The 68,914-nt window shown below is 52.6% G+C and overlaps 3 protein-coding genes across 9 annotated transcripts in view; 1 reads left to right on the top strand and 2 right to left on the bottom strand.

Annotated features, from left to right (window-relative positions):
• LOC141744143 (homeobox protein not2-like) overlaps positions 1–1,972 on the bottom strand; it is a 4,631-nt gene extending 2,659 nt beyond the window's left edge. Inside the window, exon 1 of the mRNA XM_074589475.1 lies at positions 1,726–1,972. Coding sequence (XP_074445576.1) covers positions 1,726–1,972 — 247 coding nt within the window. The remainder of the gene's footprint in view (positions 1–1,725) is intronic.
• A 10,419-nt stretch (positions 1,973–12,391) lies between these two features.
• Positions 12,392–14,472, bottom strand: LOC141744110 (uncharacterized). The gene is made up of 3 exons (XM_074589422.1): positions 14,209–14,472; positions 13,226–13,410; positions 12,392–12,751 (listed from the first exon to the last, which is right to left on the bottom strand). The coding sequence occupies exons 1-3, from the start codon at positions 14,441–14,443 to the stop codon at positions 12,515–12,517; spliced, it is 657 nt and encodes a 218-aa protein (XP_074445523.1). The 5' UTR covers positions 14,444–14,472; the 3' UTR covers positions 12,392–12,514.
• A 9,409-nt stretch (positions 14,473–23,881) lies between these two features.
• On the top strand, positions 23,882–68,641 carry RAB11FIP5 (RAB11 family interacting protein 5). Of its 7 annotated transcripts, XM_074587174.1 has the most exons (7): positions 23,882–24,422; positions 42,034–42,473; positions 44,441–45,179; positions 55,495–57,354; positions 57,955–58,095; positions 62,919–63,108; positions 64,201–68,641. In XM_074587174.1, exons 1-7 carry the CDS (start codon positions 24,031–24,033, stop codon positions 64,408–64,410), a joined length of 3,972 nt encoding a protein of 1,323 aa, XP_074443275.1. In that variant the 5' UTR covers positions 23,882–24,030; the 3' UTR covers positions 64,411–68,641. The 7 variants fall into 7 exon arrangements, 6 of the variants coding, with proteins under 6 accessions (XP_074443275.1, XP_074443276.1, XP_074443273.1 ...); XM_074587175.1 differs by lacking the exon at positions 57,955–58,095; XM_074587172.1 differs by having other exon boundaries at positions 55,495–58,095.
• The last annotated feature ends 273 nt before the right edge of the window (positions 68,642–68,914 follow it).

Below are 68,914 nucleotides of genomic sequence, written 5' to 3'. Positions count from 1 at the left end.
GCCCCGGGGCAATGCCATCTGTCTGAAATGCTTTGAGCAGAGGTTGGATGCAGCAGCTCACAGAGGTCCCCCTCAGCCAGAGTCATTGCCCAGTAACACCAGGGTACAGCAACAGCAGCCACGAGGGACGTTGGCCTAGTGTGATGTATCTAGATCATGGAAAGCCAAGTTTCTTTAACTTTTATAGAAATACTGCACATAATGACACAGATTCACACCCGCTACTTATCTCTCCTGTAATGACTGATGTTGTCATACTCTCCAGGCACAAATGGGCACCTTGACCTACTTCGTTTTCGTTAATTGGGTGTAAGTTCTGCGCGTGTTTAAGGATTTGTGGGATGGAGACCTGACAGCTTAACAACCGTAATTGCACTTAAAACTATTTTCATCATTAAAATAATTTCACCTGTCACATTTTTTTCTATTTTAATACTGGGATAATAGCAAGCGTAATTTCAAACATGAAATACTTTGTGGGAATAGCTTTGCAAATTGTTTAACTATATTTTCATACCTGTATATTTGATATAATACATAGATTAACGCACAACTATGCAGATGCTGTCTTTTAAAAGAAATAATAGATTAAATAGTTATGCTAAGTAGTTAAAAAAAAGAACAAGAGTAGCAAATACTTTTGGTATCTGACTAGTGTAGCTATCAGGATCAAATCAAGTGTTCTCTCTACAAGTAAAATATGTGCTTGACTGCAGGTTTTGTCTGGGCAGCAATGAGATCAGACTCTGAATACTAAGAAGATACTTGATTTCAAGAAAAATACTCTGAATAGAGGTATTTCATTAAAACAGATTAGTCTTTTTGCTCAGGTTACGTTACAGTACCCCTCAGTGAAAATACGGAGACCCTGATGGACTACCCAATATAGTCCATCACCAACTGTATAAATTTTACCCAGTGATCGAGAACAAAAACCTTTTTCCTTTGGGACTTTTGCACTAAAAATACAAACAGTTTTTAGGGCCGGGTGCTGCAAAACACTCAGTACTTACATTTCTGTGAGAGGTCCCAATGAGAGCAAAATTACGGACAGACAGGGGCACCTTTGGGAGAAAAGGGGACCCCACACGACAGCAGAGGGCAGAAATTACTTTCAGGGATGAGGCTTTGGGAAATTACAGGAGGTTTCTGCAGGTGTGATGAAAACACAGGCGTTGTGGTGTCTTTCCAGTACATGAAAAGAGAAATAAATGCCAGTGTGTGCAAAGCGACCCCTAAAATGCAGGTGGGGGCACGCGTGGACATGGGAGGGACTGTCCCTGACCCGAAACCTTCTGCTGCAGTCAAGCCTGAAGGATGTAAATCGTGTCATTAAGGTGCCGCTTGACGAAGTCATTTCATGTTTGGGGTAAATGGCTAGTATCAATTATCAATCACTACAGTGGGGAAAAATAATTAGTAAGAAATTCTTCGCTCTTCCTCCTTCGTTTTCCACAGCCCCAACCCAACTCTTTACCTTGGGGTTGGTCGAGGGGCTGCGAGAAATGAAACTACAGCCGATAGGGGAAAAAAACCCAAACCCCCTTATTTTCCAGCGCGGGTCATGCCACCCAAGCGCCCGGCTGGAAGGTCCCCGCTCCCCCCGCCTGCACTCCAGCCCCGTCCACGACACCCCCGTTCCCTGCCCATCCTCCGGACACGCTCCCACGCACCCCCCACGACCCGTGCCGGACGGGAGCCCTCCGCACACACAGCCCCGCTCACCTGCACCGCCCCGCCCGGCCACGGCGCAGCCCCAGCCCCAGCCCCAGCCGCCCAGCAGCGGTCCCGGTCCCGGTCCCAGCCCCGCTCCGGGGCCCGGTGCCGCCGCGAGCCAGCGCGGGGGTGGCGGGGCGGAGGCAGCGGCGGCGGGACCACGTCGCGGCGGCTCCCGGGCGAGGAGCGCTTCGATGTGGAAGGGGGTTTTGGGGGACGGCGGGTCGGGACGGGGTCGCGGCGGGCTGTGCAGCATGGCCGGGACAGTGTGCCGGCTGCCGGCCCCGCCGGCTTATATGGAGGACGCGATGGGGTGGGATGAGCCGCGCTCCTATGCAAAGCGGCGGCGGGGGGGCCAAGGGGGGCTGCCCCCACGCCCGCTGGCCTGCAGCGACACCCCCACGGACACCCCTTCTTTCCCACCAACAAGCCCACGGACATCTCTCCTTCCACACCAGCTCTTCCACTGACACCCGCCCACACACCTGCGTCTTCCCACCACAGGCACCCGCTCTCCTTCCCCACAGACCCCCATGCCAACACTTGCTCCTTCCTCATAGATGCTGAAACCCACTCGTTCCCCACAGACACTCACACCAACAATCACTCCTTCACCAGGGACACTCAAAGCAACACTCAAAAACTACTTCCCCACGGACACTCACTCTGGCACCCACTCCGTCCCCGTGGACACCTTCTCCTACGCCATTGACACCCACACCAACACCCACTCCAGACAGACACCCACGTGGATAGTTGCTGCTTCTGACACAGACACCTCCTCCCTTCCTCATGGCCAACTACACCTTCCTCCTACCAACCTTGCTGGCATCCCATAGACACCCACATGGACACCTACAGCTCCCCACCCAGACTCCACTGACACCCAAACTCCCCACAGACACCCAAACTCCCCCTGACACCCACACTTTCCCCCCAGGTCTCACAGGCGCACTTCACCACCCCCCTGGCCACACTCCTCAGGCCAGCCCACCCCTACCCTCTGCCCAAGGGCATGGACATACACCTGGACCGGCTGTACAAGCCTGTCCTGCTGCCCTGCCAAGAGGAACATGTCCATGTGTACCTGCCCAGGTGTGTCAGAGGGTGTATGTATATCTGGAATACGGGAAAAAGACATCAGGAGCTTGCACAGGCTAAGAGGTGACTGTGCAGTGGAAATGTAACTGTTCGTCTGGTTTGGGTGCCATTCCCTTGTGACACCCCCCGGAGCCAAGCGCAGAGACAGGGTTTGGTGGAGAGCTGCGGATGGCACAGGCACCTCACCCAGATGTGAGCGTACTCCGCAAACACAGTGCTGGGGGATTCATAGCCCTGTGCGCTTGCAAATGTTCAGGCTCAAATCTCCACAAGCACCAAATTCACCCTGAAAATTCACTCCAGTGTATGCAAACAGAGAGAAATCCCAAGACTGGAGTCTCCGGGTTAATAAACACGGAGTAAAAATCCCCCATGGCTTAATAACCCAGCATTAAACATCTCTGCGTGCACAGGCTAGCTGTCCATATCCAGTAAATCCTGCCTTAAATCAGGTATTCGTGCCATTTAAAGTTTCATTTCACTGCCCAAGCCGCAGAAATGGACCTCATTATAAACGAGCACCTCTCTATTTTTGAGCATTTCAAAGCAAATGGAAATTATGGGAATGCATGGGCAGGATTATCCTGCTTGCAAGGAAGCACCCTGGTGATGGCTACGGGAACCTCGGGGAAGAGGATGCCTGCAGGAGACAAAAGAGTCCCTCAAGTTTGCCTTTAAAACACTTTTTTTCTCCCATTTAGCATCCTGTCTTCCACAGCAGCTTCAAAATAAGTGAATAAATACAGCTGCTGCTTTATTGCTCCTTATCCAAACAGCCAGCCCCAATCCTGCCGCCGTGTAACTATGTGCTTAATTGAAATCACACGTTCAAAGCTGGGCAAGTGGCCGAAGCCTCTCCCCTGCAAAAAAAAAGCCGCCACCGACAAAATAAAGCCGCAGAGATTCACAACTTCTGGCTTTGCTTGCCCAGAGGTTGTGTGGATTAAAATATATGTGGGTGTCGTTATACAAGTTTTTGATTTGTTTTATTAAAAGCCTGATAAATCTCTTAATTATTTTTCTTCTTTATAATAAGTTGTGACTGCCACACTAATTCCCATGAAAGAGGTGTTGGAGATGCTCTGGTTATTAAGGGAGCAGTTTTACATTGCTGTTGTTGGGATGGGAGAGCCGTCAGAAGAGCAGGGGGTGACGGTGGGATGCTGCTGGCAGGAAGGACGGACAGACAGATGGACAGACGGACGGAGGGCCGGGCAACCAGCAAAAGCACCGACTGACTTTTCCCCTTCGGCTTCTCCCACTTGGCCGAATTCGCTGCCTAATGACGCGTCCTGTTTCCCATTAGTACTGTGTGCTCAGCTAATGCATTTCGGTCGGAAAGCTGGAAATTTTCACTCGCTGGTAATGACTTGGGAAATATAGCACCCAGCAGCCAGGCAGAGCGGGGGCTCCGGGAACACCCCCCCCCCCGCCTCTCCCCTGCCCACATGAGGTTGAATCACCGGCTCCATCCCCACCCCATGTGCTCCAGCAAAGGGGGCTTTTGCAGGAGCTGGGCAGGGGAGATGAAAGGATGGACCCTGATCCTCTTTTTTTTTTTTTGGTAGTGAGGTTTTGGTGGCTTTTTAAAAATTTTATTCCAGTTTTGTTTTTCGAGTGCGCAGAAAATAAAAGGGGAGGGGGAGTTCCCTAGGGGGGTAAAAAAAAAATCCCAACAACAAAACAACAAAAAAAAGCCCCCAGCCCTTTGTAAACATCCCCCCTGAGCAAAGGGAAGGGGGTGAAAAGCATTTCCTGATAACTCCATTAAAGAATGAGGCTGCATTAACATTCCAAGTACCTCGACAAGAGATGAAAGTGGGGAACTTGAGCTCAGCCTCTCCTTGCTCCAGATGTTATTATGGGCTCCCTGAAAGGTTTTTTTATTTCTTTTTTTGCAAAGAGACAAAGATGTTGCCTACTTCAAACGGGGCTAATTGATGCTAATGACTATCAGATAGAGTGGGGGCCCTTATTCCCCCCTGCAAAGGGGAAAGAGAGAGTGCATTTTACAATCCCCTCATAGAAAACGCCCCACTCTTCAAACCAGGTTGCTGCTTTGGGGATTTTTGTCTCTCTGGCTGCTGCTTTCTCTCCTCCTCCGCTCTCCCCCCCCGCCTTCATCTTTTCTGTCCCCCTTCTTCTGGGCACCCCGCAGCTCTCACTTGTTTGCCCATGAGAAATTTCACACCTCGCCTCCATCGGTGGGGAGAGCCTGGCTCCTTTTCCATCCCGTTCCAAGCCGCAAAACCATCTCAGCGGGCGAAAGAAGTGGCGGAAATTTCCCCAAACCCACAGCAAGCACACGCGAAAACGTGATAGGGATTCTGTGCATCTGTAATCCGGGGCTGAGTCCTCCTGCCAGTGGGAAAACGTCTTCTCGACCGACGGCATCCTTTCAGTCGCATTGTATTAGGGAGAAGATGGATCCCAGGGCTCCTGTCGCTGATTAGACAGGCGTGTGCTTGCTCTCATTAGGATAACTAGCCCAGCACCACCAACCTAAGCAGTCTGAAATCATGAGCTCATGCCTTTTACTCTTAAAAAAACTCCAAAATTGGCTTAAAAATGAGGTGCTGAACACCAGCTTTAGCTTTTAGCTTTGTGTCAGATTTTTGCAGCCATTTCTCCTGTGATAATCCATAATAATAATAAATAATAATCCATAATCCAATAATTAAAAGGAAATGGGGAACATCCCCAAATCATGTGGCTCCTGGAGCTGGTGATTTTCTCTTCCTAACCCAAATCCCACTGAATCCCATGGGAAGAGGGGAACAGGGCCTCATTTTCACTGAGAAAAGAGAAGCATGGTGTTTCTCCCCAGAGAATAACTGATGCGTGTTTGTTCCTTCATCATAAAGTCTAAGAAAAGAGAAATTACTGAGGCTAACGATCATTACTGTTCATGTTCTTGGCTCCAGGAGCACCTAACAGTGCCAGGTGCTGGGCCGCTGCCCTGCCTTGGCTTTGCCACCTTCAACCAGGTGCTGAGGAGCTGCAGAGAGCTCCAGAACAAGGTGCTGGTCTCGATTGCTCTTGGCAAACGCCCTCTCTCCTGCTTGCAGCAGGATAAGGCCACGGTTCGCTTTGTCTTCTAGATCCTCAAGCACCTTGCAAGGTCCCATTAACAGACCCAAACTGGTGTGAGGACAGCAGGACAGGCAAGACACTTCGCTTTGATGGCATTGCACAGCAATGGGAGCCCGGGTTGCAGGTGGCAAGAGGCCAGTCCCATACATCCCCCTGAGAGCCCAGAAGAGGGACAGCCACCGGCTCCAGGGAAATGCTTCATCTGAGATCATGGTTACTTTTCAGCAGAGCACTCCCCAGCTTGATCCACTGCCCAAGCACTGGTGAAAGCCCCGTGCAAGTAGCAACATGGGAGGGACATGAGGACTTGGGAACATAGGAGTTTCCTCCAAGAATGATGTGCCCAAACACCAGCCCGCAGCGGAGGCAGCCCCCGTCCTCTCCATCCCTATCGCCTTATTCTACCTCTTGCTTGGCCAAAGCTCTCGGGGAGCCTAGTCAACATGTTCGTGCAGTGGAAGAGTAACCCTGCAAAATGCCAGGCCCTTCTTTTCTGCTCAGGGGTGCGGGCAGAGGGAAGCTGGGGCAGGGGGGGAAGGCAGAGGGCAGCATCCTTCTCTCCCTCCAGCCCCAGACAGCCAATACACACCCCAGCCGCCCTTCAGACACCGGCCCCGGCTACATTGTCAGGTTAATTTGGGATAATGGCCTGCAAAGCACCTCAGCCCCACACAGGTCTCATTAGCACTTGATAATATCAAGCATCCTGAAGAATTGCGGCTCTTCCCCCTCCTCCCCAGGGCACGGAGCCCTGCACACAGACAGGGCAGGGCGTCCCAGGACCTGCTCCTTTTCTTACTCCATCGCCAAGCTTGTGGGGCAACGCACCTCTCCCCCCATAGCCTCAGGGCTTTCCTGCGATTCATCACCCAGGCTGGTATTTCCAAGCAAGATCTGAATTAAGCCCACTCTGCAATGTGGCTCCGCAGGGCTGGATCCTGCCCCAGCCTTTCGGTGGGGAGACCTTGTCCCTGATCCAAGCGGGGCTGTTCCTTGGTGTCGCACGCCTCGGTGTCACATCTGTCCTCATATCTCAGCCAGATGTGAAATGAGGGAGCGGAACCTGCTTCAAGCCGTCACCCTCCCCCTCCCCGGCTGTTGGGAGCCTGTCCCGCCTGCCTGGGGTCCCTCCAAATAGTGCGTGGGTGGAATCCACGGGTTGAGTCCGCGATGGGGCTCACCCAGCTGACAGCAAAGTCTGGGTGACCCCCCCCCAGAAAAGCTAATACCCTCCGGCAAGGCCTCGGAGGATGCTCCGTGGTCCTCCCGTCAAGCACAGACCTGAACACCGTGTTCACAGGGGTTGCAATTGCGGGTATTAGGAGCATCCCGAAACCACGCATTTAAAATTAATTGGGAATTATAAACAAACTAAGCATTGAGGCAGCCCTGATACAGTCCTGAGTGCACGATCAGCCTGCTGCTCCCTTCAATTATCTTTTTTTCTCCTACATTGTTCTCCCCTAATGAGGAGGCTAATGACCAAAGGATGGTTCATAAGTGGTTCCCAGACTCTCCTTGCCCAGGGCAAACACCGTCCACAATAGGATCACAAATTGTAGGGAGAAGCCCCGGCTGATCACATCAGAAACGGTGCAGGGATTTATCTCTCTGCCTTAACAATAACAGTATGTTCTTAATCGCCACTCCAAAGAGACAGCTAGCAGGGGATCTGCCCGGCCTCATCATTAAAAGCTGGCAGCATCTTTGCTAGCGCTGCCCCTTTGTTCATCTTTCATTATTCCAATGCTCCGGCCCCGTTAATTCCTCTCCATCTTATTAAATCAATAGAGATGGAGTGGGGGAAGGATGGGGCAGAGCAAGGGTTGGATCCGGCTCGGCTCTCGGCAGGGGTCCTGAGTGGGAGCGGGATCAGACCTGGCACAGATAAGCATGAGTCGAGCTGATACCATGCTTGTCCAAGGCAGTATTTACCCAGTTCCTACAGCTGGGGAAACTGAGGCACAAAAGCATCGCAACCTAAGTCCCAGGAGGAGGTTTTAGCAGAGCTGGGAGCACTTTGTCTGACTGCCAGTCCTGTACCTCCCGATAAGATCCCCTTATTCATTACACCATCAGGACTTTCTTGATTTAATGATTTAATCAACTTTTTAAAATAAAATCACACCATTGCAGAGGTTGTCTGGTGCCAGGGCCCCAGTACACCCCCAGCAGAAGCCCAGACCAACCATGCCAGGGTGGCAGTGACACCAGGATTTTACACGACAGATCTTTTGCAAAGGGGGAATGGTGCAATTTTCATCATTATTTTTTTTTCTCTTTTTCCTAACAGTTGATCTCACTGAAACAAAGCAAACTGGTTTCTGACAGGCCCTGACATGTGTGTGGCTGGGACCAGAGCTGGGGAAGGGATTTCCTCCCAGTCTTTCCATTTCTGAGACTGGGATGTGAGCAGGAGAGCCAGTAGAGTGAGCAGTAGCAGCTATTTAGGAGGTGATGTGCCCTGTGGCAAACCCAGACCAGGGCTGATGGTGTTGCCTTACCAGACCCCTAATCTCCCCACACAGCCCTACACAGGATTTAGGCACGGCACTGCTTGCTCTTGCTCCAACAGCGCCCAGTGCATAGGACTGGTCCACAGCCCTGTGTTTTTTGTTGCAGGATAAATACCTTTTAAACCCAGAGATTTTGGATGCTGCAATGCTCACCCCATATGAAGGGTCTCCTTAGTCTCCCAGTTTCCCCACTGCATTTCCAGGTAGGTCACCCCATTTAACCTTTATTTTCATGCATCCAGGAGCTACTTCCAGCTGAGATTTTAATGCAAAGTATCGACACCTTTGCTCTTTGGCTGAGCAAGACAGCTTTGCACAAGTTCATCCTAGAAAGACTGCAAAAGATGGGATGCCATGATGTTTCCTCCCATGGCTTGTGATGTCTCTTTTTATTTCCACTGAAATTGGGCAGCACATTGCTGGCAGAGCTGCCCAGCAGCCTCAGGAAGCTTTGCTTGACATTTCAATCAGGAATTAAAGGGGAGGGAGAAGCAGGGGGAAATGCTCCCTGACCATTTAACGAGATTACACGATGAGACGGAGCTTGGAAACATGCACAGCCGACCTCGGCGCCCCATGTCCTGGCTCGGGTCGGACATTGCCTTGAACCTCCATCGCCAGCAGGTTGCTCTCCCCGGCATCCTGGCCCGTCCTCAGCACACAGTAATCCCTTTTAGCAAACCCCCCCCAAAAGAGAGCATGAGGGGATAATCAGCCGAGGAGAATGGGGCTGCCAACTCGGAGAGGGGATGCAAAAGGCACCTGGGAAAGCAGCTGGGTCACGGGGATTCAGGGGCTGGAGGGGTCCTGCTGCTCCAGCGTCCAAACACCCCACCGTGCAAACTTCTACTATCCTGAGTAAATGCGACTCATGCAAACAAATCATGTCCGTCGCCATGTGCTCAGCAGGAATAATCCTGGCAGGAAGGAGAGCGGGGAGGGGGACATGGAGGAGCTGCATGCTACAGCTCCACACGTTATCCCTTCTCCTATCTCTCCCTCCATCTCCCATCCCATTTACCCAGCCACCCATTTGCACCTATTCACCAGGGTCTTGCATTCATCCTCAATCATCCATCCATCCATCCATCCATCCACCCACCCACCCACTCACCCACATGCAGACCAGGCCGTTCCTCTGGGCAAATAGTCCACCCTAATACATCTATCCACCTATCTCACAACCTACCTGTCCTCCTACAAGCTGCCTACTTAGCTACAGAGCGGAGATTTGCTAGGGAAGGCTCAGCACTGCATCTTTAGCAGATAACCTTTATCCTTTTAATAAGGCTGCTTAATTCTCACTTCCTTATAATTATCTGACACTGAAAGCCCACTCGTTTTTTCTGCAGACAGGTGAAAGAAACAGTGTCTTTAAGAAAGCAAGGTGATACGCAGGATTGGGAAGGGACTAGCGAGGTTTTTGTGATTCATGTGGGGTTTAGGTAAGGACACACAGCCAAAATGTTCTTATTCTGCGCAGGCTTTCAAGGTGGGTGAGAGGAGCCAAGGCTCTGTCCCAGGTGGTCTGATCCAGACAAGACCTTGCCAAGTTCTCAGAGCATCTCTCTCCCTTATTTCCCAAGGTGCCAAATTGCTGTGCCTGGGTTTGATCCCAATCCATGTGCCCCAGTCAAGCTGCCAGGAGTTGGGCTGAGCTGCAAGACCTGCTCCCTGGACTGGGGAAGGAGATGTCTCCGATAGGGGAAGAAAACTGCATTTCCACCCCCTTTCCGGGATGCCAGGGCTGGTGGAGATTTGGCAGGGCACAAAATGATCCAGCTGAATCCAACTTTTCTGAAAACCATCAACTCTGTCCCATTATCAGGGTCAGACCTGGAATTTGGCTCTTCTCATCCCCACTGGAGCAGTAATTGGCTGCTTTGCCCTGCAGATACAGTCCCTTCCCCACCCTAAGGAACCTGCAAAGAGGTTAATCCCTGGGTGAGAGGAAGAAAAGGGATGGCCTTCCCTGGCACCCGGCTGTCTCCTGGCAGGTGGGAAAGGGGACGCAGACCATCCTCAGCCCCCTGCACCCCCTGGGGACAGCCAACCCGCTCAAGGATTATCACTCACCATGAGAAAAGCCTCCTGGTCAAAGCCCAAAGTGCCAGAGGGATGGATGTGATTTAATTCACCACATATAAAAGTCACTTTTTAAAAAACTCTATCAAGCCCAGCAGTTTTAATAATAGTCATTTCCCTGGCCAGACACTGCCCACAGAGGGGTCCGAGCTGGGCAGACCTCTTCAGGAGCATCCCCTGGAGCGGGGACGGGTCCCCCGCTGCCTGGCCCCGAGGAGCCTGGCACGGCCAAAAGGCTCAATCCTGCCCAAGGCTGAGCGCTGCCAGCTCCTGGGGGATTAAAGGTGTCCTGAGAACAACTTAACTCTTGCAATCAGCTTGGCCCCTGGCTGGGCGATATTAAAACATCCCCCATAAACCCTGTTGTCTCGGGGATGATTGCAATAAACCCACCGGCAGGCGAGATTAGCGGGTTAAACCCGCTGGCGCAGCCTGGGCTCTCAGCAGACATGTGAAGACATTAGCACAGTTTGGGCTCTTTGAGACTCGCAGGCTAATCCTGGCTCTGAAAACAGCTGGAACAAAGGGCAGCTTCCGTCACATCATCCTTCTCCCGGCACCTTCCCCTTCTTCTTGCACTGTCCCCTTCTTGCATTGCCCCCCTCTCCTTGCACCATCCCGTTCTCCTTGCATTGTCCCCCTCTCCTTGCACCATCCCCTTCTCCTTGCATCATCCCCTTCTTATATTGTCCCTTTCACTTTGTACTGTCCCCCTCTCCTGGCATCATTCCCCCTCTCCTTGCACTATCCCCTTCTAATTGCACTGTCCCCCCTCTCCATGCACATTCCCCTTCTCCTTGAATTGCCCCCTTCTTATATTGTCCCCTTCTCCTTCCACCATCCCCATCTCCTGGCATCATTCCCGTCTCCTTGCACTGTCGCCACTCTCCATGCACCATCCCCATCTCCTGGCATCTACCCCTCTCCTGGCATCATCTCCTTCTCCTTGCATTGTCCCCCTCTCTTTGCACTGTTTCCTTGCACTGTCCCCTTAATTGTCCCCCCTCTCCTTGCCTTGTCCCCCTTCTCTTTGGCTCATCCCCTCTCCTTGCCTTGTCCCCCTTCTCTTTGGCTCATCCCCTCTCCCTCCTTCTTGCATCATGTTTCACACCTGCTCAAACAAACCCTCTACCTGGTTCCCATCTTCCGTCAGCCCCAAGCCCAGGGCAGTCAACAAGAAAATAAGTTTAGTAAAAGCTGGTGCTGCCCAGGCAAGCACACAGATGTCCCCATTGCTGCTCTTATCTAGGAGGTCCAGGGCCGCTGGTACTCGATTGCTTTGCATCCTTGCAAGGAGATCCGCACAGAGGCCATCCCTGGCTATTCCCCAGGCCAGTGTCTGTCCCACCTGCTGGATTTGAAACCTCTACATCTGCCTAAGCAGGGCCAAACAATTTAAATTAAAACCTGGCTAATCCTGTCCAAGCTGAGATGGCACCCCAGGTGCCCAGCTCACTAAGCCACCACCAGCTCTGCTCTCCAGGTGCATTTTCCCTATTTTCCTGTCTCCAAAAGCCCTGGAAAGCAGGATGCCATCACTGGGTTGGAACGTGTGAGCTGTGGGCAAGAGCAGGATGTTACGGAGAAGATGCTGCTGGCAGGAAGGTGGGAATGGATAGACCATGAGATGGAGGTATTCTACAATGACGTGGGCTCTGTGAAGGTCCTGAGCTATTTTAGAGCACGAGGAGGTCTCCAAGCACCCAGTGCCTTTGGGATGAGCCTGGCTATGGGGCTGATTGTGGGTGGAATGTGCAGGTGGCCCCTACTCCTATGGTCCTCCAGGGCTTACTCCCATGAACAAGCACCCACTGAACCCTTGCTGCCACTGCAGGCATGTGTTGTGCCTCTTCCTCCTCCTGCAAAGATGAGCCCAAGAGTTGCATAAATAATTTATTTTCGCACTGCAAAAATTATGGGGGCCCTGTATATATTAGATACACTTATTGCTAGCTATGATACATTCATATAATACACACGGAAAAGCAGCCCGAAGGGGCGATTCAGCAGCTCTTTGCCACAGTCTGTGCAGGTGCTGTCCCTGAGCCCGGGGAGGAGGCTATGTTCCCCTGGCCGTCATCTGGCTCTGCTGGGAAGTCCTTGTCCTCTTCGCCATGGTGGCTTTGCGAGTCGGGGCTCCTCTGCGGGGTGGACAAACCCATTTTGGCCAGTTTGGCTTGTTGCTGTTCCAGGCTTTGTTTCCTCCACTTGATCCTCCGGTTTTGGAACCAGACTTTCACCTTAGGAAGAGGTAAAGCTTAGTTTTCAAACCCGGTTTCTCCATGGACCGTGGGGCCATGGTCCGCTAAACTTCTGTGGTTCAGGCAGTGCCACGACACTCCACAAACCCTTAGGTGCCCACAGGTCCCCTGCCACACCTCTGTTCCTAGCAAGATGGAAAACTGTCTCCTGCAACCCAGAAGCTGAGACTACATTGGTGAGCTGGGACCTGCCAGTGGTGGAGTAGGTCTAACCCTCAGATGGACATAAGTTCAACTCCTCCATGTGGCCCTAGGACAGCTGCTTTGCGACTCAGTTTCCCCATCTGTGATCCTCCACCCTTTTCATGTAAACCATCTGCAATTACTACCCCACACGGGTCCTGCCCCAGGCTGAGGGACATGGCCCAGGTCCCACCCATTGGCATATGGGTTTGGGAGCCTCCCTGGACCTGCTGGTGGGGGCAGGTGGAGATGGAGCACAGTGGGGCTTACCTGCTCTTCAGTGAGGTGCAGGGAGGAGGCAAGCAGGCACCTCTCTGTGCCCACCATGTACTGCTGCCGTGCAAACTCCTTCTCCAGTCGGGCCAGCTGGTCACTGGTGAAGATGGTCCGGACTCGCTTGGCTTTGCCAGTCTTGGCTTTGAGGATGGGGAAGCAGCACTTGGAGATCAGGAAGCCTGGAGGCAAACAAAAGAGGGGAGGTCAGGGTGGAGAAAAGCCCTTGGAGGGGTCCCCTTTAGAGTAGGGTCCCCCTTGAAAGATCCTTTCTTGTAGAGGCAGAAAGGACCTTCCCATTTGGAGGGGCCCCTTTTGGGGAGGCAGAAGGGGTCTCTTAGGTGGGGGTCCCCTATTTGAAGAGGTGGGAGACGATGCTCCATTTAGAGAGGATCTCCTTGGAGAAGTGAATACAGGTCCCTCTTGTAGAAAATCCCTTTGGAAGGGGGTCCCCATGAAGAGGTAGAAGGAGCTCCACCATTTGGAGATGTCCCCCTGAGAGAGGCCGGAGGGTCCCATTTGGAGGGGCAGAAGAGGGTCCTTGTTGGAGAAATCCGCTTGGGAGTAGGCAGAGGTGGTCCCCCCACTTGGAGTCATCCGAATGGGAGATGTGGATGGGGGTCGTGCCCCTGGAAAAGGTCCCTTTGTGAGATATGTCCCCTTTGGAAAGGTGGCCAAGGGCTCCCCTTGGAGAGATGAAAGGAGGTCCCCATTTGGAGATGTCCCCATGGGAGAGGTGGACAGGCCCACTGTAGAAGAGGTCCCCTTGAGCGGGGTCCTCCATTTAGAGAGCTAGTGAAAGGTCCCCCCCTTGGCGTGATGGAAGTAGGTCCCCCATTTGGAGGTGTTTCTATGAGAGAGGTGGATGTGGGTGCCCCTGGAAGAGGTCTCCTTGAGAGGGCTCCCACCCTTTGGGAGGTAGAAGGAGGTTCCCATTTGGGGGGGGGTCCCCCTGCGGGGTGTCGGGGGGATGTCGGTACCTGTGGTCCCCAGGCGGGCGGCCCAGGCGGGCGGGACCCCGCAGCAGGCGGTGCAGAGCGGCCGGGGGGCGGCGGGCGGCGGCAGCGGCGACAGCAGGACCCGGGCGGCGGCAGGGCCGGGAGCCGGGGGTGGACCCCGGAGCGGCGGCGGCGGGGGGGAGTCGCGTCCCAGCAGCGCCGCGATGGTGAAGGCCTGGCCGGGCCGGGCGGGGGGCAGCGGGGCCGGGGCCGGCATGGCGGGGTCTGCTCGGAGCCGTGTCGCCCGCCTTTATACGGCCGCCCCGACCGGCCCCCGCGGGACTCTTGTCCGTCCCCAGGAGATCGCGGGGGGCGGAGGGGATGGGGCGGGATGGGGCGGGCGGGGACCGATGGCATCGCCCTGGGCCCTGCCCGGTGGGGTGGTGGGGCGGAGGTCCCGTGTCCCCTCCCTGTCCCCCCTGCCCTCGATGGGGATGTGTCTCCCCCTGTCCCACTGCCCTCGACGGGGGTATCCCCCACCATGTTTCCCTGCCTTCGACCATGGAGGTAGCCCCCTGCTTCCCCTGCCCCTGGAGTGGAGACCCCCATGTCCTCCCCCGGGGTGGCTTTGGCCCTGAAATACTCAGGCAGGAGGATCCAGGCACCCAGGGGACACCACAGGACAGACAGTGTCACCCCAAGGCCAACAAAACTCCCAAGGGGGGGTCCCCCTTGAGTCCATCCCAGCCCATCATGCTGGCATGCACCCCACTGCACAGCTGCTTTTTGGAGGGCACAGCTGTACCCCAGGCCAGCAAGGCAAAGGGACGGGACCAGGGATGCTCTGAGAAGCAGTGGCAGAAGTGGGGGGCTGTGCCTGCACCCCCCCAGCTCACCCCTCTCGGCTGATGGGATTCAGATGGTCATTAGGGTTTGAGATTCTTAAAATCATGCAGCTTTTCCTAATGAGCTGGGAAAAGTCACACCTCGGGCCCGGCGCGGCGGGGGAGCGAGCCCCGGTCAAAGGACTCCACCAGGTCTGGGGGGTTTATTGGGGAGGAAATAGGGCACAGGGGAGTCGGGGGACCAGGGTCCACATCTGCACAGCAGCAGCCCCCCTCGCTCGGCTTTCACAAGGTCCCTGGGACCCAGCACACGCGTGCACAGCACCCCAAGCTGGGGAAAAAAAACCCTAGGATTGCTCCAGCGCTGAGAAAGTCATTACGGAGCTCTGCCCTGGTGGTGAGGATCCTCCATTCTGCAGCTGCGTGGCCACCTCCATGATGGGGATGGGAAAAAGGACCCTCCTGGCTCCACGGTACCAGGGCACACCGGAGCCCTGTACTGGCAAGTGAAGGCTCCCCAGGGGTGTCTACATTAAAAAGCCATAAAAAGCCCATGATGGGCACCATGCCAGCGGCGATGCCATGCTGCCTGGCCCATCACAGGGGCACCATCACAGGGGCATTGCTCCACAGCCACTGCGGTGGGGGCAAATAAAGACCCCAGGGGGGACAGACATGAAAGGGTGGCAGATTTGGTGTTATTAGGTCTTAATTACAGTCTTGAAAAGACCAAGATAAAAAAGCAGGAGGCTCCTGCCGGGGCTTGGTGGGCTTGGGCATGTTTGGTTAGGAGGTGCTTTCCCTTTTTTTATTCCCTTTTTCCTCTCTCTCTGTTTGATGGAGCTCAGCAAACACGCACACACACACACACACACACGCTATGCAGCAGGGTGGCCCCAGGACCAGAGGGTGCCCAGCACCCCTGTGCTGGATGGGATGCTAATGGCGTCTGTGGGGTTGGGATCCAGGTGATGTGGGGCCAAAATGGGGATACTAGTACCCAGTGGTTCTTTGGGACAGCCAGGTGGGAAAATCCTGCCCTGTAGAGATGGGGAGGGAGGGGTTTAGTAATCTGGGGGAGGGGGGGGCGTGATGCCGTGCAAGCAAGGAGCAGGGGCAGGCTGGAATGTGGGGGGTCGTTGCCCACCAGGTCCAGATCCAGAACAGGGATGTCAACCCAGGTGTGGCTCCTGCCTAATTTTGAGGCAAAATTGCCCCAAGGCTCTGACTCCTGAGCTAATTAATAACAATGCTGCTCATTAGCCCTTGGCTGGGCTGTCTGGGCAGGGTGTGGATTGTCTGTCTGAGGAGTGGGGCTTCCAGGTTCACCCCCTTGTCCCAGGAACACCACCCCCGCCACCCCTGCCTTGGTCTTGTGACCATCCCTGTCCTGCAGCATCCCACTGTCTGGCCATTGTCCGTCCAGCCCAGCTCTTGGAGCTTTTTGCCCACAAAATCCCCCTGCATCCGATTGCTGATATGCCATACCAGTCCTGTGCTGGGCACTGGGGTGGAGACATGCACAGTTTGCAAGGAAAAAGAATATTTTCTACCAACTCATCTGAAATTATTGGAAAAAAACTAAGTGTTTGGACACCCACTGCCATCAAGTGGCTGCAGAGGATCCAGGCCTGACCCTCAGTGTCATGTCCCATCCTGTCTGTCACCCTGCATTCGCCCCGATAATTTTTTCTCAATCTCAGATCTCCCTCCCAATTATATCCACTCTTCCTTTGGTGTCATTAAAGGTTTCACCACCCGGATCTGGGACGCAGAGCGAAGCCCTCCCTTAAGCATCATAAGATATGCAGCTCCGCTTCTTCTCTGGATAGACTTGACCCAGCTCTAGGGAGGTTTTCTCAAGCAGGACTCATACATGCACAGGTCACCACCACCACCAGCGGCTGTTTGTGGATGCAAAGAAAAAAAAAATTATCTTTTTTAAACCCTGTGGGTGGTTGACCTGGGGAACTCCTTGCCCAGGAGCTCTTGGAGGTTGAGAGCTTCAACAGAGGAAATAATAACATCCGTAGCTGTATGATACAGGCTAAAATACACCATGCCCCAAACCAGGCGAATCCTGCAGCAGAGCTAGGTGGCTCAGGGCTGGGACAGGTGCCACCAGGGCTGGGACGAGTCCCCCCTCCAGCAGACACATGGGATATAAAATTGAAGCAGGAGGTCTATGTCTTCTTTAAAGGTTTTGCACCTTTCCATGCACCTGAAGGAAAACTGGTGATTTTTTTTCTTTTTTTTTTACATAATCTTACTTAGCTTCTGTTTCATGGCTTTTTAGAGCCATGGCTCTAAACCAGTCAGTGAGTATCCCCAGTTGCAGGCATCCCAGTTAGTGAGCATCACAGGCAGTGAATATCCCAGTTAGCGGGGATCCCAGTTAGCAGGGTCCCGGTTAGCAAGCGTGTTAGTTAGTGGAAGTCCCAGTTAGCAAGCATCCCACTTAGCTGGCTTCCAGTTAACGAGGATCCCGGGTGGGCAGGGTCCCAGCAGGGTCCCGGCGAGCGGTTCCCGGCCGGGCCGTTCCCCCGTTGACCGCCAGAGGCCACTGCCCGACCGCGCTCGGCCCCGCCGGCGGCGGCACCAGCTGGGACCGCGGGAGCGGGGACACCGGGTTGGGGGACACCGGGGAAGGACACAGCAGGCTGGGACACACCAGGGATGGGACACAGCAGGCTGGGACGCCCCGGGATGGGACACTCCGGGATGGGACACACAGGGCTGCGACACCGGGGCTGGGGCACGCTGGGAAAGGACACACTGGGTGGGACACCCCAGGCTAGGACACACCGGGGATGGGACACACCAGGGCTGCAACACCAAAGCTGGGACGCACCGGGATGGGATACACTGTGATGGACACAATGGGATGGAACACAAAGGGATGGGACACACCAAGCTGAGACATGCCAGGGTGGGACATGCTGAGACTGGGACACAGAAGGCTGGCAAACTCCAGGGCGAGGAGGTTTCTCCCGAAATGCTGTGTGGATAAAGGGGCTCCAAGTGGAGGGTGACAGCCTGTCTCCTCTCCATGCCAAGGGACCACCGTTGGCCATGGAAGCTCTAGCTGAACTTTCGAGTGGTACAGAGATGATGAGGACCACCTCCAGGAGAAAGCCCAGCACAGTCCTACCATGTGTGCATGCAAACCAAGGTCAGAACAAGGACAGCATCACTGCCCTCTGTGCCCCAGACCACGGGTGTTTCTAGGAACTGAAATCTGCCCGGGAGCTCAATACAAGTTGTGTAACTTCATCCGAGCTGCATGAACTCTGTGGGGGTGGCTGCATCCCACTTGTTGTCTGACCCCATGGCAAGCTGGCCAAATTCAGCCCATCACTAACTTAGAGAAGACACGTGAGTTGCAACCAGCCTCAAAACCCAATTAATCAGCCCTAAAAGGGCACATCCTGGGGCAGAACTGTAAGGCCATGCCCATCCCCCATGGGGCAGCATCAACCAGGGACTATGGGAAGGTTGATGTTTGTGCTTCTCCACGTGCTGGTTATGGGGCAGCAGGGCCAAACATGTATCTCTCCTCCAATTTCCACCAGGCTGGAATGTGGTGTAGGGGGTTTACAGCATCTCCAGGGCCACCAGCATCTCTGCAGGTCCCCACTTTTGCAGTACCATTTACCCCCAAAATCTGGGAGTGAGTCAAACCCCCCCGTCCATCTGCCTGGCTGGGAAAGTCAAAAGCAGTGTCATTGCCAAATCCAGAGGCACCTGCAGAATTGATGGCGACGGATTTCCACCCTTATTTGTCAACAAGCCTTGCTGGCCTCCCCCCCAACCCTGCAAAGCCCTGTTAATCTCCGATACAATTGCAGTTTGCTGTGCAAACAGCTTGGGTGGGGGCAGCGTGAGGCTTGCATGAGAAATGTGTCATTTGGGGGCGGCCGGCAGCCTTGTGGGTAAGCCAGCAAGTGAATCGTGGCATCACTAACGCCGGATTGAAATGATTTTGAAGCAATTGCCCTTCAATAACCCTAATCCTCGGCTGTGAATGGGGGTTTTTAACTCCTGGCCATTATTCCCACCTTATTATCTATTGATTGACTTTTAGAAAGGGTAATAACCTAAATAGATTGATGCTCTGAATCCTGTGCGGAGATCAAATGGAGCCAATGGTTGATTTTCCATGTGGGATCCAGGGGATAAAGCCCAGAGCTTTATTTTGGCCCCTGAAGCAGAGATGGGGGCAAAGGGGTGATGGGGAGCAAGGAGATGGGGCAAGGGGAGGGGGAGGAAGACCTGCAGTGAGCGGCAGCCTCCGTCCCTCCCTGCTCCACCAAACAATCAGAATAAAAGCAAATTATTTCTCCTATTTTCCTTCCCAAGATGAGCGATAAACTGTCCATCCACGAAAAGAAACTGATAACGCCTCTAATTTTACTGGAAGGCCTAAAAATGCCATTTCTACGCAAAACAGGGTGCTGCTCTCCTCCCCAGCCAGCCTTTGATAAATGTTGGTTTTTTTCTCTTTTTTGCCTTTTTTTTTTCTATTTCCCGTTCGGTTTGCAAGGGGAAATGCCCCCGGAGCTACAAACAACGCACAATAAAGCAAAATAATATTTTAGTCAAAATAGGCAGACGGTGCTCGCAGCCAACTTTCAAATTAGCATTTTGAGGGCAAATATGCAGACAATTTGAGATAATGAGGCCTGATTATTCAATCCAATGAATGTTAAATAGGCAGTGAGGGCGCCCGCGTCTTATCTCCCCAGCTTTCGATTTATTTTAGTTTAGTTTAGTTTTAATCGTTTCCCATTTGAACTCTTTATTTGTCTTGGCTCCAGCCCCCCCCTCCCTCCCTCTCTTCCTGGGCATCCCTGCGCTGCCAGCTGGGATTTTGCAGTGGGAAATCACCGTCATGGACCCGCCATCCCCTTTGCAACCCATTTTCAGGGGGCATTTTGCAGCTTGTCCCTAAAAAATAGGAGCCCCAGGGAGGTTTTGGTGCTGCTGTCAGACCTGGTCCATGTGTGTGTCCCCCAGATTGGGGGATGTTCGTTTGGGTGATGTTTTGATGGTGGCGTGAATTTTTGCAGAGATGTGCATCATCAGCACAGAGATTTGGGGTGATGCGTCCTCAACTCTGGCTCATCCTTCATCCCTTGCCTTTAATCCCAGGGCTGTTTGTGCAGGTGATGGTGCAGTTGCTCCCACCCTGGGTCTCAGCACCCATTGTCAAATGAACACAAACAGCAAATGAGCCCTGTGGAAGATGACCCCAGCAACCGCTGTCACCCCAAAGCAAAGCCCAACTCAGCATCCCACCCAGCTCAGCATCCCATCGTGCAGCCCCCGCAACCTTCCAGCAGCATTTTTCTTCATTCTCGTGGAAATGTCATTTATTTGCAACCCCAAGGAAGTGCATTTCCCACCACCCAAGGGAGGGAAGGGTCAGCTCCAGGCTGGGGAGCTCCTGGGGGTGCGCAGCACCAAGTGCTGCCAGGGTCACCCCAATGGAGAGTGGCATTTTGCACCAAAAATAGGGAAAAAAAGCAAAATTATGTAATTGGCACTGTTTTCCAGCTCCTTGTCAGCAAGGTAGCTGGGTTAGGTGAGACCCCCATTGAGGATGCCATTGCTATGATACTTAGGAGCAGGCTGGGGGAGATGCACGGCTGCCATGGAGGAGGAGGAAGCAAAAATTAAGCAAAAATTAAAGTTATGCAAGAATTAAAGTTAAGCAAAAATTAAAGCAGAAATTCAGGTTACAGCAAAAGTTAAACTTAAAGCAAAAGTTAAAGCAAAATTTAACCCAGCTCGGGCTCACTGAGAATGGTGTGAAGAGTACCTGTAAGGCAGTGAAATGTCCATTGCACTGCTGTAACCCCTGTTTTCTCTGTGATCCAAGAGAAGAATTAAAAAAAAAATCATTGATTTCAGGGGTAATTATAAAAACTTTTTATGCCTCAAATGCAAAGGTGGAGGTAAAAATCAGAGGTGAATAAATAAGAGGTGGGAAGCAGAGCAGGGCAGGGAAGGTGAAGGGAGACAGAAAAAAAAATCCCAATTACGGGGGCAAGGATGGAAAGCATTGGAGAGGAGGAGATACAGCGAGAAGAGAGATAATCAGAAGGCAAAAAAAAGGGGAAAAACAATCAAAAGAAGGCAAAATAAAAAGCAGATGCTGAGGAGGGATAAGAGGCGCCCGGCAGAGCGGGGCTGGGCACCGGACTGGAGGGATAATTGGATTTCGGTTCATCTCGGGGGCGATAAGAAATTCCCCGTGTAGTTTTTTTCCCCTATTTGCAGCATATTTTAATGCGAGATTTGAATAAAGCTGGGGCAGTGCCTCCTGCTGGAAAAAATACGGGTTGCTGAGGGGTTTTTCCCCCATTTCCGCTAGTTTATGCTCTCATTTGGAGGCTTTTGGGGGCAGAACATGGCTATTCCTGCACTCAGCAGCTTTGGTCTCATTAGCAGCTGTTTGGGACGAACAGGAGTGGTGCAAACCCCCAAAAGTAAGGAGAGGGAACACAGCAACCCCAAAAGAGATGCAGGGATCCCAGAGAGGACACAGCAATTCCAAAGGGGATGTAGCAATTCCAATGGGGATGTTGCACCACCACAGGAGATGTAGCAACCTCAAAGGGGACACAGGGATCCCAGAGGGGATGCAGCAACCCCAAAGGGGATGCAGCAATCCCAAAGGGAATGTTGCACCCACAAAGGGGAGATAGCAATCTCAAAGGGGACACAAGAACCCCAGAGGGGATGGAGTAAATCCCAAAGGGGGTGCAGCAACCCCAAAGTGGACACAGCAAATCCTAAAGGGGATGTTGCACCCCCAAAGGGGACACAGCAAACCCCAAAGGGGACACAGAAACCCCAAAGGGGACACAGAACCTTAAAAGGGATGTTGCACATCCAAGAGGGACACAGCAACCCCAAAGGGGACATATCAAACCCAAAGAGGACACAGAAACCCCAAGGGGGCTGTAGCAACCCCAAAGGGGGCATAGCATATCCCAAAGGGGCTGTTGCACCCATGCAACGCTCCGCATCCCCATCGGGGCACCCTATGTCCCCGCAGCCAAGCGGAACGGACGGCCCCAGCCCCCAGGGAGGGGACATGAAGCAGAAGGAGGCAAAAAAAAAAAATTGCCACTGATTTGATGCTGGAGATGGGAGCGATAGAGCAGAGCAGCTCAGCTCCTATTAACCGAGGTGGCCCTGAACGCCCCTTATCTTGATGGCATCAAAGCCCTGGGGCCCAGGCCACCCCATCATAGCCCAGCCGTGAGCACCCAAAATGCTGGTACTGAGCACTGCGCACCCTGGTACGGCTTTTTGGCGTGACCTTGCTTGAGGGGCTGGGGAACGTTGGGTTTGGTCGTGCAATTGAGTTATTAGGGTCAGTGGAGAGGTTTTTAATTGCTTATTAGGACTGGGGCCCCATCGGGGACGCTGCCGTCCCCCCACCCAGCTGCTGCGTGGGAAACGCTGCTGAATATTTGAAGCAAAGCTCAGGAAGGGGAAAAGTTGTGCATGGCTCCATGCCACCATCATCCCTGGGAATAATCCTGGTGGGGGGGATACCAGAAATCTGCTCCTGGATGCACGTGTTCAAGGGCAAAGCAGCCTGCAAACCCTCCGGTGGTGTGGGGACTCTTCAGAGCCCCTGGCAGGGGGGTGCTCCCGGGGCGCAGGGGGCGCTCCGGCAGCAAACAGTGCATGCACAGGCTCATGCATGGACACAGGAGCATGCTTGGACACGCGTGGATGCTCATGCTCATGCTTGCACACGTACATGCTCATGCTTGCACATGCGTGCATGTGGATGCACATGCTGGCACCAATACCTGAAGATACCTCCAAGAAAGCTGGAGAGGGACTTTTTACAAGGGCAGGTAGTGATAGGACGAGGGCTAACAGCTTCAAACTGGAAAAAGGTCAATTTAGATTAGATATTGGGAAGAAATTCTTCACTCTGAGGGAGGTGAGGCACTGGAACAGGCTGCCCAGGGAAGTTGTGAATGCCCCATCCTTGGAAGTTTTCAAGGTCAGGCTGGACGGGGCTTTGAGCAGCCTGGTCTGGTGGGAGGTGTCCCTGCCCATGGCAGGGGGGTTGAACTAGATGATCTTGAAGGTCCCTTCCAACCCAAACCATTCCATGATTCCATGACTCCATGAACGGTCCCGCACACACGCACATCGCGGGCAGGGTGGCAGGAAGCGCAAGGGAGACGCCGGTAACAGCAGCGCCCGGAGGGGCCGGGGACACCGGGGCACACAGGCCTGTCCCCCCTCTTCCCGGCTCGCCCGGGGGCGGGGGGACACCTCGCCACACTCTGGGTGGCCCGTCGCGGCTTTGCGGTGGCCCAGCCTGCCCCGGCGCGCCGTGCGGTGCCTGCTCCACCCTGCAGCCTCGCCGCACGCCCCGCCCCGCCTCCCCGGTGCCCGCTCAGTCCCGGGTCCTCGGTGCTCGCCCTCCCCGGTGCCCCCCACCCCTCTCCCGGTGCAAGCCCAGTCCCGCGTCCCCGTGCTCGCCGTCCTCGGTGCCCGCCCCAGTGCACTCGCCACCCCGGTGCCCGTCCCCCCCTGCGCCCGCCCCACCCCGCCGCACGTCCGGCCTCGGTGCACGCCCAGTCCCGCGTCCCCGGTGTTCGACCCCCTCGGTGCTCGCCCCAGTGCACTCCCCCGCCCCGGTGCCCGTACCCCCCGGTGTCCCCCACCGCGGTGCACGCCCGGCCTCGATGGCCGCCCAGTCCCGCATCGCTGGTGGCCGCCCCCCTCAGTACCCCCCGCTCCTCCGGTGCACGCCCCCCCCCCCGCCTCCTGTTCCCCGCACGCAGGGGGCGGGGTTAGAGGCCGTGTGGCGGCGGGGCTTGGGGCGGGGCGGCCGGTGGCGCTCGCGCTGCGGCCCGGCTGCGGCGGCGGCTGCGGCGGCGGCGAAGGCGAAGCGAGGCCCGGCCCGGTCCGGTCCGGTCGTGTCCGGTTGTGTCCGGCCCAGCCCAGGTCGGCCCGGCGCCTCCTCAGCGGTCCCGCCATGGCGCTGCTGCGGGCGGCCGCGCTTCCCGCTGAGGGGTCTCCGGCCTGGCTGCCCACCCACGTCCAGGTGACGGTGGTACAGGCCCGCGGGCTGCGGTGCAAGGGCGGCGGCGGCGGCAAGCCGGGCACCAGCGACGCCTACACCATCATCCAGCTGGGCCGCGAGAAGTACAGCACCTCGGTGGCCGAGAAGAGCACCGGCAACCCGGAGTGGCGGGAGGAGTGCGCTTTCGAGCTGCCCCCCGAGCTGGGCACCCCGGCGGGCCTGGCTCGCGGCGGCCTGGTGCTCACCGTCATGCACCGGGCCCTGGTGGGCATGGACCGCTTCCTGGGCCAGGCTCTGGTGCCCCTGGAGCCCGCCCTGCAGCAGAGCCGTGCGCCGGACGAGCGGTGAGTGCGTCCTGCCGGGCATCGCCCGTCACCCGTGGGGACAGAGCAGGGGAGGCCTCTGGGATGGGTGTCACGGGGTCCCTGTGTGTCCTATCATGGGTGTCATTGGTCCGTGTGAGCCCCAGGAAGGGTGTTGCAGTGGATGAAGTGTCATGGGGTCCATGTGTGCCCCAGGGAGGGCATTGCAGGAGGTAGGGTGTGGTGAGGTCCATGTCTGTCCCAGGAAAGGGCTTTGCAGGATGTAGGGTGTCACAGGGTCCGTGCATGCTCCAAGAACAGTGTTGCTGGGAACAAGGAATCATGGGGTCTATGAGTGTCCCAGGAAGGGCACTGCAGGAGGTAGGTGTCACAGGGTCTGTGGCCACTGTAGGAAGGGTGTCGTGGGGTCCGGACATGCCCCAGGAAGGGCTTTGCAGGAGGTGATCCACCATCACAGCAGCCATGCATGCTTCAAGAAGGGTGTCATGGGGGAGGGGGCATCGTAGGGTTTGTGGGTGCTCTGGAAGGGGTGTGACAGAGGATGGGGTGGCACAGGGTCCATGCATGACCCAGGAAGGGCATTGGAGGATACAGGGTATTACAGGGCCTGTGGATGCTCCAGGGAGAGCATCACGGGGGTAGGATGCCACATGCGCTCCAGGAAGCGTGTTTTGGAGGATGGGGTGTCTCAGGGTCCCTCCACCCTCTCAGGAAGGGAGTGGTGCAGGACAAGGCATCATGGGGTTCTTTCTCCCCCTGGGAAGGGGATCCAGGGGGACAGGATGCTGGGAGGTCCCTCTGCATCCTGGGAGGGTTCCCTCAGGGTCTGTCACTCCTGGGAATCTGTGGCACAGATGCCTGCGGTGGTTTGTCCTTCCAATGTCTGTGATGGCTTTCCAGCTGCCACCAGCTTGGTGGGGCTGTCGGTGTGACCTGGTTTGTCATGGTGCTGCTGCAGGAGGGTCCCCCAGTTCTGGGGACCAAGCCCCAGCCCTGTGTTGCCTCCAGCATAAAACCCTGTGTGTGTGGGATTTGCTGTGCCTCTTCCTTCCCCCAGAAGGGTTTAAAACAATAATAATGTTTTCTAGCCTTTGCCAGGCAGAGAAATGCACGCAGACCTGGCTGGGCTGCTGCGCGCCTCCGGGAGCTTCCCTGCTGATTGCTGGCTCCCAGGACCCCAGGAATTTGTCTGGCTCACTGCCTGAAGCTGCAGGCTTGGAGAAGAGCCTCCCTCGCCCTCCTACCCAGGGCACGGCCCAGGAGGTGGTGGAGGGAGTGCTGGGGCTTGGCAGAGTGTCGCAGCCTCACTCCTGGAGAGCAGGATTAACGCGAAAAGGGGTTGGAAAAACTTGTCCCGTGGAGAAATGCAGCTCGTTTGCATCTGCAGCCCATGGAGACTCCTGCTTGCCCTAAAAAGGGAGCATGGGCACATAGGAGAAGTGACTAACCCTGGAGTTAGTGTCTGAGTGTTTTCCCCCCGGCGTTTATTTTGCTTTTATTAGTGCTGCCTGGAGTATGGGCGGCGTCGGAGGAGCTGGATCTGAATTCTTTGGGCCTAATTCAAACCAGCATCGTGCACAGACTTCAGAGCGAGCAAGCTGATCCGCGGCCTTTCGGGTGCACTGGGAGAGACGTGTTGTTTTGGCACGGGAGGATGTGAAATAACTTTCTGTCCTCTTTGCGGTTTGGGTAGGGAGCCCTGTGCCGGGAGCCAGGGTAGGAGCCATGTCTCGAGGAAAGCCATGCTCCTGTTAGCAGAATTTTATGAAGCTGTGCAAAGCGGGGGGCCCTGCGACAGTCCCGCAAAGGTTTCAGGAGGCTGAGCCTGTGGTCTCGTCTCAAAGGTCTTGGCGTCAGGGGCCATTAATCGCATGGGTGCAACGTCCAACGTGGCTGGACCCTGTGCTGCTGGTCACAGCTGCCAGTCACCCTGGCGGTACTGTTACTGCAGCCCAAGGAGGGGACCTGGGCTGTGAGGCAGGAGATCCCCAGGATCTTTGCTGTCTGTCTCCCTCCCTCCCTTCCTGTAGCTTCGCTTGCATAAGTAAAATTAACTTCCCCTCGCGCTGTTTAGGATTGCAAGATCGTTTAAGGCTCCTTATCTTCGCCTGTGGCCCCCCGTGATGGGACTGAACACAAAACATGATGCAGAGCTCTCACTGTGTGACCCTGATATCTCCGTTTGCTCAAACCCCTGAGCTGTAAGGTGTCTTGAGGGTGGGTGGCAGGTCTGCAGTGTGGAAGGGGCTGCACTTTTTTTTTGGAGGAAGGTCCTGAGTGCTGGAGTGTGTCCAGTTGGGTGGAAGAAGGGTTGAGGGGAGACTCAGGAGTCTGGCTCTGCAAGCCACATAAGCTTCCAACCAACTTCTGGTGTCTGTTTTGGTCCTGTTGTAAACAACTTTGTCTAAGAGGAAATTTTAGTCCCAGATTAAAAAACAGCAAAACAAATACAGACTCTCCCACTCTGGAAATGAACCATAGAGCGCACCCATGCCTGTGCAGCAGAGATAATCGTTGGCCCCTGAGTGAGGGAAGTATAAGTTCAGTCTTTGCCATACGCTGTTTTTTAGGACCCCATCTGCAGTCCTCGCTCCTGGGCATAAAACTGCTGCCAGTTGGAATGGGAGCCTGCTTAAAAAAAGGCCTTGTTTGTCAGTGTGTTGACCTTGCTCTCATTTTCCTGCTGATTTTTGTTGCACGGAAACTTTACCGGTGATGATTTTTATACTTGTTTTCAGCATGATGGAAAATATTCCGTCAAACTTGGAGTCTTCTCCAGGAACAAGCCATCAGCCGGCATCCAGGGGTGTTTATGAGCTGCCTTGTTCAGCTGAATGTCTTGGTCATTTCAGTGTTTTGCCTGGGAGAAAATCAATTCTTGGAGTTGCACAAGAGCAGCCTGAGAGCTCTCATGGCCTTTTTGGGCATCCTAACGCTTGTCCCACACTCAGCCAGCTCCAAGGCTTGGGGTTGGCAAGCAAAGCAACAGTCCTGAGCATCATTTTTGCCTTCCCATTTCAGCCCATGTAGTTCTTCTGGTTTTAACCCATGCCTTTTACTGCCCTGCTGAGCCCGATATGTGTCTCCCGACCCAGTATCTTTCTGCATCAGGAAAACCCTTCACCATGGCCCTGCCCAGGTGGGATGCTCCTGGTCCTCAACTCTTCTTCCCCTGTGACTTGGTCCCTGCAGCTCTCTGTCTTGCCTCGTATTTGGGGAGCCCAAATCTCAGTGCTGCTAGCACAGTGAGGCAGTGCAATAAAGTGCTTGCATACTGGCATAGTGACCATCACTGTGTCCAACTGTAATGGTCTGATGGTGGGTCCTCGAGTTGCTGCCGGCTTGGCCCAGGCATGGGGGGAGACATGGTAGTTTGGCAGGGAAACAGTGGAATGGTCAGTCCCTCTGAAATGAGGGCTCAGCATAGAAGAGGAGGTTTTTTTCTGGAGTCACAAAGCAGCTATCGCTTCTGCTTCCTGACATCCAGGAAATGCCATTGCAGTTCCCTGTGGGGGCTCATCCTGCTTCCCTGTGGCGTGGCAGCGAGCTGGGGATCATTACCTCCATGTCTGTCCCCGCCAATGCAGCATCTGAGGAGGGTGTAAATGCCTTCAGCTGCAGTGAGACGAGAGCTTCAATCTGACACTCATCAGGCTGTGTCTTCCCCTTGGCCAATGTGGTCTGTTGGGTGGGTGGCATGGCGGGGGATTGGCACTGGGGACGACAGGAGGTGCACAGTAACACTCGTGGGATTGGACCTTGGACCTGACTGCGTGGGGGCCTGAAAGGCCTTGATTTTATTCCGTGGTCTGTGAGGCTGGTGGCAAGGAGGGATGGTGGGCACCCTGAGTTTCCTAGGCTAGTGTCATGGTTTAACCCCCGCTGGCAACTAAGCACACAGCCACTTGCTTGCTAGTAGCAAGTAGTAGCTTGCATAGTAGCTACTATGAAGAAAATTAGCTCTATGTCCACAAATGTCCATTGAGTTCATTTAGTCTATGACTTTGGGCTCCGTGGTCATTCAGGACAGGAGACGTGGTGTGTTGCGTGAAGTTATTGGGCACCAAAGCCAGTTCAGGTCAAGTCACTGCTGGACTTGCAGTGCTTCTTGTAATGCTTGTCCTGCATTGGTTCAGGTGATTCCTACTATAGTATTTCCTATAACATGCAACTCAAATCATGGGTTTCAAGAATTTAAAGGTATTTCCATTACAATCTCCACCCCGGTCTCTTTGGAGCAAGCCATCAGGTTTAACATTGCAATGAACATCTGCCCTTGCCCCTGCCTCTGCTCTGGCTTGGACTTATCCACAGACTGCAGTCCCTTAGGGGTGTACATGCTCCAAGTGGAGCTTTATCTATGAGACACAATGCCTTCAGAGATGTACCTGCTCCAGCATGGCCTTACACACAGCCACAGTCCCTTCAGGAGTGAACCTCCTCCAACATGGCCTCATCCATTGCTGCAGTCTCTCCAGGGGTGTACCTGCTCTGTCATGGGCTTATCCATGGCCACATGCTTTGAGGTCTTCCAGCATGACCTCATGCACAGCCACTGATGCTTCAAGGTGTACCTGCTGCAGCATGGACTTATCCATAGCCACAGATGCTTCAAGGTGTACCTTCTCCAACATGGACTTAGCCTTGGGCCACAATCCCTTCAGAGGTATATGTTCTGCGGCACAGACATAACCACAGCCACAGACGCTTTGAGGTGTACCTGCTCTGGCATGGGCTTATCCAGGGCCACAGATGCCTCAGGGTGTCCTGCTCCCACGTGGACTCATCCACAGGTCACGGTCCCTTTGACTCAAGTTCACATTGGAGTTCCATCCTGTCCAGTACAGCAGCACAGAAACAGCAGCGGTGCCCTGGTCCTCTGCCAGTCCAGGCGCATCGCCACTGCTGCTATCAAAATGTTTCCAGGCACAGCTGAGTAAGATAATAAGCAGTATAGCAGTACAGCAAGCAGCATAAGCAAAAAGCAGCCACTAACGAGCATTAGACTGTAATATACAGCGAGACAAGCAAGCGCCGTGGCAAGCACAGGAGCCTGTCAATTAATAGCTAAACAGCAGTAACAGCTATAAGCTCGATCTAGCACATTACAGTCAAATCTGTTGTTATCTCAAACCCTTCGAGACCCATGTTGGGTGCCAAAAGGACTGTCGTGGTTTAACCCCAGCCGACAATTAAGCACCACACAGTTGCTTGCTCATTCGCCCCCAGCTGGCATGGGGGGAAGAATCAGAAGAGCAAAAGTGAGAAAACTCGTGCATTGAGATTAAAACAGTTTAATAGGTAAAACAAAAGCCGCTCAGGCAAGCAAAGCAAACAGGGAATTCATTCACTGCTCCCCATTGGCAGACAGGTGTTCGGCCATCTCCAGGAAAGCAGGGCTCCATCATGTGTAACAGTTACTTGGGAAGACAAATGCCATCATTTTGAACGTCCCCCCCTCACTTCTTCTTCCCCCAGCTTTATAAACTGCGCATGATGTCACATGGTATGGGATATCCCTTTGGTCGATTGGGGTCAGCTGTCCTGGCTGTGTTCCCTCCCAGCTTCTTGTGCCCCTCCGGCCTGCTCGCTGGTGGGGTGGTGTGAGGAGCAGAACAGGCCTTGACTCTGTGTAAGCACTGCTTAGCAGTAACCAAAACATCCCTGTATTTTCAGCACTGTTTTCAGCACAAATCCAAAACATAGCCCCATAGTAGCTACTGCGAAGAAAATTAACTCCATCCCAGCCAAAACCAGCACAGCTAGGCAAAGAAAAACCCTAATTGTCATTACCTCCTCTCTCGCCTTTTGAAATCTCATTTTCATTTGCGTTCTTTTCCTAAGATCTCATAGCGCCATGGCAAAGCCACGAGCCTTCCAAGGTGAAGATCTGCTGGCTGTGCAAACACCGGGCTGTTGGAGCTCAGTCTCCAGAGAGCAAAATTCAGGGCTTTGCAGCACTGGCATTCTTTGCATAGGGGGACAGTAAGTGTAGCAGAGGAGTTTTTATTCCTGGCTCTGGTGTTTTCCTGCAGTGACTTGCAGTTGCTTGCTGGCTGCTGCCTTGGACGGGGAGCAATGACAGCGAGTAGCCTTTGGTGTCTCTGCGACAGGGAACTTGTCTTGCAGAGTTGTTACCCGCGCAAAATTAGCCCAGCTCCAAATTCTCCAAAGCCCTCCCTGCTGCAGTTCTCTTTACTTGTTCCTGTTCTTGCCCAGCTGTGGAGCGGCTGGTTGCTTGGAGGGGACTGGGCTTGCGTGCAGCCTGTCACCCGGGCAGCTGCAGCATCTCCACCCTGTCAGCAGGAACGAGATACTCTCCTTGCTCTCCATCAGCAAAGAAGCTAGTTGGGGTACAAAGCATTTCCACTGGTGCTAAGCTTTCCTAGCTGAAGTCTTTGAGGCCACTGGGACTTCTCTCCCCCATGTCCTGATGGAACTCAGTTCTGGGGCAAGGCTCAGTGAAGAAGGGACGGGGATTTCCTTGGGCTTGGGAAGAAGGTGTCATGGAGTCATGCCAAGACAGCTGGCAGAGCTGGTTGGAGAAGGAGCTCGTCGGCCCTGTCGCTGCCTGCAGCTACGTGGCTCGGCATAGGGAAGCAGCATGGCTGAGGGGAAGGAATGGGCTGAGACGGAGGTATCTCAGGGGGACATTGCTCTGAATTTGCTGTGGCCCCAGGGTGATTGAGAAGCTCTCCGTAAGGTCACATCATTGCCCAATAATGTGTGGTGCCCATCTGCCCAGCAGCAAAGCAGCGTTGGGGCCTTGGAGGGGCAAGAAGCACCCTCAAGGCCAAGGGACAATTCCCGAGTCCCTGCTGGGGTTCCCTAGCTGTCTGTTGGTCTTTCCTGAGCTAAGCCCCAGATCAGGCACTTTTCCCTTCCTCTTGCTGGTTGTACCCATCATGTCCCCTCCTTGCTGTGGCGAAAGCAGATGGGTAATGTGCTTTCTGTGGCACTGTCCTTGTTTCCCCCAGGCACAGACCTGCTTTCATCTCCACTGCCAACCCCTCTGGACTGCTGTCAGCCCATGGTGTGCTTGTGGCCATCACCCTCCCTTGTTAAATTAAAATCAGCGGAGATCATTAGCAGCAGAACACGTGCTGTGGCCTGCGGGCTCTTGGCTGTGGCATCTCTCTTGGATGTGGTGGTTTGTGCTCGTTGCCATTGCCACTGTGGCCCTGGCTTCTGGCTGCTTCTCTTAGGGGAGGTTTTCGCATACAGGGTAGTAGCTCACTTTCTGCTCCCTATCAGGCATGAGCTGAGGCCAGATCGCTGCAGATGTGTCCTCTGCACATCTGTTCTTAAGCCTAGGAGAGGAAGAGTCCTTGCAGTGGGGCAGAGAGGAAGTAGCTGCTCTGTGATAGTTTTGGGATGGAAAGTTTTAATAACAGGGGAAACAGAGCCCTCTTCCTCAGGGATTGCGATCAGAGGTTCGTGAAGGTCTTCAGGCAAGGCTCATGAAGGTCTTCAGGGTGGCCGAGAACAGCAGCTGTGATGAAATCCTTGGTTTTGGGCTGGAAAGGCAGCTCTGAGGGCTTGTTGCATCTCAGCCAAGCCAGGAAACGCCCTGCTGTGTCGAAACATTGCCAAGCAGGGGAAGGAGAGGGTTAGTCCTGCCAAAAATCAGGTTGAGATGCTCTCTGTGCTGCCAGAGGCAAGGCTGGGCAGGAGGCAGCCAGGCCTTGGGATAGGGACCTTGGTCTCCAGCTTGTCGTGGGCAAGCATTTGCCCCTAGCTGGGAGCCCACAGGGAAAGCATCAAAGGTGATGCTGCTTAGAAAATGGTGGCACTGCTTAATATTGCTCCTACCTGCCCAGTCAACCCCATTTTCACCCAGTTGCTGAGGTCAGTTTAAGAGGTATAAGGCCCTTGCTCTGTTCTGCTCCAGGAAGCCTCTGCTTTTGTTATTTTTAAAAGATATTTGAGCATTTGATCCCAACTTTGCAACTCTGTCATGTTGAGTTTGGGCTGTCAGTGGCCGACAGCACTGGCCTGTCACCCTCCGTCATCTTAAAAAACAAAAAGCTGCAGATTCAGGCTTCTTTCTCTGTTTCACGCTAATTGGTGGAGGCCTAACTGCCTCCAGCTATCTTTTTCCCTTAGCAGCTGCAGAAAAACCCACAGCCAGCCTGGAAAACACCTCGAACCTGTTGGTACAAAGCTCCAGACGTGGGTGTAACTGGTGCTATTGCATGTGCTGAGCTCAGCTAGTGCTCACGCCATGCTTCGGGAGCCTCGCCACCTCAGTTCATCTTTCCAAGGTGATTCCCTCCCTTCCCTACAGAGCCTGGCAAAACATTTCTTGCCAGTCCTTCCTCCTTGGCGACTAGGAAGGCAGGGTGGGCTCTGCCCTCCACTCCTCTGGCCCTCCAAGGGGATGCATCGTCATGCTGCGCTGAGCTGGATGGCTCAAAGGCAGTGTCCGCAGCAGGATAGGAGGTTTTTTTGTCTGCTCTTCATGGTTCCTGGGGAAACCTGCTTGATTATGGCATTGCCCCAGAGGAGAGCATCTGCAGGCACCTTCAGCTGCACCCTGGCAGCATGGCCACTTGGGAGTGGTGTGTTACAGCTCAGGGGCTGCTGGAGACACCCCATTTCTTTGACACCGTAACCAGAGGGAGAGCATCCATCCGTTGGGGTGGAGAGTGTGTCTGTGCCATGGCTGCTGACAGGGCAGAGTCTAGACTGGGTTATTCTGCCCATCCACTGTAGCCAGCTTGCAAATGCGCCTACATAGGTGCCCGCGTGTAGGGAAAATGGGCTCATTGCCCCGAGTAGCCCTGCAGGCTCTGTGTGCTCTAGTGTCGTCTCGCCTTGGAATCCTGTCGATGGAATCCTCTTGCTCTGGATGCTGGTCATTGCAGGCGTGCTGGCATGGGCTGCTGCCTCTGCACAGCTCCTGCATGGGGCTTTTTGACAACTGGAGTCCAAAAATGACCTCGCGTCCTTTCTGTATGCGGTCTGTTGAGTGAAAATGGCTTTTAAACCTCTGCCGCCGCCTCTTTTCCCACCCCAGGGCTTGTTGGAGCCTGTGCTGGGCAAAAGTGTGCAAATAACTGCCATGGGAATTTGCTTTCTTTGTCAGAAGCTTAGCTGGGGATGCAGGGTTTGGGTTTCCAGTGGGATGGCATTTCCAGCCTGGGCTGGGCGTTTGGGAGTCCTGTCCCCAGAGCAGCGTCTCACGGCCTCCCCAGCTCTGCATTTCCAGCGCATGGGTCTCGTCACCAGAAAGTCCACCAAAGATAAAGCTGTGTGTAATTAGAGCAACCTGCTGCTGGGCTTAAGATTTGTTCCTTTTTCCCCTTTCCCCCACTTTTTCGCATGTGTGACTCATGCCAAGAGCAGGTTGCAGTGTCTGCTGATGCGACGAACAAACAATCGATGTGTGACCTGTTGCCATAGCCGGTGTAGCTGGTATTCTAAGCTGCATGGAACCCCTCGGGTTGGTTTCTCCTTTGGAGGACAGGTGCTGCGTTCCCAAGTCTTGCGTTGCCTCTAGGTACTAGGTTCTCCATGCAAGCCCTGCTGTGATGCGCTTCCCAGCTGGAAGTGGAAAAGGATTTACAGCAAAAACGTGTTTCTCCTGCCCGTCCTGTGCACATTGAGTTGTGCATTAAGTAGCTCCCCAGAAGCAGGTGTACTGGGGGAACCTGTGGAGCAGCTCCTTGGTGTCAGTTGTGCTTTGCAATCTTGCAAAGTCAGCTCAGGGGCTTGGTTTTTTAACTTTTCTTTGTGTCCTTGTTTTTTTGTGCAGCGGGTCAGCGGATCACCAGCGCTGCCTCCTCTCCCATCTTTGCACAGGGGCCTCATCTCATAGTCTTGCTGTGCCCGGTTGGCTCTGGCCTGGCAGTTCAGGTCATTTGGTGACCACAAATGTGGTTTATTGGCTTGTTCACAACTCAAAGGACGCAAACCTCGGACGCTCTGAAGCATAAACAGATAAATACAGCCAAAGAGATCAATTTCTGTCTCCTGCTATTACTATTTCTTCTTCATTCATAAATGTTTCATGCTCCATTTTACAGCTCCTTAAATCTTCCCTCCCTTCCTCTTCCTACCTGCCCATCCTCCGCTAGAGAGGGGAAAGCTTCTGATCTTCTTAGCCTAAATTGATTTGTGATCAAGTTACCGGCCCTTGCTGTCATGCCGACACTGTCCTTGTGATTGATAGTTCTTCCCCATCCCTGATGTCTACCCTGCTTCTAAACCCATCCCTCTCCATGCCATCACATACCCTGTTTGCCTCTGCCAGTCAGCACAGAGGCTGCAGGGGCAAATTTGGGGGCAGAGGGTGGTTGGGCAGCCATCCTCTGTCTCCTCTGTGAACAGGGTCAAGAAAACAGCCTGTCTGGGGGCTCTGCAGGTCTGGGCCACTCCAGTCCTGCCATAGCCAAGGGAAGGTGCCAGGCAGCAGGGTCCTGCTGGGATGCAGGAGTGAGGATGCTCAGGACCTTGCCAGGATGGACCTTGTGCATGGAGCACTGAGGTGCTGCAGGATACATGCCTGGAGCACCACCTGTGTAGCACAGCCTGGGTGTTGTATCAGGCTTGCCAGTGAGCTGTGGGCGCAAGCAGGGCTGGTTTTCTTTCTGGTTTTCATCGTGTCTTGCAGGTTTTCAGACTTTTCCCTGCCATTGAGACCACTGAGTGACAGCATCTCTTTTCCTGACCTGTGAGTCGTGGGACAAGCCCTTCAGCAGGGCATGCATATAGGAGAGCTTGGACAGCTTTCTCTGTCCCGGCATGGGTGTGAGTTGGTGGTGGGAGTTTCTTGTGTAGGTTCCTGGTTGTCCCGTGCTCCCACATCAGCTGCAGTACTACATTGCTTGGAGCACCAGCACTGAGTCTGTAGCACCATCCTTTCGCGCTCCCCGCCACACAGCTTCTGCTCTTTGTTTCTGACATCCCATTTAGCCACCACTCTCTTGAGCAGCTGAGTTAGTTGTATCAAAGCTGGAACCTATTAGAAGAGCAGGGTTGAGTTGCTTCATTAGCAGTGATCTGAATTATCTAATGAGCTGTGGGGGGTTGGTTTGTTCAAGATTGTTTTCGAGCACTTCTCAGAGGAACGTTTGCAGAGATGAACTTACCACCTCAGCTTCTCGAGCCCTTTCTTCCCCATCCGTGGGGGAATCAGCCTGTATTTATTTTCCATCTGTGCTTTTAGCAGCTTACAGGGATCACCTTGCAAAATAGGCCATCCAAAACCAACACAAAATGAACCTACGCTGCAGAAAAGCTTCCCAGCACTGGCAGGGGAATCTGTGTCAAAAACATGAAGCCAGAGAAAAAGCACGAAACTCCCCAGGGCTGGGTTATTTTCCACCCTGTGCTTCCCTTCTAGGGTAGGTGAACTTCCTCCTGACCCAGTGCGATGTGCATGTTTCTGCGAGGCTGCTTCAGTTCTCGTCTCACCAAATGCCTCTTTGCTGCGTGTGCTGTGTCCATTGAGGGGGGTCATGCCAGGGGGAGCGATGCCCCTTCTGCCAATGTTCATGTTTTCCCTGGGTTGCCTTTTCTGTGCTCCGTCCTGCTCGCTCGGTTGCTGTAGAGTCCCAAGTAGTCTTTAATTAAAGACTTGGGGTTCTTTTCATAAGCAAGGAAGATCTTGTTGCAGGGATGAATCAGCAGTAAATGACGGGCTGGTGTGGTTGGGGAAGAGTCATTGGCTCCATGTTGGGATGTCTCTTGCTCCATACTGCAGCTCAGGTGGGTGAGTTGGCATGTGGCAGGAGCATATCTCTTTGGGTTGAGGAGAACCTTGGCCACCCTGATGACACTGAGTGGTTTTGGGAGGGTTTTAGGAAGTGTCTGACCACTGAAGTGCTCTAGAAACGCTCCAGATGAGCATCCTTCCCCATGTGCATCCATGAACACTGAGAGTTGCTGAAGGACTTAACCACTAAAGGAAGCTGTCTTGAACCTGCTGCTAGTAAGGCACTGGGACTAGTCTGGGAGTGAAACTGGAGAACCATTGCTGAAGGTACCTCAGGTGTGTTGGACAGGTCTGGGGGGCGAGGTAGGTTTGGCTGAGCTGGAGGGTGGATGGGGTTCTCTTGGGGACCCCAGCCAGACCCATGGAAGAGCAAGGGTGGTCCTTCTTGGAAGGACTTACGTCCTCCCTGAAAGTAGGGCAGGATGGTGCCCTGATGGTGCATACAGCATCTCTGAGAACCATGTTGCGTGCACTGCCCTGCTGGCCTGATCTCATCCTGGTGTTGGGACTGTAGTAATCACAAACCAACAAAATAAGATCGGATCACTGGGGGGCTTCTGGTTGACAACCTGCGTAGCTGCTGACAGGATTGGGGCTTGGGCTTTGTGCTTGGTTTTGTGCTGAAGGAGTTGCTTATCAGAAGGGTATCATGGAAGGGACAAAGTGACAGAAACCCTGGGGTCAGTCTCCCCTTGCCATGGTCAGCATTGCCTTTCTGTTAAGGGTTGGCTCTGTGTTCATCCCTGTTCATCCCGCAGCTTGGCTTCCCGTCCTGGTAGGTGCTGGGGCAGCCCACATGGATGAGGCGGGGAGGAAAAACTGCCCAAGCGTCTTCCCCCTGTAGCTCAGATACCCAACACGAGGTTTCTAGGAGCAGGGGCTCCCTGTGCCCCCCATAAACAGTCACTTACAGCCGGCTGGAGGAGGAAGTGCAGGGGAAGGGGATCATGCAAACCAGGCGCTGATGCCGACCAAATCCATCCTGTCGGCGTCCTCCATGGGGTCACTTTCCCTCCTTAACAAACAGCTCCTACGCTCTTGTTTCCATGCCAGGGTTTTTTTTTCCCTTTGCTCAGCTCTAGTTGGCTTTCCGGTATGGGATACTGCTGGAGGATGGGGGAAAGCACGTGTTTTTTGGGGGCCTGGAGTTACAGCAATGCTTTGTGCTCTGCTCTCCATGCCTCCCTCGCTGCTTTGATTGATCTCAGCAACAGCAAATGTTAAAATAGATGCCAGGCGCTTTCTGCCTTTCCTCCCAAACCTGCCTTTTGGCAGCCGCGCTGCGTGGCTCGCCGTTCTCCTTGACTCCCAGTGGGGGCGAGTGGGAGGAGAGAGGAGCCTTTGCACAGGAAAGGGTTTTACTGAAACTGTCTGGAGGCAGTTTGGATGTGCTGATTAAACACGGTGACCCTAAATGAGCGTGTACAGCCATGCAGGGGGGCTGGAGAGCCCTCCACCGTACATCCATGCTCACAAGCAGTGTTACTGTGGTGGGATGTGAGCTTGCAAGCCCCCGGAGCATGTCTTGCTTCCCAGGAGCCGCCCAAGAGCTCTCAGGGGCCTCCAGCTGTTTCCCCTTTCTGGGGTGTCTGCAGGGAGTTTTTGGTTTGAGGTTTCCTCTCCCATCCCTGTGTGCTGGGGCGGCTTGCTGCTTCCTTCCCCCTGCAGAGATCCCTGGGGCCTGGGTGCCTGCCTGCCCCTTCCCCACCGTAGCATCCGTGGAGGGCAGGTCCCGGGGTGATGCTGGGAGAAAGAAGCCCTTTGCCTTTCAGGGAATGCACACCCAGCATGGTGCCATGCTGCAAGCAGGCACCCAATGCACAGAGGCACTGGACCCGTGGGCTGTAAGAGGAAAGAATATATATTTTTTTTTTAGCAAAAGCCAATTGCCTGAACCTGCAGCTCCTGTCTTCAAGTTGGCTCGAGCTGCGTTCCCTGGACGTGTCGCGTTGGAGTTGTCTCTGAATAAGCCCAGCTCTCCATATGTCCAGGGCCAAGGTGTCTCAGCAGAAGCATCGCCTTGCAGTGGAGGTGGGCAGTAGCTGACGGGTGGAAAGGAGCAGTTCTCCACAGAGCCAGAAGGGTGTTGATACAGGACCAGCAGGCTGGAAAGCTGCAGGTTTCATCCTCTGCTCCGTGTTCAAGGGAGAAGACCATTTCCAGTTGTAGGGAGCAAGGGAAGGAGCACAGACTCAGGCACCAAGCAGGTCTCCTGAGCTAGGAGGAATTCTACTCTCAATCACCACCAGCTCTGGCACTGAGACAGCCTGTTTAATTTAATGTTTTTTTAACTAGCAAAGTCTGTGTCAGGCTGTGACCCCTCCAAACATTGCTAAGAACAGCACCCCGGGAGTAGGTGGCCAGAGATGTGTGGCTTGTCCTGGATGTCCTGTGCAGCGAGGAGCTGGACCTAAGCTGGTGACACCATCCTCAAGAGAGGCCTCCAAAACACCTCCAAGAAGCGGGTCCTTGCAGTCCTGGGTTCCTGATGCTGGACATGGTTGACACGGCTTCCTCGATCTCCCTGAGCTCCTCAGTGCCAGCACCCGTTCCACAGTCTGATAAGTTCAGAGCGATTGGTCTGAGCCTGAGCTGCAAAGCCCATGGCGGCTGTTTCAGACTTGGAAAAGTGTTTGTATGGACAGAAGCTGGTTTGTTTTTCCAGGCGTATCGTCTAGTCCCATGTCCCCCTTGGACACTTGGCCCCAATCCAGAACCCCCCCACCCAGGGCTTCCCCCTGAGGGCAGCTTGTGGAAGAAACATGGGAAACCAACGGGTGTGGGATGGGGTTAACAGTGAAAAGATGCTGCAGGAGTTTGCGTTTCGCTGGGCTGGAACTTGAAACCTGCCTCAGTCCCGCTCTCCTGCCACATCCCAGCTGAATGTTTGCACCTCCTGTTTCCACTGGAGCTGATTCATAAAAAAATGAAAAACCCAACATGGAACAACTTAATCCTCCCAAACACTCATCTTGTGCCATAAACTTAGAGCTTAGCCTAAAAATAGCTCTGTTCCATGTTTGAGGTGTAGTCCCAACTGCTTGTTGACTGCTGATTAGGTCTTGGGAAGCAAAAAAAGCTCCTTAATCCAGTGCCAGCATAAGCAGAGGTTTTTCCTTGAACGGATGCTTTTTGAAGCAGATCAGGTTTTAAGGCTTATTCTTTCAAAGGCGTCACCACTGAGCACCCAAATTAATTTTAATGACCACAACATTATAAGCAATGGGATGGGAGATGCTGAGAGCATATCCATGTGAGCTGAGCCAGTGCAGGGCTTCTGTGGGCTGTTATATCTCATCATCCTCAAGCTTGTGTCTTTCCTCGTGTTAATCCACCCAGATTTTCTGTTTTGTTTTTTTTTTTTTTTTCCATGGGATGACATAAGATATAAAAACTACTTGCGAGGTTTTTTTCTTTTCCTGCTAAATGATTCAGCCCCCAAATCTCCTCTCCCAGCTGGCAGGCTGCTGCAGCCCTTCCCTCTTGAACTTCTTCCAGCTCTTGCATCAAACTGAGCAACATAATATTTGATGTGCTGTGGCCACAGCCTGTTACAAGCAGCCTTTTCCTCACTGCTCCTACGGGAAGAGTCCACTGACTCACCTGCTCCTGCTTCCCTAACTGCTCCCTGGCGGCGGATCAGCTCATTTGGATGTCTCTTTGCAGATGATGACTTGCTGCGAGGGGTTAATGCTGCTTTTTTTCATGTTTGGGTTTTTTTTTTTTCTGCATGCCTGGATATTTTCAAGCCTGGGTACTGAACATTTTTCAAAGGACATCATATGGGGGTGAGATAAGCAAGCGGCAGGAATAGGAATGGGTTCACTGGGGATTTAACCCCACATCTGTGCCCAGCAAAGTCACAGGCTCTGTCCCTCCTGCATTTCGGTGGCACCTGAATTGTGTGGTGAAGGACCTGGGTGCTTCCAGCTGTGCACTCGTGTTATTTATCCAGGCATCCCAGCAGGGAATTAGGGGTTTTGTTCCCCCTTCACGAGGTACATTTTAGGCTCCTCAGGCTTTCCAGCTCCTCCCTTCATCCAAGATGCGATAACATCCCCAGCAATAATACAGAAACGTCTGGAGGATGCAATTCAAGTTTCTCCTTGCCCTGGTGATTTCAGCATGGTCACACCCATCTCCGTCCTTCACATTTTCCTTCCTCTTTTTTTTTCCTTTTCAGTGACTTCATTTTTCAAGTGGATGTAAACACCGCTAGGATTTTTATTTTCTGGGAAATCATTGGGAAATTGTTATCCCAGGTCTAGAAATTTCTTCCAACTCTCGTTGCTGCCTGCTTCACCTGTGAAGCATGTCATGGAGAAATAGAGTCTGTCCTGAACATACATATTTCCTTGCGCCTCGTTAAGGGGAATTTTAATACTTTTATCCGTGAGGGATCAGAGCTGCTGGGGCAATGGCTGTGCTGGAGACCCACTCATCCTGCTGCAGCCACCTCAGGAAGTGGCACTTGGAACCGGGGCAGAAAGATCAGGCATATTACAGGAGGAGAAGAGAGTGAAGGACCACTGGGTCAGCAGCAGTTTGGGGGAAGAAATGGTTCCGTCATGGCCTGTGTTTTGTGCTGCCCCATCTGACCATGTTACCACTGTGAACTGGAGAGCTAGAAGGTGTCTCTGGGCATCCCTTGCTTTGCTGCCCTCTCACCCACCGTTTGTTCCAGCCGGCAGGAGGCAAGTTCCCTCTCCCATCGTGTACCAGGGGTTGCTCCATGCCTGCCAGTGCACAGGTTATTCCCTGTGGAGGGACTGGGCCCTAAATGGAGGTTGGGAGGTTTTTTTCCCTTGTGCAGTGAATGTTTTGGAGGCTTTTCCCATGCTCTTTCCATCTCTGTGAGCAAAGTCTGCGTTATGGGTTTCATCTGGGGCAGGGCAGTGGGGAGCATCCTCCGTTAATCTACTGTGGAGTCGGTTGAAGCTTTTGTGCTGGTGGATATGGCCAGTATCTCATTTGGGAGCTCTCGCCAGCCCCAGTGGCACAGTGCTGGGCTTTGGCAACCAGCACGGGGGGCGTTAAAGTCAAGTCCTTTTCCCTCCTCAGCTCAGGCTTCTGAGCTGCCTTGTATTTTACAGATGTTTTAGCAGAATTGAAGGATTTGGAGGAGGGGAAGCTGATGGATGTATAGGTGTGTTGCATCATCCACCATCACATCAGGTCATTGCAGATCCCAAAACTGTACTGCAGGCTGGAGACTGCCATGGGCTGGCTGTGGGAATGCAGATGTTTCCCAAAAATCCACTAACCTTGGTAGGGTAGGGTAGGTGCTGCATAGCAGCTCCTCCTGCCCATAGAGAGCTCCTGGGATGCAGCATCCTCTAAATGCTTGATGCAAGGAAACTTCCAGGCAAACTTCAGCACCTTTATGTAGGGTGAGGCACAGAGGGTCTGACATAAAGTTATTTCAGTGAATGTTGTTGAGTGCCTTTGCCATTACGGTATTGTCTCTGACTTGAAAGGATTTGTTCTGAGTCAGTGGCTCTTGAATATTTAAAATGCAAGCACAAAGCACCATCTTTTTTTAAACACAGGCTCACAGCAACGTATCAACTGACTGTACAAAAATTTGTCCACCAGTAACTTACCCCCGTGAAATGCATGGCAGTGTCTGATGCCAGGGTGAGCAAGATGGTGTTTGCCAGGTTTTTTAGTGGAAGGGCTTTAGGACAGGGATGGAGACAGAGCTCTTATGAAGCCGCTGTGGTTCAGGGAGGGTTCTGGTCCCGTCCAAAACCTCCGTGCTTGGCGTTTGTGTGTCTCTGACTCAGGTCTTGGGTGAATTCTGGGGTGCTTGTGCTAGGTCCCACCCAGCAGCATCCTCCCAGAGGTCTTTCTGACTTGTGGCTCTTGGAAATGACGAATGGGCCTTTGCTTTTTTTTCCTCTCTGGCTCCAGGTGGCACAAGCTACACTCCAAGGCTGGGAAGAAGGAGAAGGAGCGTGGTGAGATCCTGGTGAGCATCCAGTTCACACGCAACAACCTTACAGCCAGCATGTTTGACCTGTCCATGAAGGACAAGCCACGGTCGCCTTTTGGCAAGCTGAAGGACAAGGTGAAGGGCAAGAAGAAATATGACTTGGAGTCAGCCTCTGCCATCATCCCCAGCAGCATGGGCGCCCTCGACATGGAGGATGACTATGATGTTGGGGGCAAGAAGTCCAAAGTCAAGGGCTTCTTCTTGAAGAACAAGCTGCGCAAGTCGTCCCTGACGCAATCCAACACCTCCCTGGGATCCGACAGCACCATCTCTTCTGCCAGCCTGGGCTTGGCTGCAAATGTTCCCGAGGTAACCAAATCCCCAAGCAGACACAGCAGTCTGTCCACCGAACGCTCTGGTAAGAGGATAACGGTTTTAATCCTCACCCTCCTTCTTTTTTCCTTCTTTTCTTTGTAAGGGGCTGTTGAGGCTTTCCTGCAAATCTGTTAACTAATTGCTTACCTAAAAAGCGGCGTCCTGCACAAACCCTCTGAGACCTTCTGCGTGCTGTCAGTAACGTGCTTGCCAGGGGGCTACGTCTAAGATTTTGCTTTTCATGCTGAGCCTGTATATGGGCAGCCTGACTTAACGTTGATGCTGCATGTGCTCCCTGCAGTTCAACATGAGCCTGCAGGCCACGAGGGTGCTTTAGGACCATTTCTTCTCTGCACCCTGAAAGCGGGTCACTAACAGTGGCTCGTAGCAGTAAGCCCCTGGGAGAGGGCTGGGTGAAGCCGAGCACACTGGTGCTGTGCTGCACTGCTGCCTGGCTGTCTAATGAGATGCCTCCGGCTTGGAGGCAAAGCTGAAACAGTGACCAGTTCCCGGTGATTAAAGCAATCTGAGCTCTTGGCGCTCGGAGAGTGGCGATTTGCAAACAAAAAAGGCCCTTGTAGTGAATTAATTCTTGCCATCCCTTGAAAACAAGATGTATAATTAAATGGTTTAATTGGCTGGAGACAGCAAATTCCCATATTGGGTGGGAGTCCCTGGGTACATGCTGCTTCTCACTGTGCTGGCAAAGCTGCCTGCACGATGCCTCACAGTTTCTGGTGGGTGATGTTCCTGTGAGTGGCTGGAGAGCGAGTAGAGGCACTAGTTTGGCCCCGTGATCCTCACATCATGGTGAAGGAGTGTCATGGTTTAACCCCAGCTGGCAACTAAGCACACACAGCTGCTTGCTCACTGCCCCCCAGTTGTGATGGGGGAGAGAATCAGAAGAGTAAAAGTGAGAACGGTCATGGGTTGATATAAAGACAGTTTAATAGGTAAAACAAAAGCCGTGCACGCAAGCAAAGCAAACAGGGAATTCATTCACTGCGCCCCATTGGCAGACAGGTGTTCGGCCATCTCCAGGAAAGCAGGGCTCCATCATGTGTAACAGTTACTTGGGAAGACAAATGCCATCACTCTGAATGTCCCCCCCTCGCTTCTTCTTCCCCCAGCTTTATAAACTGCGCATGATGTCACATGGTATGGGGTATCCCTTTGGTCGATTGGGGTCAGCTGTCCTGGCTGTGTTCCCTCCCAGCTTCTTGTGCCCCTCCGGCCTGCTCGCTGGTGGGGTGGTGTGAGGAGCAGAACAGGCCTTGACTCTGTGTAAGCACTGCTTAGCAGTAACCAAAACATCCCTGTATTTTCAGCACTGTTTTCAGCACAAATCCAAAACATAGCCCCATAGTAGCTACTGCAAAGAAAATTAACTCCATCCCAGCCAAAACCAGCAAAGGAGAGAGCATTTCTGGCTAGGAGGGGAGAGCAGCTGCATGTTACCTAAAGTCTAGGCAGTCCTTCTCACTGGGTTCTCCATGTAACCCCAAAATCTGCTGAGCGTTAGCAATAGCCACAGGGTCAGGCAGTGAGAGGGAGAAACAGGCGCTGGACCCTCCTGGCTTATATCACACAAAGCAGCAGCCTGGCCTGTTGGAGCAGAGCTCAGAGGCTCATTGTCTTTTATTAAGTGTAAACTCTTAAGTCATATGGAAGCAAAAGCCCTTTAAGTAGCTTCTGGGTAGTTTGTTGCATTTATTATCGATCTCAGATCCTCTCAGAGAAGGGTTTTTTCATCTTTCTCATCTCCAGATCCTGCAGTGGGGGTGATGTGCTTGGGGAGAACAGCGTATAGCTTGTATAGCCACATACTTGTGACCCATGCTTTGCATTTCTAGTCATTTAATTACAATCCGGTAGAGCCTGGGAGGGAGAGAGCCATTATGGTTTCACAGATCGCTCTAGTGTTTGCAAGTAGAACATAACGATGCTTTTCATACCTATGCCTGTTGCTCAGATGACCTCACCTCTGTTTTGTGTTTTATTTTCCCCCAGTGAAAGACTACTTGCCATCTCCAAAGCTGACCCACAAGAGAGCATTCAGTGACGATGTCTCCCAAGTCAGCCCCGTCCTGGAGCCAAAAGCAATCCAAAACCTGAAGCCAAAGAATGATCCTGTGTCCCGGTCTTCCCTCTGCATCAATGGGAGCCACGTTTACAGCGACGAGCCTGCACCAAAGAGCCCCGTGTCTGTCCCTCAGAGCTCTGCGCCACCATCTGTGCCCAGTGTTCCCAGACGGCAGGAGGAGGGCTTCGGCTTCACCCCCCTCCATCCCGACTCCCACGAGGTGCCTTGGGGGATCAGCAACTTGGAGAGGACACAGCAGAGAGACGAGCCCAGGTTCATCCCATCTCCTCCCAGCTTAGCCTTGCAAGAAGAGCTCAAGGTTTCCACAAAAGCTGTCACTCTCAGTAACCATCTGGGCAGAGCCAAGATGGAGGAAAACAGTCGCTTAGAGAACAAGCCGACACAAGCTGCAACACCCATGGTCTTCTCCACAGAGACGACGAAGGACAAACAACCCGAGGAAACAAGGAAGGAAGACAAGAAAGTGAAGGGTGGGCTCTTCCATCAAGGGGGCAACAAGAGTGACGTGGGGAGCAAAGCACAGGGGGAGAAAGTGGGACCCTCCCATGGCTCGTCCGTCCACGCGACACCAGGGAGAGATGAGAGGAGTAAGACCAGTGGCTGGTTCGGTTCAAAGGAGCCCAAAGAGTCCCCTCAGAAACCCAGGTCAGTGAGACGGGTGTGTTGATATCTAGGCCATTAACTAGCTGCCCCAGCCTCCCATCTTCAATGGCTGTGCTGTTAAATGCTCTCCAGCATCAGCAGAGGAGTGGTCCCCATTGCTCAGACAAGGTGATAGCACAGGAAATCATTCCTTGGTCTTAAATGTCTCAAAGGGAGGGTGATTTTGCCTGGATCCTCCCTTGGCTTCTGTCACAAACCAACTCCAGTTGCCCTCCTGGGCTGTGTTTCCTGGTTGGGGAAGGGAGGGATCCCCTTCATGGACAGGGAGACATTTCCTTTTGCAGAGGTGAGGCTCAACGCGGTCATGCCAAGTGTTTCTGTGGCCTCAAAGTAAAGGATCGTTATCCTTTAATTAGATAAAAAAGTTTCCTTGGCAGTCAGTGTAGGATGTGGGACATAGTGACATGTAATTGCATTTTTTGGTTAACATCCCACCCCCTCTATGTTGCTGCTTTGGCCTGGGGGTGCGGTACTTTGGTAACTTGAGATATTATTAATATTTCTGAAGTAACTAATCCCAGCCCTGCTCTTTCCTTTTCCCATCCCACCCCAGCCTTCCCTCCTCCCGATTATGAATCTCTAATTGTTCTTGCTTTGCGTGATGATTCATCCCTCCAAATCCTCAGCACTGTATTTGTGGCACATAAAACATGGTGTTTGTGCTGTTTCTGTGCAGGCTTTATTGCGACAGTGCGTCACCCACATCCATCTGTAGCCCCCAGCAGTTGAGCTGGCCGTCCAGAGGTTGACCAAGAGCCTGGTGTGGTGTTATCATTGCTCAGTGAGAGGGAGAAAACAGGGTTAAAAGCAGCCAGAGAAAATAACTGGCAGTTGAGAGGTGGTTGCATCTAGAGGGTTGATTTATTATAGGGGTTTTCTAATCTGGGCTGACTTTAACCTAATTTATTAAGCAGAAGGATTTTAATTCAGTCTAAGCCTCCTTTAATGAGGAGGGCGCTCATGGTTTATTCAACCTAACCAGATTCCCACACGGGTTAAACTGCTTTTAAAGTGCTGCTCAGACGTAAGTGAGGGGTTGAGCACATCGCTCAGTGCAGCTTCAGAACAGGGGCAGCCCCAGAAGTCCTCCTCACCCCACAAGAAGATGTTGTGTTCGTAGTGGTCTTTAAGGCCAACTGGAGGCAAGAACGTGCTGCCACCCCCCTTCCCCAGGACCAAAGGGCACATGTCCTTGTCCTGCGTGCCACACTTGGTTGCTTGAGAGGAACATATGCTGTCAGCGCGAGGATGGGAGAGGAGCCACAAGGGCTGGTAAGGCTTGGTCCTGCCCGCTGCCAGCACTCCCAGCTGCACGGGCAGATCTGGGGACACCGAGGCAGGCGGGGAGCTGCTCCTCTAAGTCACAAACGCCCCATCTCGCAGGGCCCAGAGATCTGTGCCCCAGAGCCTTTCATGGGGGAGCAAAGCCCAGCTCACATGGGGGAGGCAATGGGGAAGGGAAGGACCAGAGAGGGTGTGGGGTCTCTGTCCTTGAGCAGCTCCGGCATCAGGAGAGACGAATGTGAGGTCCTAGGACTGCTGTGGCTGCAGTTCCTACTTATGGGTTTTTCATTTCCAGGAGACTTAAAATCCCAGGAGTTACTTGGTGTCACATCCTGGTGCAAGGTTTGTTTCTGGATGAGAGTAAAGGATTCAGGTCTCCGAATGCTGTGACTGAGGAAGGACAGAATATGACCACTCAAGACTGTTCTTTTTTTTTTTTTTATTTTGCGATAATAAATGTGCTGTTTGATTTAAGTCCTAGAATAGAAAAGATACAGCATGAAACCATAAAAAATCCTACTATATTCAGGCAGTGACTCCCCAAGTTGCCTGAGACAGCCAGCGAATTCCTGTGAGTCTACAATGTACGCGAGTAATGGGATGGGAGATGCCCTCTGCATCTCTGGAGCCTTTTCCTTGATAAACGGGTGAGAAACCTGCAGGTTTCCTCCTGCTTTGCAGTTCTAGGAAGGAGACGGACGCGGGCTGTGTGTTACAACCTGACATGTAAGCTGTGCCTGCCCCACTCCTCTGATGGACGCTGCTGTCTTCAAGGCAAGGATGTCCAATCCAGCAGTAAATCAGTTCCCAAACGCCTGGAGCATCGAACCCAGTGGATAATTGCTGTGAGTGCAGAGGTGCCCTTAAACGCTGCCGGTTTCTAACAATCCTCTGCCTTTTTTTTAAATGATAGCTGCTGGACCCATTCCCAACATTATTCCTTTCCCAGAGGGTTTTCACTCCATGTTTTTTTTAAAATCTACTTCAGTGCTCACAGTTTACTTTCAAGCTAAGCTGAAACTACGCTTTGCTTAGAGTCAGTTTGCTGTGACATGCTGAGGACCCCGTCTGCTGACGGCTGTCTTCTAAGGAGGAACCTGGATGAACCATGCAACAGCAGCTCCTCTGTTTGGGGTTTTCTCTCCCAAAAATAAGAATTGCTTTGAAGCAGCACAGGCCGGAGGGAACAAATTCAAAGGGGCCCCTTTTGGGGTGTTCATAAGCATCTGAACGGGCTTTAATTGCAGTTTGCAATTTGAAAATGGGAAGTAATGAGCTTAAACTGTAGCAAGGGAGATTTAAGGTAGTCATTAGGAGAAGTCTCTTATGGAGAACGTTGAAGTGCTAGAGCTGTCTGGCTGGGAGGAGGAAGCCCAGTGTCTGGGGCTTTGTGAACTGGGGTAAATGAGCACCTTTGGGGAACATTATAAGAAGCATTTGTCCTAGCATGTGGCCCAGGCAGGGCAGTGGGAGATGGTGACTGAGTCTCATTTGTTGCAAAAATGGCCTTTCCATCATGACAGGGAGATGGACTGTCTCTAGTCTGGCTTTCCTGGTTCTTCATTTTTTCTGACCATTAATTACAATGTCACTACTTATTCTAATTATACAGAACTCTAACTTTTCTGATTTTATTCTCCTTCCTTACACTGAATGACCTTGTGGACCATGCCACTGGTTCAAGTCAAAGCTGTTGAAGAGCTTATTAGGTCTTGGCGGTGTCAGGTTGAACATACAGTCTGGTGTCATTGTATTGTGATAATCAAATGCATATGGTTTCTCAAGTGTGCGATTGAAAAGTTAGCAGTGCTTATCTGTGGGTGTTTTATGGATGTCCATTTGCATCTGGAGGAGCTATTCAGTTAGCAGTGTAACTTTTAGAGCTGAAGACAGATTAACCTTTGCTTTGTAGAGAGAACCAGCCTCTGAATCCAGCAGTTTTAAGTCTTTGACTTATCTGAACAAAGGATTTTTTCCCTCCTGCTCTCCTGCTTCTGGAAACTTCAGCTTTGTGGCTCCTAACAGCTGAGCAAGCAGCATCTTCTCGCTGTTTTGCCCACCGTGGATAAGTCAAGTTTCAGCTGAAGATGAACGTGGGGAGAGAGCGTGAAAAGCAGTCACCTTTGCAAGACCAAAAAATTCAACCTGTAATTAGTTAAAAGGTCTGTAATTAGAAAGATGCTTTACAGTTAAGGTTTAAATTAGCCTACAGCTAAGACAAGTTTCGCACAGCTTGTCTTTAACCACTTGCCCTTGCAAAACCACACCCTTTCTAAAATAAGGAAGCCACTGACTTTTGGCTGTTTTTAACTTCAGCTTTAAAAAAAGGTTTTCTGTTCTGTTATGGGTAGGTTTTGCTGACCCATTGTCAAGCATGCGTGAGCTGGTGCTGCCCTGCGAGCTGCAAACCTGCCCGCTCTCTTATCCGGGGAGAAAGCTGGACATTTCTGCCTTTAGCTCTTATTTACACATTTGTTCGCTGACTCTTGACAGGGAAGCAGGTCCCAAAGGCTGTGCTTTTTGGCCTTGGCTTTGCTAATCTGTGGAGGCGACCGGGCTTGATACTGGCTTGAATAGAAGCAGTAGGAAGATAGTGTTTGCTCTTTGGAGACCGGAATAAAAGACTCTTTGGGGTTTGTTGTTTTTGAGGTTGTGTGGTCAAGGGTTGTATGTAAGGAAGAAGCTCAGCAGGTTTATTTGAGGCAAGGCCTGGGGCTAAAACAATTGGTTTAACTATTTTCAGGGTTTCCTGCAATGTTGTCAGAGCTCCACAGGTCCTGCTTCCTGCAGCGTGAATCGGGATGTTAAAGTGGGGCTGCATCTCATGCTTGGCAATAGGAAAAAATAGAAATTGCACTCTCTCTTGTAAAAATAATTGCATTAGCGCTATTTGCAGGTTAAAGCCCCTTCCCTCTGACACTGCTTTCATGGGGGGAAAATGTAAAATCATCCCCCACCTTGGTTGTCAGTCCTCTTTCCATAGTCCGTACCCTTATATCCAGCAGTGAGGCCAAATACTGTCTTGAATTCCTCGTTCTTCATCATGTACTCCTAAAAAGTACATTTCCTAAATGCTGGAAATGGGAAGAAGGTTTTGAACGACTGGAGCGTGGTCCTTGGAGAGACTGGCAGCAGGGGGCGGCGGAGGTGGACCAGGTGAGCCTGTCGGTGGGATTGAACACCGATGCGTGTGACAGCCACCTCCAAAGCACCGTTAAGGGCAACTTTCAGAGCAGAACCTGGGAGGCTGCAGAGTTTGATGAAGAGGAGCAACCATGTCATGAGAACCAGGGCATCACGGGTACACGGTGAGGCTACGTATGAGTCCGTCACGGGAACTGTCAGGGATCTCTGGCACAGGTCTTGTATCCACGCGAGCTGCAAAACTGCACACCTGCATCGGATCAGTCACAGGGTAAAAATGATCAGGGATGGAGCTGGACATTTTCCCTCTGGCACGAGGGGTGCAGGGAGCCTGCAAGAGTGAAAAATGGCTCTTAAAATGCCTCTGCCTTCCTTTTGCCTGCTGAGCCTGCATTTCCCAGTGTTGGATGTGAAGCAGGATGATGAATTGGATCCCAAGCTGGCACCAGCTCAGCCCTGATGAGACAAATTTGTTTTGTAGCTGTCCAGGTAAAGCACAGCCCCACTCTCACCTATAAAAGTGGGTTTGGTGGTAGCACTTTGCATCTACCTGTGCTCCTTACTGCCCAGATCCTGTCTCTGCTATTTTGTTTTTATTCCTGTGGTTTTGGGGCAAATCTCTAAAAAGCAGGACTTTTAAATTTGTTTCAATTGGGATGATGGGCAGGTGAGGACCAAGGGGAAAGCAAAGCGGTTATTGCACAGATAGCTAAACCCCTTACTTTCACCTCTGAAATTGCTATTTAAAAGCAGCATTTGCATATATTCTCTGACTCCTTCCCACTTGTGTTCCCAGCCTGTATAAAAATGTCCCGGGCTGCCATACCCATCTCTTCCCAACCCCTTTCTGCACAAATGCTGCCATGCCAGCCTCACTCACCCCGGTGGGAGGAAATTCCTGATTCCTGTCAGGCTTTGAAGCCACCGCCAGGTCCTCCGGCACCCTGGTCCTGCTGGTTTTCCACCCTCCCTGGCTCGCTCTCAGTGAGCCCCGTTTGCATGATTGTCTACGGAGGAATGGGGCAAAAAGCAGCTTTTGAGTGGTAGGGTCATGGCACTCCCCTGGATCCAGCCCTCCTAGGAGGGATTTCCCACTTGAGCTTCAGCGCAGCTCTTAACCTCAGCATATTATGGCTGGATTTGAGCCCTGCCCTCCCCAAACCCCTGCTTTTTCAGCGCATGTGCTGTTTTCTTTATCTTCATGGTGCAGAGTTACCCACGCTCTTGCAGATGGGTGCGATGGCCTGGGGACTGTGGAGCTCCCTGTGACCAAGGAGCTGGAGTGGCTGCTGCCAGCCTGAAATTCAGAATTTTCAGAACTGTGAGAATAGTTCTCACTATTCAGAAACTGAATCTCAGAACTGTACAGAATAATCTCCCTGCATTGAACAAGCTGTTTCAAATAGACTTTCCATCAGGGGGTTGCTCAGCAATATTTTATTTTCTTTTTTTTTTTTTTCTGCTGAGAGGCTAAAACGCGTCTGTGAAGTGCTGCCAAACAAATAAATGAGGGCAGAAAGGTACCCGCTATTTATTTTGGCTGGCGGAGCTGTGTGCTGGGGTATGGGAGGAGGAGGGTGAGTCAGCGTTTCAATGCAGCAAAGATCTTCAGTCAGGCTGCTGCAAGCGGAGGTTTCCCTCTAGAGGAATACGCAATCCTCGGCGTCTTTTTTCACTGAGCACTTCCAGCATCCTTCATCAGAGAGGGGAAATGGGGCTTTTTGTCGGGTGGGTTATTCGTGGGGAGAGCAGGTCTGCTGCCAGCGCAGGGCTGGTAGCCAAGACAGGGGGGCTTGGGCTGAGGAAAGGGGCTGAACGGTGACGGTGCAATTGGTGCTTTGAAGGCCCAGGGGAAAGACATGGGCTCTGCTGCCAGGAGTTTGCAGCTGAGAGCAGTTTGTGCAGCCCCTGAACAAGCCCTGGTGGGTCCCATCAGGAATGGGGACCATTCCTTGGAGAAGGAAAACCAGAATCTGACAAAAAAAGAGATGGATTTAAGTTCTGTCTTTATATCTCCAACTTGGCTTGGGCTGCACATACTGGGAGAGGACGATATGGGACTGCTGCCTGGCAGGGGAGAGATTTGAGTCCTCCTGCTCCAGAGCTAGAGGCTGCAACGCTTCTGGTTTGCTTCCCTCCCGGAAGAGATTCATGTTCACCTACCTTGTTCCCCAGACGAAGTGCAGCCTTCATCTTGATGCGTCCTGATATTGATGTGTAGGTCACAGTGGGTAAGGGGCAATCAGGGCGTTGCTGAAAGTACCATCCCACCTCCTGATGGCCTGGACCACACAGGCAGCAGCTCGGTGCTGGGACCAGCTTGCTGTCATGGCCGAGAGCTGCTCTTTCTCAGCAGGCCCAGCACCCTGTGAGCCCCATCGTGACATGGGGAAAGAAGACATGGTCTTGGGTGGGTTTGAAGAGACCTTGAAGCTGTTCCTCCACCTGTGTGGGTGGGGATCAGTGCAATTCAGGGCACTGCCCACCATGTCTGCCTGAGCAAAAGGCTGCTTTGGCATTAGCCCTTGGGGAAGCAACTTCAACCACTCAGTCTTCTGACAGCTGTGAAGGTTGTTGGCAGTAGGCACTTACTAGGAGCCTGAAGCTGATTAATGCTCTGTAGCCATTTAGTGCTAGAACCCAGCAGAGCTGTCTGGATCAGGCCTCGGTTGCTCTTACTCAGCACTAAATGCTGTTTAAGCAGAGTCACAAATGAGGGATGTTAATCTGGACCAAAACATTAAAACAAGTGCTAGCAAGAAGGATCAATTGCAGGAGCAAGCAGAGGTAGGGCAGTGGTATGTGCTGTTTGCAGCCACCCTGAGATCATGGTGTTTCAGGGTGGACTTTTACACCTTCCCTTTTCAGAAGGAAGGGGAAATTTTCCGTGTTTTGCCGTATTCCACCACAGGTAAAACCCATTTGTGGATCTTGTGAACTCACCCAGCTGGACCTTGGGTCATGGGCAGCTGTGCTCCTCTTCTAGAGAGCTTAAATTTTAGGGTGATTAGGGAAAAAAGTAAAGTTGCAACAAGTGAGAGTGGTGCTCCAGTGTGTGTATTCAACTGAGGAGCATGGAACCACCCAGCAGCTGCAGGCATTTGTCTACAGCTTCTGTATTCAGAAAACCAGAAGAATTGAGGGACTCTCTCAATACGAGCCATAGCCTTGAGACCTTTGGGATGGCAGACACCAAATAGCGGTGACAGAGAGTTCGGGGAGAGATGGGCTGCCCTGTCTCCTTGTACAAATGCTGTTGTGCTGCGCCACTGCTGCCTCATGGATGTTCCTCTACAGAACAGTGAAGATGCCCTGTGGGTGATCCAGAGTAGGTCTTGTGCTGGAAGCAGGGTTCAGATGTGGAGCACCCCGACCACATGCCGATCCCGAGGTCACAGCATGCCCAGAGAGGCTGGCACCCAAGCAGAGAGCAGCTGCTGGTCTCTCTGGGGTGGTTTGTGCCTAAAAATCCATCAGCTTCTCCCATCGCTTCTCCTGGAGATTTTCTGTGCTCTGAGAGCTCAAAACACCTAGGAAGAGCTGGGCTGCTCAGAGTTATCTTCTGTGGGGGTGTGTGCCTGGTTGCCTGCAATGGGTTTTCCACCCTGCCACACACCAGTGGTCCGAGCAGGGAAAGGACACGGAGATGCAGCGGAGCATGGCTGGCCTGCAGGGACGGGGATGGGCACCTGCACCATGGCCACCACTGCTGCTTAGTGACAGCAGGAGAGGGCACCCACGAGCTGTCTCTGCCTCCATCATCAAGTAAGCTGCAGGTCTGAGTGGAAATTAAGGTTTCAAGGCTTTTTTTTGTGCCTGAATTACTAGTTCTGCTAAGTAGTATCTGGCGTAGTGTCTGCTGGGTGCTGGAGTTGAGCCAATTGTGCTCAGCTGCTTACTGTATGTGTTACCTACCTAAAAACTGGGCTGGGGGGGCTTTGGTGGCATTGATTGCATAGGCACCTTTCCAAGGTAGCTGCTTAGAAGATGATGCATGAGGGTGGCTTTGAAGCTGCCAGGAGTGGGGAGAAGTGGGTCCTACCATGCTGCTGCAGTGTGCACAGGCTCCTGCCCGTCCGTGCATCACTTGTGGTCCAAGACGTGCTGCTGGCATGTAATCCTGCCTGCTTTAAAAGCAACCGATGCCGACTGCACCTTCACACATGGTTAACTTTTGCCTCAAGATGGCATTTTTGCGCTTTAAAATGTGTCTAAGGCTTTTTGTGCATCTATAATAACAGATGAAAATAGTTCTCCTCACAACTTTGCCAGCTGACAGCGCATTGACCGTGATCTTCCAGTGCCCCCTGTGATCCCTACCAGCAGCTCGGGTGAGGGAGGGAAATGCCGTGGTGTAGGCCCAGGGCTGGACATAACCTGTGCATATTGGCAAAGCAATTACTTTATTTGTTCCTCGTTAAACTTCGATATGCCCAGTGCCGACTGATCAATGTCCATATTTCTCCCAAACCAAGACTGGGGTCTCTTTGAAGCTGGGCTGTCATGGCCAATGAAGAAGGAAGTAATCCCACTGGCTTGGTTATAGGGCAGTACAGCCACATATGCCAGTGCTGGGTGTCCCCGTCCTAGGGGTGGAGTTGCTCCTGGCAGGAGTGAGTCAAGGGGACAGGGACTCGGGAAGAGGGAACGTGGCAGTTGGAACACTGGTTAGGGTGCGAGGTGTCCACTCCGCACCCTTCGTGATATGAAAACCTCCAAGACAGCTAGCCCTGGCCTGGCAAGTCGTCCTTGGGGGCAGTGATGCCAATTGCTGAAGGAGTTCCCAAAGGAAGATCAATGAAATCCAAAAGAAAGGTCTGTGTAGTCCCTCTTGAAACAGCAGCAAAGAACTGGCTGCCTGACTCAGGGCAAGGTGCAGGAGGAGGCTGACAGTCTGAGTTCGAGCTGTGCTGAATCCCTTCCCCCTTAGGGTACCCCATGGGGGTTCAGGTGTCTCAGGGCCTCAGGCCAGAAGTAACATGGTGAAGGGCATGCAGAGAGGCTGGGCAGAGTCAAGAGCAGAGCCAGTGCCACATCCTGGCCACATGCTCCCTCCTGCGCAGCTCTTGTTCCTTGGCTGCCTGCAGCCATGCTCCCCTCCCTCCCTGTGTGAGAGGGAGTACCGTATCCACCGTCGTCCTGATATGTTGCCAAACAAGTAATGAGGCACTGGGGGAAACTGGGAAAGACTCACTTCTGTGTGCTCTTACTGGCTCAAGTAACCCTGATGCAAGAGCCCAGCCTGGCTCCTTGTGTGCAGCCTGCCCTTGGTACGCACCAGCATCGGCGCAGAAAAAATGAGCTGAGTCCTTGGGCTTCAGGAGGTGGGAAAAACCTCTTGGGCTCCTGGGTCTTAGGGCTTGCCAAGGCAGAAAGGGGAAATTTGGAGGACTGTTCTAGAAGAAGGGCTGCCCTTTCCTTTTTGTCGTGCATGCCCTTTCCACGCCTTGACTCCATAATCATTGCTCTGCCTAACAAGAGAGACGAGTATGTATTTGATCATTGCATTGCTTTGAACCGAAGCGTTTGTAGTGTGTGTGGTGTATGCTTACAGCACTGTCACAGCATTAACCAGGAGGACTGTTTTGTCTTCCCTCCACAGCCTGGAAGTGTCTCCTCAGGTAGAAACCAGCTCAGATGCTCCTTCTCATTTTCCTCCCTGCTTCCCTGCCCAGTTTCCTCCTGCTGCTGTAGCCCATCTCGCTAGCATGCCAAGCGCTAACCTCTCTCCCGCTATTGGAGACAGTCAGTCTGGATGCTTGTCCCCTACCAACCCATTCCTCAACTCCCTGCAGAGCAATCCCTTCTTTGAGGACCTCCTCGCTGACCAGGTACTAAATTCTCCTTCACCTACTCACTTTTTCTCTAGTTTCCCATCTGGGCCGCATGCTTCAACAGAGGTCGCTGGGAGCTTTTATTCCCCAGAGGATTGCAGTCCCTCTGCCTCCCTAAGACATAAAGACCCGGAGAGGGAGTCTCCAGACAAAAGCATTTGTGTCCCCGTTCCAGAAACTACTCCCCCATCACAAGGAGACCTTCCTCCTCCGGATGAGAAACCTGCCATCCCTCCTTCCCTCTCGGAGTGGGATGATACCTTCGATGCCTTTGCGACCAGCAGGCTCAAACCAGAACTGAAGAAGGAAAACTTCTTTGCTTCGGTGGTTGCGGAGGGCATGGCTTTCATCGACGATCCCGATGCAGCCAGCCCAACAGAAAGACTGGCTGAGCCAGCTCATGAGAAGGGGACAAAGGTATTTGAAAAGGCTGATTCACAAATCAGCAGCGAAATGCCCACAACTCTGCGGTCTTGGACAAATTTCTCCAGTTTAGATGTGGGGGCAAACTTGGTGAGCACAACCCAGGAAGCGACTGTGATAGAGGATGTGCTGAGCCCCGTGTCTGCGGGGTCAGTGGGAAGGAGGAGGAAAAGCAGCACACCTACGGTTTGGACAGCCGCATTTGCATCGGGAAATCCAGGGGAAAAAGAGACTTCAACACCACTAACTGCTGAAAATAGTTCTAGGGAGGAAGGGGACAGTAATGAGGAGGAACCCTCTAGTGCAGGGACAAATGGATGGATGACCATAGCCACTGAAACTGCTCCTGATCTGTCAGAGAGCACCCAAAGTATGGCTGAGCAGGAGCATGTGGGTCAGGAGCGCACGTTCAGCCCGCGGCCAGCCTTCCTCAGTGAAGGTGCCTTTGAAGCGAAGAGTGGATCTCGTGCCGCCGCTTGTGTATTGCCCAGAAGCACCTTCACCCCCGAGCTCACCTCTGAAACCCTGCCAGGCAGCAACGTGGCGGCTGTGCCCCCACGGGTGCTCGCAGATGTGGCAGCACAACGGTTCCCCATGGCCCCCGAGCCAGGGATGGAGCCCCAAGGTGCTGGTAGTGAGGAGGAAGCGTTTGACATACGGACTTCAGTCTACCGGCTCCAGGCTAGCATGCGGCTCGAGGCCAGTGAAAGCCGTGTAAAACTCAGCTCTGACATTCGCGAGAGACGCGTCATCCTCTCTTCGCGGACAGGTACCCGAGAAAGGGAGGAGATGGCAGCCGGCTCAGCTGTGCCACCCCCGAAACCTCCAAGGTGGTTTGCAGCCACGGGCAGTGGAGGGGATGGCGAGGAGGAGGATGTTTGCGATCCGCAGCTGAGGCAGCGAGGCAGCGCGGAGCAATGGGAAGATGCAGAGAGCCTGAAGGCAGATGTAGAGCTGCCAAGGAGTTGTCTGAGCAGCGAGCCCTCTGTCCCAGCATCTCCCAGCCCGCCTGCACTGGGAGTGGACATAGATGAAGCTGAGAGCGAATTCCCAGTCTCCAAGGATGCTGAATCTGCCACGGCGGTCTCAGCAGCTAATTTGGAGGCAAGAGCTAGCGAGCTGGCAAAAAGAGACACCTCTTTGGGGGAAGACGGGTCAGAGATGGATGAGACGGATGCAGCTGAGCAGTTTGAGACTTGCCCATCAAAGTTCTCCCTAGATGGATTAAGCCAGTCGGGTGCCAAGGAGAGCTGGAGCCAGCCAGGTTTATCCCCTCTGATGGGGGCTGCAGACAATGCCAAGTGGGAGATGGCCTCCGAACAGGAGCCGTTCCCTGAGGAGCTCAGTATGTCGGGACTAAACCCACCTTCCAAGCTGGACCTGGGCCAGCCGGAAATCTTCTGGACGGCTCTGGAAGAGCAGGAGGCAGCTGGTCATCCCGCGGGTCTTGGCCCAGCGGTGCGACCCCAAAGGTTAGCTCGTGGGGAGAGTCCACCCCAGCCAGAGCTGGTGTGGGGTGATGGTGAGGGGCAGCATGGGCCAGGGGCCAGCCCCACTGGGCAAGCGGGAGTCCAGTCTGAGTCTTATGTCCCTGTGGCAGTTGCTAGCCCTCCCCAGGAGGCAGAGCAAGGCAGATCCTTTGCCAGCAAGCCTGATGGGCCATGGCGCCGAGGCTCAGCAGACAGGATAGACTTCAAGAAGGCTGATTTTTGGAAGCCAGATAGGGCAGAGGAGAGGCACAAGCAGGACACTTTGGCCCCGAGAAATCCCTTTGCTCTGGCACTCAGCCCAAATGCCCCAAGCAATCCCTTTGTGGAAAAGCCACCAGACCCCCTCCCTGTTCAAGCTGTGCTGCCCGAAAGGCTTCGTCAGGGAGGCTTCAGCTTCACCAGCCACCACGAGGAAGCCCTTGGGCAAGGCTTCCAGCCCACTAACCTTCCCGGAGACCCGCTAGGCAAGCCTCCTTTCCTGCATGACAGCCAGCCCTTGGCCTTCTCCACCCCTTTCCTTGTGGCTGCAACTAACCCTAAACAGTTTGATTTCCCTTCCCCTGTTGCGTGCCCCGCGAGCAGCGGGGTCCCTGCCGCGACCAGCCATGCAGCCGCCCAGCCCTGCCCTTTGCTGCAGTCCGGTGACACACAAGCTTCAGCGCTCGTGGTTTTGCCCAGGGAGACACAGCCAGCTGAGAAGCCCTTTTTCCAGCAGATGACCAGGTGAGCACTCCGGGGAAGGCGAAGGGTGTGTTATTTGGTAGAGGTGAACCCTGTCTCCCTTCTGCTCTCATCAAGGGGCCAATAAGTGGACCCCGGCTCAGTGTCAGCAGCTCACAGTTGCGCTGACTCCAAGGATGCCACTCCATGTGTTGCTGCAGGTCCTCTTCCCTTACCTTACCCTTACCTGTGGTCCCAGAGAGTCCATCCTGAACAGCCTGAAGCCTTGGCTCTCTCGGTTCATGGTGGGGAACGGCCACTGGTGTCCTGTGTTTGCCCTTAACTAGGACAAACAGTTTGATGCATCCAAGAGCTGCCCCAACTGAAAATTCACCCACAGTAGAACTGCACCCGCATTTCACTCGATGCTAATTTTGGCTCCATCATCTTCCCTGTGCTTGCAAAATAGGTGCCTTTTCCATGTCTGCCAGGAGAGCTTCCAGCCATTAATGCTCGCATGAGTTCCTTCATGGCATGTGCGCAGCTACTGCCCCTTCCCTTTTCATTAATTCAGCTTTGGTTTCTTTCTTTTTTAAATGACCATCAGATACTAAAAACCTTCTTCTCTCCATAGCCAAAAAATAAAAAAAGTAGTTTCACCAGGGCGGTGGCAAAATGCCATTCTCCCCTCCCTCCTGACGAGATGCCCATTGGTTTTGAAGCAAGTGGGACTCGCCTTAAGGATAATGGGAATGGGAAGAGGGGTACCATGGTGGTCCATCGGAGGAAAGAAGGGGCTATTCCTCCTTCCAGGTCAGTCTTGAGCTTGTAGAAATGCCATGAAGCAGAGAAAGGTTCTGAGTTTAGGGTATGGAGTCTTGCTCTATGTCATTCAGTTCATCTAATTTTCCCGTTACACCTTCCCCTGGTCTGCCTGGGCAGGAGAAGATTGTCATGGGCTCTGTCTGCCCTGAGTACCAAGGATCAAGCTCTTATGGTTTACATGGGGACCTGGGTCTTCTAGCAGTAATTTATTTGATCAGCCTCACTTCTGCAACAGAAGGCAAATCGAGCTTCATGGGGGCACTGAAATGATAAAATCCTGTCTGGCCCAAGAATAATATTGGCTGTGGCCCTGGGGAGAGAGAGGGCGGGAGGATGGGGACAGCAGAACATAGCTGAGCTCCAGCCCTTCTGCATGGGGATCCCTCCTTGGCTCACGCATGGTTCTGAGGTGCAGAATGACCTCTGGAGCAAAGACCAGCAAGAGATGGGTTTGTTAGCTGATTTTTTTTTTCTTTATTGAGGCCAGATCCTCAAATCATTCCTAATTGGATTATTCATCCTCCAACAGATAACCTTGTTCAATATTTGCAGAGTGTATACAGAAACCTCCTGAATTTTGTTGACATTTCTATGTTTCATGGAAAGAGAAGTGTCCTGAAATCCCAAAGGGTAAAATTAGGCAATGAGGGAACTATAGTCCCAAGATCCTCTATGTCGATAGTACATGCTCACAGTCATCTTCAGGCTTGACTGTGCATCCATCCAAGGCCTGACTCACTTGTGGGAGGAAAGTGGGCTTGGACACAAGAGCTGGTCATCACGTCAGTGCTGGCTTCTGTCATGATACATGTCTGAGAAGTCCTAGAATATCTCTGCTCTGGTTTCTCTACCTGTAAAATGCGGATGTTTTGGGTACTTGCTACTGTGATTGAAGAACTTTTGAAGAGTTACTGAGGTCTCTGGAAGGCTCTGAAGTTCTGCACTACTTTGTAAGATTGGGGAGATATGACTAATTGTCATGGGGGGAGAGAGGAAGGCTGGCAAGGCCCTTTTCTGGGTCCCCATTGCGATGCTTTCCTAGAATCATATCCTATTAGGGTGGTCAGAGGCACGTAGACAGAGAAAAGATATGGTAGAAAAAAGGTGGCAGCAAAAAGGAAAGACTTCAAACTTAGAACAGGCATTAAGGCTTAGATGGGACAAAAGTGTCTTTTCTCCCATCAGGTAAAGGAGGAGCTCATACCTGGTGTGGATTATTGAGAGTCTGGTGTGCTGGGGTTATGTGCCCTTGTGAGGGGTAGAAACTGGGTGTGGGGACTGTGTCCTCTTCTCAGGTGGCCAGAGGTCTCTCTGCTGGTCATCTTGTTCAAGAAGGCAAGTCAAGTGGTAGACTTGTATACCTGAGTGACACCAGCACCTCCCGCCTAGTCTGGCTGGGGCACCCCCCGGTCACAGTGAGCTGGAAGGTTGTGGCCTCCTGGAGCAGCTGTTTGTGTGCCAGATTTGAAGATGCAGCCAAGGAATTCAGAGTGCAGAAGAGCATTGCATTTGCAGATCCTTCCCTGCTCTTCTGCAGCGAGAGAGGGCTCTCGCCACAAAACTGGTGCCAACTGGGGTAAGGCGGGTGCTCAGAGCATCAGTTGCAACACTCAAGTGTACAGGGGCTCCACTTTCTCCTCTTTGGGGAAGGCTGGGATGGTGCCTTCACCGCTGGGAAGGTGTCCCTGGTCACATCCCCCGCTACAGGTGGGATCTAAAGGACAGCCCATGACAGTACTTTGGGGACTCCAGTGCCTTGGAGGAGCCCAGCAGTTTTGCAACTCCTTACCCATGGATCAGGAACTCGGATTTGTGACTATTGCAGCATGTCGTGGCACTTGTAGGTGACAAGACTAGGGGTGTCACTGTAGGGCTGTTGCTGGTTTTCATTCTGTAGAGTGCCCTTGGTAGATTAGGTCCAAAAGAGGTCTCCTTCAGAGGTTTAAAATAGTTTGAGTGTTCATGACAACCAGCTAGTGCCCTGCAGACTTCTTGCGTAGGGGTGTCAGTCTCCTGCTTCTGCAGCCGTACTCCAGTCTTAGACTCTTCGCTGCCTGTGGGAATGCTGTGGGGATGCATGAGGCGACAGTGGCATTTGGGGCTGCTTATCTTCAGATCTGGCTGTGATGAGCAGTCCCGGTGGCTCCCTGGCCACTCTTCTTCCCAGCCACTGTGTTTTGAGGAATAGTAGAAGTGCTACAGTGGTACTAGACCTGTCTTCCCTAGATCCTGCAGTGAACCCCACTCATTTTGGGCTAGGAAGGAGGCTAGCAGTTGTTCAAGCAAGCAAAGTCATTACTTCTGATTTTGAAAAGGACTTGGAAATGGGCAATTTTTCAGGATCTGTGCACGGCCTCTGGTCCGGTTCACCCTTACCCCATCTTACGTCATAACATATGGACAACTGCTGAACTGCTTGTAACGTGGTATCATGGTGTTTACAGCTCTGCTGATGAAGGGTTCAGTCCAGGCTGGAGAGTGTTTGAGGCTGACATGCAGAACAGTGACATCTCCAACCCCTGGCGCTGTCAGGGGACTCCCACTCAGATTTGTGGGATCCCTCTGCGTCCTTTCAAGCTGTCGGGGAACCCTTGGCTCTGTCCACGTACTTGGACAGCTCTGACAAGGGGTGTTGATCCTTTGGCTTGTGGAAGCTGGTCAGTGGCTACCATTGCTGTCTTCTCCTGGCAAATGGATGACAGGAGGCATCATCGTGGTTGAAGAGGACTTCTAGATGTGCCCTTTCAGCACAATGGGGAGATTGCTTGGTACATCCTGATCCTGCCACCACTGACAAGGCATGAAGACACCAGCCTTGAGGACCTGAGCCATTTACCTGACGTCTTACGTGATGCTACCTTTGTCCAAGCCTCACCCATCATCTCTGACCTGGAGCAGGGTTGAAAGCCACCTGCTCTGCTTTCAAAATGGAAATAAAGCACAGCTGAGTGGTTACAGCACAAGCTGGACTTGAGATGGGTCTGTCCCAGTCCGGCTGATGTCTCACATGGTGACTGTGGGTGTTATTCCTCCTCCCACAACCCATCCTACCAACATCCTGAGGTCACCATTTGTAAAGAGATGCTGTGCTTGGCCGCTTTGCTTGAGAGCTCCTGTCAGCAAGATGTCCCCCTCCCCCTGCAGCATTGTTTAGATGTACAGCAGTTGGGATTATCACCCTTTGCAGGGTGGCTGCTGGATCTGATGAGTGCAGAGGCTTTACAGAGCTCCCGGGTAGATTTTGTGATCTTTTCATCCTAAGTATGGTGCACAGGTCTGCCTGTTCCATGCAGGAAGGTAGCATCAGGTCACTTCTCTTTCCATCATGCTGAAAAGCAAACTTACTCTTTTTAAGCCCAGAAACAATATTTTGGGTGAAGAGTGAGACAAAAATAAATGAAAATGTAGTTCCCCCTTAACTGACAGAGAAAGTGCATTCAGATACAGTCTCCTCACCCTCCCTTTTGGCTAGTGGAGAGGCACAAATTCTGTGGTGTCTTCCAGGCAGGTGTAGCTCATCTCTTGGGCTGAGGCAGTGCAGGAACTGATGCAGAGTGGTGCAGGAGCATCCCTGAAGCATCAGTGGTAACTCCAGACACTGATCTGAGGGCCCCCAGGCAGCAAAATGCCCCTCTGGGCAGTGGATGTAGCAGCCCCTGATTACATTGGACCTGAATTAAATTTCTCCCAGCTGTTCCAGCACCTGACAGCCGGGCGTTTTGACCCACAGCCCCTCTGTGTGGATGAAGCAGCATAGGTGTGGGCATGGGGATCTGTTCTGTATCTCAGTGAAACACATTTCCTGGGGCTCCTTATCTCATCTCTTGGTGGAAACAGTGCTGGAGAGTGCTGTGGGCTGCCTGCTCTGCAGGGTGCTGGCACTCCTTCTCTTTTTGGAGCAGGTGAGCTTTGAGCAGCACAGGCACAGAGGATTTAACTGTGTGGAGCTGACTAAATTTGATGTGTGTCCCATCCCCTTAAAAACCATAGGGAGAGGCAGCAGTGTCGCTCCCCAGCTTGGGAGGAGGGTGTTAACTGTCCAACCTCCTTGTTCTCCTTAGTCCTCACCCAGTGAAACCCATCAGCGCTGCAGTGCAAGAGGTCTCCAGTGAGAAGAAGCAGCAGCACAGGTCCAGCCTGACGACTGCTCTGAGCAATGGCCTGGAGAAACTGAAGACGGTCACCACGAGCAGTGTCCAGCCTGTGGCCCCATCCTCTCACACAGAGAAAACGGACTCAAAGAAGTTAAAGGTAGGAACCTACCACTGAGGGAGCTGCATTCCCACCTGCTTGAGATGTTCTATAGCTGGTGACAGAGGTGCAGAAACTGGTGTTTGAGGAGGTATAATGGGGTCCTGCCACAGTGCAAGCGGAGCCATGTGTATTAACCCTGACATCCTTGATCCTGGTTGCCCAGCCTCCCGCTGGCCTTCCTTCCTCCATGACCTGGTCTCTGGACCTTGTCACCCCGTTGTTCTTCTCCCATTGCTTTCTTTGGTTTGGGGTTTTTATCGTACAGTGTGTGAGTGAATGCCTGGTTATCTGCAAGACTTGAAAGACATGGAGGATGTGATAGCTGCCTGATTGAAGGCCTGAAGGGTTTTCTCTCCTGACAGAGGCAGAAGGAAGGTGCTTCCTGGAGCCTTGCTCAAATGCTGCTTTCCTGGCTGTATTTTAAATGCTGGCATGTTGAGACAAGCAAAATACCTGTTTGAGGGCACAGTCTCACAGGGTTGCCCTCTCCTTCCCTTTGTCTACTGCTGCTCTGTTTGCCTGTCCAACTGGACATGTAAAATGCTGCTGTTGGGGTTCACCTGAGTGGACTTCCCCCAAGGCTCTTGTCCTCTGGGAGCTCCTGGGGGGCTTTTAAGCTCTTAATTGTTATCTTCTGCCATCATCCAGGCCTGCTGCTGGAGGACTGGGGAAGGGGGAAATCTCAGAGAGTGGGAGTAGCTAATGCCAGGCCTCATTATGCCAGGCTAATGGGCTTTGTTATGCCCATGCCCTTAGCTTCTAACTGTTGGGGGAAAGAGGTTTGACGCGGTCTTTGGGGAAACCCTGTTAAATGATTCACTCAGCTGGTGGAAGTGCTCAGCCATCACCTCTAGCCGTGTGAGGGAGCCTGCATTGGCCTGGAGTGCGGGCAGTTGTTCAGTGTCCAGAACTTTGTAAGGACAGGACGTGACAGCTGCACAATGTCTCGGGCTCATCAGGTCAGGTTTGGAAAGAAGAGACATAGAAAATACTGATTGCTTTGGATGTTGCCATACCTTGCAAACGCCAAAGGGAGCAGTGGTTCTCATTTGTATCACTGAATGTTCCTCTTGGTTTCTATCATCACAGGATCCTACCGTACTGGACCAGTCAGCCAAGTATTATCACTTGACCCACGATGAACTCATCCAGCTCCTGCTGCAGAGAGAGAAGGAGCTGAGCAAGAAGGAAGAGCACATCCATGAACTGGAGAACTACATTGACCAGCTGCTGGTGCGCATCATGGAACAGTCTCCCACACTCCTCCAGATCCCACTGGGGGAAAGCAAGACCAAGTAACCTCTCTCCGCAAGAGTCCAGCATCACTTGCCTAGAGCACTTCTCCAATAAACAAGCTGCAAACATTCCTGCACTCCCCCCTCCTCTTAAAAGAGGGCTCCAGTGGCTTCTGTTAGCAGTTTAGCAGGAAAGGTTATCTGCTCCTCCCCAGTCCAAGCTTATCCCAGCTCTGGCTCCAGGGAGCTATAGGGTGGTGGGCTGTTATCCACCCTATGGGGAGGAGCAGAGCCCTCTACATGAGGCCAATGCCTCCTTAGGTTCCTGTTGTTGTGACCAAGTGGCCTCTTCTCAGGCACTCATCCTGCCAATGCTTTAAGTGGTCCACGGACAATTGAGAGCTGAAAACCAGCCATCTCATCCATGTCTTCATCCTGCTACTGCTGCTCTTCTCCCCACACTCTTCCACATCTCTCTTCTCTGAAGTGATATACCCCGGCTGATGGACGTTGTTAAATTGGTTGATGACATCGGGGATGCTTAAACACAATAAAGGTCTACCAGCACGCCCTCAGCAGGGCAGCTAGGGGCAGGGGTTACTTCCCCTTCCTGTCCCATATGTTGTACCCCCAAACAAAAAGTCTCCGCTTGAAGAGCCAGCTCCAAGTTGTGCCAGTACCTGACCATATGGGAGATGCTACACAAAGTGACAGCGCCAGAGTCAGAGGCCGTAAAGGACTCAAGCCGACGTCACTGCCTGACTGTGAGCGGTGTCGATTCCTTCGCTGTGTGCATGCAGAGTCGTGATGCTGCCTCAGTTACCCAGCTAAAAACTGAACTTGCAATATGGGATAAGGGCCAGTGATGGTTTGCGCACCATCAGTACTGCAGGAGATCATCTCGCACAGCACCCAGCCCGTCATCAGGCTGGCTGGTACCAGTGTGCCCTGGGGGGGACTCCTGTTTGTATAAACCACAGATGTATAAAAATCTACTCAGTATTACACTCCCCCTTTCCTACATCTACAGGAATTGCTTTCCACTGGCTGCTCACCATTGACTTTGCGTCGTCTTTCTCCATGCAACAGGAAAATGCTATCAGGACCGAAGATCGTGTGTAGAGAAGGATGTCTGACCTCCCGGCCACCTCTATGCATGACATCCTGCTAGGTCAGGCATCTGACAAACACTCCCTGTCAAAGCTAGCAATTCAGTAATCGTCGCAGACCCCCTTCAAGCCAGTATTCGTACCAAACACCGCTCAAATTGTATCGCATCTACACTCCAGCGTCAGGTCTCTGGTGGCTTGGGCCCTCCCTTAGGCATTGAGGCCAGCTCTCTTGGCAGCTGAATGCTTCTTGCTGCGAACTGTTGAGTGACCATCTAAAGGTCTCTAATTTACATGGTTTAACAACCGTAGATGATGTTAGCCTGAGGCTGGTGAGCGATGCTTCTGGACACACCAGAGTACAGCGCAGCTTTTGATTTGGAGGCGCTGTGGAAGGGTATAGAAAGGATGTTGCTGCCTCTCTCGTTCTGCCAGGATTTTGGCTAGAGATTGGTCCCATGCAGGCAGAGGGTCAGTTGGTGTGGGACTTGAGCTGTCTTGACAGGTAAGGCATCTTTGCTGTTCTGTAGATCTCCCAGAGTTACTGGATTCTTTTAAAACCTTCATACTCTTTCCTTCTTACTTGCTTCAATGTATACCATGACTTTGAAAAATTGTGCCTTTTGCAATAGGACAATAGAAGTTTCCTACCAAAAAAGGCTCTGAAATCCAATTCTCAGTTCAACGCAAACCCGTCTTGGGCAGCTTTCTCTTCTGTTCGCCTGCTAATCTGAACTAGGTGAGTTTATTTTTAAGCACAGACAGCAGAGCCTTCCCATCCCTGTGTGCAGGTTGCTTTTGGTCTTTGGCAGGAGTTCTGCACAGGCGGCTTGTGTGACGTGAGAGGTGGAGATATTAAAATATGACACTGGGGGAAGAGCAAGCTGAGTGTTCCATGTAAGACAAAATACAGCTGGATAAAGACAGTATTGGGTCATGCTCAAGGTCTGAGGTTGGAGAAGCAGGCTGTTGGGGTAAGAGCTGTCAGGAGAAAAGGAGATGTGGTGTTGGTGCCATTGACAACATGTGGTCATATCTAGCTTGCACATCGTATGAGGAGGAGGATTTGTTACCTGCTAAGATACTGGCTATGAGCCTTTCATTCCTACCTTCCTTTGCCCCTAGTAGGAAGTAATCTGGGGTTTTTCACTTCTCTACCTATGTCTTTATGTTCTTCCTCCTTATGTGTGTGTCTCAGGTGCGGGGTCTTTGTTTCTGGGGTAAGATGCGAGGGTCTGAGGGAAGGTGTTTCTCCCCTTTTAGAAAGTACCAGAAACCTCTCTCTGCCTATATTTTCAAAAGATCCCGTGGCCTGAGAAATAGATTCCCTTTCTGGGTGCCTATCTCTCATGGAAAACCTCTCCTTTTTATCTGAAAGCGAGCAGGGAGGAGTTGTAGACAGCTAGAAAGCAGTCCGGCGTCAGAAGAGAGAGGCGTGGCATGGGACAGAGAGCTGGGAGAAGGGGCAGCCCCACTGATGGGCAGGGATGCTGAGCGGTGAAGGCTTACGTCAGGGGAACATTAGTTAAGGGGGAGGCATAGAGGCGAAATCTCACAGCAGAGCCAGGGGCCTACGCTGGCTCTCCACTGCCGGAAAAATAGCTGCTTCCTGGGACTTCTCCCCCGTCAGCAATTGGCATTGTAGGTGCTCCCCACACTCAAGTGCCAATGTTTATAAGGATCTTGCTGCCCATCCTCCCTGCCTTCTCCCCCGCCTCTTCCATCACATTTCACCGTCTCCCTCATCCCCCCTCTGCCTTAGTCAGCTCTGCCTTTTTTCCTTCAAAGCTTGAATGTTTTGCACTTTATATATTCAAGTTAATCTCAGAGCTACAGCAGGCTGTATCGGGTGTACGGCCTTTTCAGCAATACGTGCTTCCTCCCGTGACCTGCCTCCGTTGCAGTGGAGCAACACAGTCCCTCAACTGCCTTCCATTGTGGGAGCCTGCACTGTCTTGGAGGAGGCTGGAGCAAGCAGAGCTAAAAAGTTCTCGCCTTGACTTTGTGGTAGCAGAGCATCTCCAAAGGCCAAGGCGTGGGTATGGCATGGGTACCTTGGCATCGCACGTGACAGAGGGGGCTATGGCAAAAAACCAAGTGGTGACGATAGCTAAGCCTGCCCTGATGTGTCGTGTCTGTTCTGGAGCGTTTAGTCCAGAGGTATCTACAAATGATGATTTGTGCTTAAGAAAAGGCATCTGAAAGATGCTTCTGTCTTCGTTCTCTGTTTCTGCACCCCACTGTCCTGCAAATGTGGGTTTTTTTTCCCCCACCACAGTTTTTATTCTCTGCATAAGAGCAAGTGAGCTTTGCCACACCACACAACAGCACTGAAGCCGGAGTCTGTATAATTTTTTTGTTAAAACCTCTAAGTTACCAAAAGGAAATGGTTTTGAGGACCTAGATGTTTTCTGATAGATGGAGGGGGATGAGAAAAAGAAGCAGGGGAAATGTTCTCAAGTTGCTCATGTCCCAGATTTCCATGCTTAGCCATTTATTTGCAAAAAAAGGGAGGCGAGCAGCATTTCTGGTCACTGTGCGAGATAACGCCCCAAGATCTATCACTCTTTGCTAAACTGAGCAGACGAAAGGGTTTTAATGGGCCAGCAGCAGCTTCTCACTGCTTCCATTTTAAACAAAACCATAACAATTATTTTGTATTTTTGCCTCCTGGCCCGTCTTTCTCTTTTCATGCTCAAGCTGTTTCACAAGGTCTTCCGCAGGGTGCTGTTGCTCACAGCTGGGCTCTGCTTTTGTTGTCAGCCCACAACTGGGTTTCTTGCTTTTAAAGAACTCTGGCAAAGTGTTTTATTTTCGCCTTGACTGGCCCTTCTGTCCCAGAGTCATGGGCCAGAAGAACTGCCAAGGTAGATCCTTAAACTGGAACAAACCTGAAGGGATGTGGATACTGAAGTGTCACGTAGACTCAGCCTTATGACTTGTCTGTGAAGAAACCGCCGTGTGTTTTGTGTTATAAACGTGGGGTGGAAAAACATCCCAAAATGGGAGAGATAAGCATTGGGGTTTTTGGAGTTGTTGATTTCCCAGTACTTCATGTACGCAGGAAGTGGGTTCTGTGTGTTTCATGTTTTAATAGTTGCAACTAATGTTTATAAAGAGCTTGTTATTTACGTTTTAAGCACTTTAAAAAAAAAAATAAAAGTTGTTCAAGCTGTTCCTAGATAACTTTTGATTTATTGACAACAGCGTCTGTGCTGATAGCACTTGGACAGTGAGTGACATTTATCTGTTTATTTTCTGAAGTAGGATGGTGGTGTCCAACTTCTCCGGCAGCTTTTCCAGCATCGTTAACGGTCCCCAAGCACCCGCTGCCATGTGGTGGCTGCAGGGGGGGGTGATGGTGGTGGTGCTGCAGATTTACCTGGAGTTTCCCTCTGAATATTGCCCCTGCCTCCACTGATCGGTGCAGCTGAGGCGGTGTAAGCTCCTCCGAGCTTC

This window comes from Larus michahellis, chromosome 5 (genome assembly GCF_964199755.1).
Source record: "Larus michahellis chromosome 5, bLarMic1.1, whole genome shotgun sequence".
In the NCBI taxonomy this organism is placed as follows: Eukaryota; Metazoa; Chordata; class Aves; order Charadriiformes; family Laridae; genus Larus; species Larus michahellis.
The sequence above is the reverse complement of the archived record's forward strand: the minus strand, read 5'-3'. Positions and strand labels throughout refer to the sequence as shown.

Bases quoted from the DNA above. Each gene is read 5' to 3' on its own strand.
- RAB11FIP5 (XM_074587172.1), top strand. From the start codon at position 24,031: ATGGCGCTGCTGCGGGCGGCCGCGCTTCCCGCTGAGGGGTCTCCGGCC. The intron at 24,423-42,033 runs GTGAGTGCGTCC...CTCTGGCTCCAG, and splicing joins AGCCGTGCGCCGGACGAGCG to GTGGCACAAGCTACACTCCA. The intron at 45,180-55,494 runs GTCAGTGAGACG...CTTTTTCTCTAG, and splicing joins GAGTCCCCTCAGAAACCCAG to TTTCCCATCTGGGCCGCATG.
- LOC141744110 (XM_074589422.1), bottom strand. From the start codon at position 14,443: ATGCCGGCCCCGGCCCCGCTGCCCCCCGCCCGGCCCGGCCAGGCCTTC. The intron at 13,411-14,208 runs GTACCGACATCC...GTTTGCCTCCAG, and splicing joins CGCCCGCCTGGGGACCACAG to GCTTCCTGATCTCCAAGTGC. The intron at 12,752-13,225 runs GTAAGCCCCACT...CCTCTTCCTAAG, and splicing joins TGCACCTCACTGAAGAGCAG to GTGAAAGTCTGGTTCCAAAA.